General features: G+C 34.4%; 3 protein-coding genes and 1 non-coding gene across 4 annotated transcripts; 3 read left to right on the top strand and 1 right to left on the bottom strand.

Moving 5' to 3' along the window:
- Window positions 1-892: 892 nt before the first annotated feature.
- Window positions 893-7,902, bottom strand: Smp_026390 (putative arsenite inducuble rna associated protein aip-1; the record flags this gene model as incomplete). Its single annotated transcript, XM_018799292.1, has 4 exons — window positions 893-1,105; window positions 1,886-2,113; window positions 7,633-7,862; window positions 7,896-7,902. The coding sequence occupies 4 exons, from the start codon at window positions 7,900-7,902 to the stop codon at window positions 893-895; spliced, it is 678 nt and encodes a 225-aa protein (XP_018651095.1).
- An 11,970-nt stretch (window positions 7,903-19,872) lies between these two features.
- Window positions 19,873-29,832, top strand: Smp_136410 (putative cytoplasmic polyadenylation element binding protein (cpeb); the record flags this gene model as incomplete). The annotated part of the gene is made up of 4 exons (XM_018799291.1): window positions 19,873-21,994; window positions 24,780-24,869; window positions 25,609-25,727; window positions 29,689-29,832. Exons 1-4 carry the CDS (start codon window positions 19,951-19,953, stop codon window positions 29,830-29,832), a joined length of 2,397 nt encoding a protein of 798 aa, XP_018651094.1. The 5' UTR covers window positions 19,873-19,950.
- A 6,923-nt stretch (window positions 29,833-36,755) lies between these two features.
- Smp_012950 (putative cytoplasmic polyadenylation element binding protein (cpeb)) lies at window positions 36,756-39,705 on the top strand (the record flags this gene model as incomplete). Its single annotated transcript, XM_018799290.1, has 3 exons — window positions 36,756-36,783; window positions 36,934-37,115; window positions 38,872-39,705. The coding sequence occupies 3 exons, from the start codon at window positions 36,756-36,758 to the stop codon at window positions 39,094-39,096; spliced, it is 435 nt and encodes a 144-aa protein (XP_018651093.1). The 3' UTR covers window positions 39,097-39,705.
- Window positions 39,706-47,044: 7,339 nt separating this feature from the next.
- On the top strand, window positions 47,045-47,116 carry Smp_tRNA_02108_Pseudo_TTG.1.1. Its single transcript has one exon. It is a non-coding gene (tRNA).
- Window positions 47,117-72,089: the final 24,973 nt, after the last annotated feature.

Genomic DNA, 72,089 nt, shown 5'->3' with positions numbered 1-72,089 from the left:
TCATGGAGCATGAGCCACCAACCATTATTCACCAACTAACTATGTCCTAGGTTCTCTTCTCTAATTGTCCCAAAGCATTATCCACTCTCTTGCTGTCTGCCTCCAGTTCGCGGCGCAATGTGTTGTTGGTCTGCGCCTTTCCCTTTTCCCTTCAGGATTCCATATTATAGCTTGCTTCTTCACTCAGTTTGATGACTTCGGCAATGTGTTCTACACACCTCTAAGATCTTTTCCTAATTGCCTCCTCAGCTCGAAGCTGGTCTGTTCTCTACTACAGCAGGTAGTGAATGACGATACCCGGTCAACGGATATGATGCATCTTGTGCAGATAACTGTTTATAAAAACCCGAAAAGTTTTCATGATAGTTGTAGTACTTCACCAAGTTTTAGCTCCACATAACAGAATCGTCATTACGTCTGTATTGGAAACTCTGACTTTAATGTTGACTGACAGTTCTCTTGACTTTCAGTATTTCATCAGGAGTCGGAATGCTGCATTCTCTTTGCCTTAATTACTATTGATAAGCTCCACAAATAAATCGAAATAATCTAGAAAAAGATTAGAAAATACAATCTATTTGAGAAAGAATTCAGTATCATCATTACACCTAAGCTTGTACACTATTCTCACATTCAATGTAGACAACAATAAGAGGATAATATTGAACTCTGACTAGAGTAAATTGAAATAGTAAATTACATGACTTTTTTTTATAAATCTTAGTCGGTTAAAAAAAGGTAAGCTATAAAATCACAACACATATTTGTTCTTTAAATATTATCAGGAAAGAAAAACATAATCACAATCTTGTATTTCCGAAAATTAGTGCATGAACATGTATAACCTGAGGCTTAAAGTGAGTTTACTATATACACAGAATTAGGAAATAAATTAAGAAATATTACACGACGGTTTTGAAGAGGTATTATGATGTGTTGTTCTAGACGATTGTGCATGAGATGTTTGACTGGAAAGTGATTCAGACAATGCTAAAGCCAGTTGTAAATCTTCTTCTTCCTGAAGTTCACGAGAATTTACACCATATGGCAGTGAAGTAGCAACAAGAGGTGGCGATGATTGAATGGTATTTGTTGGCGATGCATTCTGCAAATTATCAAAAAGAGGTCATTTTGAAAGGATAATGTGACAAGAAGAATACGCAATTGAAATTCGCACTGTGAAAATTTAAAGACAATAATTAGCAACCAACTGAAAAAAGCAAAGAAATGGTCAGTTTATGACATGGCACTGTGGAATGAAAGATAACTTATGGGGCTGAAATCTACTGGTTCATCATGACTCATAGGTTGGGGCCCTGGAAATTGTGGAACTCAGTAGCTTGAGACATTATCGCATATGACTCGGAATAAAGACCAGTGGCGATCCCATTTTAGTCTTCTGGGATAATCTTCATACAAGTGACACTGATCCCATTCACTGAGAGTTTATCTTGGTTTGATTTTCAACTGATCTGATTACCTACTATTATTGTTCAATTATTTATTGACTGTACTATTCTTTTCATTTCTTCACAACATGGTCACTTTATTTGTGTGCCGTGTTTTCGGTGCCCAATTGTACCAGGATTTATCTATCTACATAAATAAAAGATTATGGCCGAATATGTTTGTAGTACAAATTCCCACATCCCAATCTATCAGGTATGATATGAAACAATTCATTTCTTATAAATATACTCCATTCCAATCATTTGTTTATCGACTAGACTATGTTTGTAAGCAAAATAATCAAACTTTCACATGTGATACTTTAATGTAAAAAGAATAAAGTCGATTTATAAATTATACTTATGGTTAAAATGACAAATAAGATGACTTTTTCCAACCTTCATATACATATATGCAAACAGGACAAAAAATTTACCTTCGAAGTCGAATTTGTATTGAAATTGCTAAAAATAGCTCTATAGAGAGCTGCTGCACCAGAAGTTGACAACTTTCTAGAATTATTCAGATTTTGTTGAAATCCTTTACAATTATGATCTAATTCATTACGATGTGAAATACAGAAATTTAATTTGCATCTATCACAAACAAAAGGTACAAGTTCCTTCTTTTTACATCGTGGAACACAGCAAGCATTTGTGAATAACTATAAACAAGGAGAACAAAATTATGTAATAGAATCGCGAATGAGAAGAACAAAACATGAACATACATTTATGTCCGGACATTCAGCCTACCCATATTAATTGGTGTTCTGGTTGTCAGAAGGGCATCGGCCTCGTGATTCTCGGAGAATCTCAGCTTTCACTATGAAGCGTCATAACTCTTCTAAATGAAGATCTTTCAACTCTCAGGATAGATTTTAAATGATTAAAATGGCTTTTTCGGCTAGCGTCCTTTTGGGAAAGGTTCTTTTTTACGGGATGGGGTTGCTACCTTTATGCCCACCTCTTCTTTATCAGGACTTGGAGTCAGAAGTAACACTAGAAGCGATCTGGACAGAGTTGACCACTAAACCACTGCTCCAACAATCAATACATTTAAGAATTCAAGCTGAATTATGGTTGTAGTTTTCGTGTAGTTGTTACTTATAGGAATTTATCACATTCACTTGACTCATGACACGATTTCGTCACCTTGACTTCATTGAATTTCGAGAATAAGACAACTGTATGCTGAATGGCCGATTTGTTTATTTGAAAACATTTTTGTTTCTATAACTAGAGTCATCTAGTAATCTTTTTATCAATCATAGTTGTCTAATTTGTTTGCGAAATATAGATTCTGTGTTCAATGAAATTTTTTGGAGAAACTTACAGTATAATCATTTTTTAAGCTTAAATGACTTCAAAACTAATACCGAAGTAGTGTTTATGTTTTAATGGTTTACTTTTATGACTTAATGGTCTGTTTCACATCCATTCTCCCTGCATTTCTAAGCAAAATATGCCACTTAGTAGGTAGATTTCTGCTAAATCAGTATGACTTAAATACAGGATAGGTATTTATACCATTTGGCAACAGGCTCGATAACTTTCTCGATCTATAAAGATTCATTAGAGGAAATTGAACTGTTTACGCTCACTAATTATGTTACTATCATGTCAGAGATTCATAAAAAAGGGTCTTATTTTCGACCGCATACATTTTTGGGAGGATTGGATAAAATTCTGTTATGTATACTCGTTAAATTAATCAAAGTTCAAAGGGATGTTCAACAACACTTTATCTCTAATCATAGATAACGACAGTAATATCATTATAGATAATTCTCAGTAAGTATCATTTCTAAGACTGCGACTTTTTATGAATGTAAACAACCAGATGAGCGTCAAGAAAAGTACGACTACTACATATTATGAAAATGACTGAAACAGATGAAGATTAATGATAAGGAAAAAACATATGGGAGCATAACTAAATGTTTGATTTCTTTGTGCATAGTTTACCGGACTGGCCCTTTAAAGACAATCTACGGGATAATCTCTATTTACAATGATTTCGACTTATGCCCAACGTTTTAAGCCGCTGAGTCCATAGTCCCTTTAACCTTAGTATGAAATAACAGTAGAAACTAGCCTGGGAAACTACTCTTCATCTCACTCCCGGCACTATAAACAGATTATGTCTTTGCATCGTCCGAACAACGATTAAATTAGTTGAGGGGGTGTGAGTAACATATAGGTAAGTTATCGTGTCTTTCGAAATGATTTCCTAGGGTCACCAGCTTTTTATACTGTGTCTACAGCACATATTGATGGGTTTTACAGTGTATTGAAATCTTCATTACCCAATAACAAAACAGACAGTGATGAATAATTGCATAACTGGATCTCACAGACGTTGAATAGAACAACACATACGCAGACGCATTATAGAGGGTTTCTCAGCAGTCAGATCTAAGTCTCATTTATTATTTATTTATTTATTTAAACACATATATATTGGTACAAAAGGGCACCAGATACATATGCGCCACACAAAATAATGAAAGTAGGAAGAGAAGGGATGAAAAGATAAGGCGGACTGAAATGTACAACCAGAAGAGCTCTCTCAGTTAAGAAAGTTAGAACCACTCTTTATGTAGAAAGTAAAAGAAGGTTACAGCAGGCACGCCACTGGCTTCTATTCTGAGCCATATCTGATAACGTCTCTAGCCACTGTGTTGCACCATCTCTCGGACCCCAACCAGGGAGTCGTGAAGGACCAACAGAAGCTAGCCCTTTGCAGCTTTCTTTCATGCCACGACATCATGTCATACACTGACCTCCTCTCCGCTTTTTCCAACCACTCCCACAGTCAGCAAATAATGTACGACGTGGAATTCTCTGGGACGACATTCGTAAAACATGTCCAAGCCACCGAATTCGGTGTTTCAAGATGGTGACACCAATTGAATTATTGTCTCTGCGTCCGAACACACGATGCCAAACCTCTGCATTACTAACACGGTGTTGCCACTGGATGTTAGCAATCCTTCGGAGACAACGATGATCGAACACAGAGAGACGTCTAACATCCTCAACTTGGAGAGGCCAGGTTTCACAAGCATAGAGCAAAACTGCTCTCACCGACGCGTTGTATATCCGACCTTTTACAGCCAGACTAACATCACGAAGGCGCCAAAGATGGCCCAGATTGGCATAAGCCGCTCTGGCTTTCCTTATACGTGCATCGATCTCATCACTCACACCACCACCAGCACTTATATAGCTACCTAGATACACGAACTTCTCAACTACTTCAATCTGCTCACCATCCAGGGTGAGTACAGGATGAGAATCCTGCCAGTCTTGTAGGAGTACTTTGCACTTGGAGGGTGCAAAGCACATACCGTACCTGCGGATACTGATTGCCAACTGATTAAGTGCGGATTGCATGCCTTGGGCATTATCGCACAGTAAGACAATATCATCCGCATGCTCGAGGTCGAGAAGTAGTTCTCCAGGCAGCAGATCCACACCGCCATTACTTACATCCATCAGAGCTGTTTCCAGGATGTCATCGATGGCAAAGTTGAAGAGGAATGGTGAGATCGGGCAACCCTGCCTAACCCCACTGCTCGAATGGAACAAGGGAGAAAGGTGGTTGTATGCCCTCACTCTGCCTGAGGTGTTCGTATACAGGGCCTTTAAGATGTTAATGAACTTCTCAGGCACACCCTTCTTCAATAGACAATCCCAGAGAACAGTCCTGTCCAACGAATCGAAGGCAGCCCTGATATCAAGAAACACTACGATTGTTGGCCTGCGATAAGTATGACGGTGTTCTAACATTTGGCGGAGGGTGAAGATGTGATCAATGCATCCTCGACCAGAACGAAAACCAGCCTGCTCCTCGCGAGTCAATCGTTCTCGGCTTTTAAACAACCTACGAAGAATGACAGAAGCCAATAGTTTGGACGCAATCGGAAGTAGACTTATTCCCCGATAGTTATTACAGGAACAACGTGAACCCTTTTTAAAGATAGGGACGACTATTGACTCATTCCATGATGTTGGAACACTTTCTTGCTCCCAAACCTTTGCAAACGACACCGTCAGTTCCTTAGCCAGAAAGCCACCACCATCTTTAAAAAGAGCTGGAGGTAAGTCATCTGAGCCAGGTGATTTGTAGCGCTTCGAGAGTTGGAGTTCCTTGAGGACTTCCGCCTCGTTTGGTGGATCAGTCGTCACCGGCCATGGGGGGCAGGACAAACTGGTTGATGTTGCCAGAGCAGAAGGCCAGTTGAACTGCCCTTCGAAAAATTCCGCCCATCGTCCAAGACGTCGAGAGATGTTAGTGATTGGCATCCCGTCATCCTCGTAGATCGTTTCACTCACACCAGACTTCTTGCTGCCAGTGGCTCGGATGAGTTGGAAGAGCTTCCGGCAGTTACCAGATGCAGCTGCTGCTTCCATCTCATTAGCACGCTCCGACCACCAGGCTTCTCGGTCCTTACGCAAGCTTTGCCTGATTTCATTACGTAACAGCCTTCGTTTGTGGTCAAACTCACGGTCACCCGGAGTAGACCGACGGGCTTCCATCAGTTGTAAGGAGCCAGAAGAAACCCAGTGCTTGTAAGCGGGACGTTTCGCGAAGCCGCAAGCGGCTTTACTCGCCATTTTCATGGCGTCGTGAAGATGCAACCAATGCTCATCTATACTTTTCGGTGGGATGATAGCTAGCCTAGAGGCTAGCTCCGCTCGATACTTACTTGCAACAGATGTTGCAACCAGTTTACTAACATCGATCCGTTGATGGCGATCAATCCTTCGGCCACTGAAAAGTAAGGTGAGATTGGCGCAGACCAGGGCATGATCAGACTCCAGATAGGTACTCCAAAAGGAGCGGCAGTCTTGTACACAACCACGCCAGCGGTAGCTGATCGCGATGTGATCAATCTGAGTCCAGGCTTGAGATGCAGAGGGAGGACGCCAGGTGGCACACTGGCGATGACTGTGCCGGAAGTTAGTGCTAGCCAGAAACAGGTTGTGGTCTGTGCACAGTTGCAGCAAACGGTCCCCGTTATCTGTCCTGCGACCAACAAGTCCCCATCGGCTACCTAAACGACTCTCTTCTGTGCCTAGACGCCCGATCTAAGTCTCAACCCATCATTAAGCAGTCCATATCATCACATAATGTTGTGGCTTCCAATACATAAAAGTTAATCTTTCCTTCAATCCAACAGTCTTCAATATTTGGAATACCATAGTGTTGGAAGTGAGAAATGAGAATAACATTTTGAACGTTAATCAAGTAGCTAAGAAATTGTTTATACATGAAACACTAAGTAGTGAAATTTTCTGAAACTCACTAATTTTCAGGAAGTCAATTGTGATGCAAGATTTTACATTAGAGTCAACTCAGTTAGTACCATGAATGTGAATTAATGACCGTGAAGTATTATTCCATAACAAAGACACACACAAATGACCAATATTAATACATACGACACTAAGAGACTGGAATTTTGCCAACTGAAATTAAATGTAAATGCTATAAACTCATCTACACTACTTTATAGGTTACAGTAGGTAACCCCTTATTAACTTTCTTACAATAGGAACTATTACGCTATGAAAATCCCTGCAAAGGTAGAAATACTAATTCCGTGATTATTAGTCAAAACTTACAATGATCATTTTGAAATCAACCTCAAATTAACTGGGAACATTTCGACACCGTGCTGTTATGTTTTCGGACAAAGTAAATGGTAAATACAGACAAACAATGTGCTCCAAACACACAAGAGTTAAAGCACCCGCACCAATGGGGTCGGTTTTGGGTCATATCATATGGTCTCCAACTTAGAACATGGTTATTTTGCAGACTCCAAACAAAAACTATGCATGCCTAACACTTATTCCAGACATCTCAGTTAATAAAGATTTACAACCTTACTACTCAATTCTTCACACTTACGTAGTACCACTGTGCCCAAAATCTATGATTTCGCTAAAAAGGTTTGTCGACAGACTACATTGATGACTTTTACGCCTAAGTGTATTACGGTATATTTAGGACTCATTCTAACCAAATTTCGACACATACTGGGTAGCCGTAAGCCATTTCGTATCTAATGGCATAGCAAAAACAAACCTTATTGAGGATAATCTAAAATTAAGGCATTATAAACATTACGTCAAAAATAGTGGAAAGCGTTTACAAGTATAGACCACTAACCTTTCCTTTTAACTCTAAAGCTGGCTTTGACCGACAATCTGTATCGATATGGTTCCCGACTTTTACATCTGGAAGCTCGCCTGGTTTGAGAGGGACTATGGTTCCGCACAAGGGACATACCGGAACCTGTTTATCCTTAAGATCGGGACTTTTACAGCTGTGACTATCATACAGATAGTGATTCTTGCAGAAAACACCATGACATCCAGAACATCGGACGGGTAAGAAATCTAGAATAGTATAACTTGGGAATTCGCACGTACCAAGCATTCGACAAGTTGGTACTGAACAGTTCGCTCCTAGACTAGGGAACTCCATTAGCGAAAATTGGGGGACCTAGTGACAAGGGGTTTAATGTATGACAAACAGTTATTTCTTTGAATTAAAATGACAATTAGGAATATGTTAACTAACTCATATATATGACAGTAAAAATAGATGGGTCTAACAGTTGACTTAAGAAGATTGAACATATAATTACCTAGTTCTATTGATATTTCTTGAAACACAAAAATCAAATAAGAAATAATAGATGATCGGAAAGGCAAAATAAACTTACACATGTAGCAGACCATATACTAGACTCGTTGACCCCTTGCGATGTAGTTAACAAATATTAAGAAAAAGACATCTAAAAACACTGCTAGTTGGTAATCTTTGTCATGAGGTCAAAATGTTTACTCAAAGTATGCAGTGTATTAACTTAGTTGGGATGACCAAAGCAATCATTTGTAAGGATCGGAAGCATGTAACATTTAATAAGCGTTAATAAAATACTTTGATAAGTTCGTTTTGTAATAAATGCGTCAGAATCAAGTGAGGAACTCCTCACAAGCTTTACTAATGGAAGACTTCTAGAAGGTAATGGTACGTGTATGAAGTTAATACGTTAATAAATTCCTTATAGGATGTTATAACGTCAATTTGTGCCCTCACGAGTCCGTACAAGGAAAGCCGAGCTTAGTAACTGATATACAGGGGAATGGACTTTTAAAATTCAGGCCATTCACAGACCCACAGTTACTTTGAAGATCCCTTTCCTTCTAGTGAAATAGGAATATTTAGATGCTTCGTAGTTAGTATTGAATAAAGATGGGTTTCGATTCAAGACATTGACTGTAAATGTGTGGCAATAAATTGTGTTCATTACATAGTTATTGTTCCATTGTTACATACTTCCATGTGATTGTATTTTGTTTAATTTCTTATTATGTAATATTTAGCCTGTTAACAATAAATACGCCATCATAGACGCACCAAGTAAAAAGCAGCTTGTGATTGCAGCCGGACACTGGGTTTCGATAATGCAATGAGAAGACGAAGTTTATCAGAATTATGTGATATATTAGCGCAATACATTTCGAACAATCTGATCACACATATACTTGTTAAGACATTTTTACATGAAAATTAGAAGGTCAACTAGACAGGTTAAGGTAAGAAAATAAAGTACACAAAAACAATATGATGACTACTCTGGATAATAAATAAGCATTACCAGGGTAGGTTAAGGGTAAGAACAAATTGTTTTTGAACACATAAAGGGGGTTTATTGGTTATTGGTGAAGAACTATTTCTCTATCCAACGGAGTAGATTGATATGCACCAAAGAAACAGTGACCGACCAGATGACAATTGGTCGGCCTTGAAGTGTAAGATTGTTGACAAATGCGATAAGTTACAAACAGACCCGACAGACTGCATACTGTGCTGCAGAACATATCGTCAAGTATCTGTGGATTGAGTACAAATGTGAAGCAGCTGCTGCCGAAGTCCACTGAGCGCGAACATCCGCGTCAATTTGACTGTGGACTATCAAATCAACAGTTCTCTTTGTCATCTGAAGAGGAACTGGAAAAATTAGGTGCTTGTCTAGAGCAGAAAGATGTAAGGGACAGATTTGTAAGCGAACAACTAATTTGATCATTTGTTCGTATTACAGATGGCCATGTTGACGCGTTTAATGGGTGATGATCCTAAAACGTCAATGCTATATATTTCGTCGTACATTATGACATCTGAAGTTGCCAGTAATTGCACGCTACTTGGCACTTCAGAAGTGCGCGTCTTACGACTGCCTACGAAGTAAGATATAAAAGGTTTTTAAACTTCAGGTGCATTCGTGTCATCATCTGTCAACGCAAGATTATTTTCATGACATCAGGCAAGGTACAAAAGAGTTATCGAAAGAAGAAAGAACACGTACGTACGACTTTAAAGTGATTACTATTATCAACTTATCTATAGGTACAGTCTTTAGTGTTAACGAACATAACCGGAAGTTCAGCTTCAAGTAGCTAGTTGTGCAAAAACAAGTCATTCAAATATAGTAACGTATTTTTTCTTTGCATTTTAGAATTCGCAAGACTTATGATTATCAGCAGTCGAACAGGCGTTATGAAAAGAAATGATTCGAGGAATGCTTTTCCTGTCAAACTCCGTTTTCAATAAAAAAATTCTTCTAATGTGCTAAATTCTTTATTTCAAGATGCCTGTTTGACTTTAAATGCATTTTCAATTAGGCACATGCACCTTATTAATAAAACATTACATGCTCTTTTTTTGTAGCTCTTTTCAGACGACACTGGCACCTGACGATTGCAATTAAATTATAACGGTTGATGCTCTAGCATCTGCCAACTACTCATAACGTTGTACAACAATATGCTTTTTGTTTTCAATAAAATCTTTTGAACACATACCATATTTTACGTACATTACACTTTTTGTGTGCTGTGTTGTGGGAATGCAGGCGAACACAGATGTTTGAGGTAATGACAAGGGTGTTTTAAGAGTGGATGCAAAATTACATCAGTGTGTAAATAGGCGAAAGATCACAGTCAGGCGGATATTTAGCGACATTTCAAACACAGAGCGACATAAAGAGGAAATTCCGCATTACTCCTCCCGGACAGGCGAAAAAAAAGGCATTTTAGAGCAGTTCCCCCTCATTTTTCAATGTATTTTCCCCTTTGTTCGCCTTTACTCTCCTTTTATTGGTTGTTCCGGAGTATTGTAATCACATAAAAACGGAAGAGATTAGGTTCCCCTTAAGAAAATCAAAATAATCAAGTTAAGTCATATCCCACTCTTATCTGAAACTCTTACCGCTGAACACCACTGACTGGTTGAGCAAAGGATAATTAGGGAGGATTAAGGGTCCTATTCTCATTAACAGGAAATCAACTTGGCGCGAGTGTGGGTGACTTTGAACTGACGCGCGTTTTAGGAAATGGAAGTGAGTTCGTATTTATAGTGCATTAACTTTGTTTTGGTATATTTATTGCATCAAAAGCATACGTGGTCAACTTTGAGTTAAATTGTTTCAGATAATGTTTGGTTTTGTGTTACCTTTTTTATTATCACATTGGCGATTGACTAGTTCATTTTGTCTATTTTTTAACCCGGTAAATCCTTTTAAAATGGTCAAGTATACTCATGAATGTTAACAACAAAATTTACCCCTCCCTTTTGAGTAAGGAATGTCATGTGATGAGTGCGAAATGTGGTTCCACAAGAGGCGTGCCCGTTTAAATCTTATCGCATGAAAAAAAGGCTCGTGTTATGTATTTGACCTAGGCTGTAGCCAATCGTTATGTCGTGATCAAGTTCGTAGCTTATTGTTGTGACTTGATCAAGGTCGTCGCTGATTTGTTATGACCTTACGAATTTAACAAGGACGTAATTCGTGTAAATTATCCACCAATAGAATACACCTTCTACGACCTTCACACTGTGACAATGACGTTCGATTAGTATGAGTAATCTAGCGTCCTTATTGGTCCTTATCCGCCTAACCCGTCCACTTGAGTCCAAAAACACCAATAGTAGCTGCTGTGATGCGAATCGTTTATTTCAAACATACTTTGTCTATATACCAAACAGGCAGACCACACCACCCATAAAATAGAAAATAATATTCGTACAAAATCAAGCCAAATGAGGCTGTAAGCGTGGGAGACAGTATTCAATAAACCGAGTATAATTTAGGAACAATAAATCATATAATAATAATCAATAGGTCAGAATGAAGCTTGTAATAGGATGAATATAGATATAGATAGTCTAGTTACTGGATAGTTATACAATAGGAATATAAATAGAATAATAATCTAATAAAAGGCCCCGTAAGTTATCAGTACTTACTTTTTTCCTAGTATTTAACAGATCGAAGCCTAACTCCCATTGGTCTTACGTGTTTTGTTGTCTGAGTAAGAGGCACTTTGGTTTCTGACTTTCGCAAGTACAGACTTTAGTGAAAGCTGGGCTGGTAACGTGAGTACTGACTCAGTGGCCCTATATCTAATTCTAGATGGATCGTTACTGATTGTTATCAAATGACTGCTATCAAAATATACACACACCCCCAATCCTCACATATTGCTATCGACTTAACTCGCGCTAGTGAATAATGGAGTTAAACAGGTCAAATACGAGAATGAAGTTTGAATACGTATATTTCATACAATCGTTGATCAGAAAAAACAATTAGAGCGATGAAGCGAAGAGAAGAGAGTGGAGCAAAATGACGTGTTATAAAGAAGGCATGTGAGCCTACTCAATCTCATCAGGGGTTACTCAATGTCTATAGTCAGACCAGAAGACAAGTTACAGACACGATGAATGGATAAGAAATGAACACATATATGATCATATAAAAACAGTCAAAATGAATAAGCCAATAGGTGACAAGGTCAAAATGTGATTTAAGAAGGATGGACAGATTAGTCTGTTCAGAAACTAGAGCAGCACATATTTGCTGCAGTGTATTTGCTAGTGATAATCAATGGGTCATGTTATGTGTGTTCACAAATCGGAACGGAAGGTAAGAGGTGTTTTTTTAACGACAGTTTTACAGGTATTATGGTAATTGTACAAATTGTGAGAATTGATGAAAAATTAAAATAGTAAAAAAACTAATTACAAAAGAGTGTACTTTAACTATTTCCTACACTGACAGCAAATAATTTTTCAGTGCTGTTATGGGACAAGACAAATACTTGACTAGCAAACATACAAAGTGGAACTCTCTTTCGAGGCACACTAGAGCCCAAAACCACTGGATATTGGTGGTTGTGATCCTAAATTTGCACCTGAAGACTCAGATCAAACCATTACTGTTCCCAGTAGTTCCAATGTCGCTGTCTCGGCCGACGGGAAACAGGGAACATTGGGGAAGTACATAAGAGAAAGAGGAATAGTCACAAACAGCTCCTGTTTGTCTGATATGTCTTTTTAGTCTCACAGTCTTAGCTACATAGTATCCCCAAAATCCCAAATTAGGACTGGACCCAACACCAGTGTGGTTGCAAATGTTTGATCCTATTGAACATTGTTGTGAATAATTTGCTCGAATCGAACGAATCTGATCCAAGAACAAATGAATAAAAACTCTAAGTAGTTAACAGGCAGGAAATGAATCCATCATCGAAAGTCGTAAACACGACTTTCAAAGAAGTCAAATCTGTTTCCTGTTTGATGATTTGGAATCTGGAGGGGTCAAAAAATGACGCTGCTAAAAATCATGCACACGATCTCCAGTTAGTGGGATCCTCCACCAGAAGTGGTTTTAGGGGTACATTTTACTGAAGTAATAAGCCTAGGTAAGTGGATAGAAGATTAGATTTAACCGAGGACCTTGAAATTTTCATTTGGAGAGCATTAGGAAAGGGGCCTTATGCTAAATAATCCATACGAACCAATTCAAATATTAGTATCCGACCAAAGTGATCACTTGAGGATCGAATCGAGTGGAAAATGTCCTTAATGAGTTAAAAACTTTGAAGCAAAATGGCGAAACAGACCATAAGATTCAGGGTCTAGGGGTAGTCAGGTCTTGGAAACCAATACTCCTGAGAACCGTTTGGGTAAAACGAGTTATTCTCAGAGCGCCTTAAATGTGTGCTACACGAACGCTGTTAGTCTTAAGAATAAAACTTTTGAGTTGAGATTTGTGATGAATAAATGGATTCTTTTAATCACAGAAACGAGGCTCATTGTAGATGCAGACTGTCCTGCATCTGCACTAAAGGTGACAGAGTTATAAATTACAAAGCAAGAGACATAGTTTAATGTGTTAGAAATAATTTTCGTGTACAATCGAGCGCATCAGAAGAGCATGATAGTTGTACATGTGAAGCAACTTGTTGTAGGATTAAATCTAGGCGTGTGTTAACGACCTTAGGAGGAGTCCTTATTGTCCAGCTGACGACTTTGTCTTGAGTTATATTAGTTTTTGGAGTAAAGCTGAATATTGTCTCATCGTTTGGGATTTCAACGCGCCACAAATCAACTGGATAGAGCTTACAACTGTAGGCGGATTTTTCGATGGCAAACTGCTATCAACCATTATTCAGTGTGCACTCGTACGCTGTATCGCAAAACCGACACATATTGGCTTGAAACACCAACTGTATTTGCTGAACCTTGTCTTTAAACACCAGTGTGATGATGTCATCAACATTCAGCCCGTTCCTCATAGGCAAACAGAGACCACGCTGTACTTTACCTTAGGTTTCGGACACAAAGTACAGGATGCATCTCCTCCACCTTGTCCTAGTATCTGGAGGGCTAGCAATTCAGCAACTAGAGACTGTGTTATCTCAAAGGATTGATTGATCAATGCATATGGGTCAATCGAAAGACGAACGGGATAAGTTTAGAGCCACTTTCGAGGTCGCAACGTTACTGTTCATCTCATGGACAACATGTAGGCCATCACGTTGCCCTCCGTGGATAGATAAGGAAACCCGAAAGCTGTAGTGGCGTAGGAAACACTTCTGAAACCTGTCCTGACCAACGGCCTACGAATCATTTAAGTGTTAATACCAAAAATCCGGAACATAGGTAAAAAAAAAGCTAACAACCGTCCTGCTTACGAAAGACAGTTGGCATACGATGACCGTACTTACATTAGACAAGTGTTTTTGTACACTTAAAGAAGTGATGGGATTCCTTCATTATTTTTACGCGAAAATTCAGATATTTTAGCTGAATCAGCTTTGCCCAAAGCTGAGGTTATATCAAACTATTTCAGCGAAGTCTACTGTGCAGGTATTGTTAACAATACTTGTCATAATCATACCACTGAGATACCAGCTATAGGACCTGTACATTTGACTGATGAAGCTGTTCTTCAATTAATCATTAGCATCAGACCTGTTAAGGCACTAGGTCCTGATGGGTCATATCCATGATTGTTGTCATCTCTTGGGGACACTATTTCAGGACCACACACGATGCCCCCCACCATATCCTTTCCCGGCGAGACTATAATTTATGGACGAACCAATAAGAAGCGTTTGAGGGATTTCAAGGTCACTGCGCCAATTTCGGTAACTTATGCTCACGAACGATCTGTTCACAGCGGATTCTAGAGAAAATGTGGTATGTGGGAGGTTATAATAAATGAAACTATTAGGAAGTTCCTTCATTTTTTATCTTGGTAATCAAATGACTTGTGGACCTTGTGCAGACTACCGCGTTGATATTGTCTTTCGATATATTGTGTTGGAGGAAGAAATCTGCTAGAATAGGATGTTTTCGCTTTATTCAGATTAAAACTTAGGCAAATTGTGACAACTGTTGAGAACTGGATAATAAAAGCACGAGCAACACTGGCTGCAGCCTGGCACTAGAATATACACGGATGATTGAAGAGCGTAAAGATGCCTCCATAGACTTGGTTATGTGCATCGTGTCGTCATCAGCTGGCGGCATTTTGTGGGCCCAGCAACCTGACTGCACACAAACAATAGTGAATCTATGTGGCTGAGGCTGAGACGATCTCTGGGACCTTATCACGTCTCCGGAGGCCAGCTATTATGAAGCCATATGGCTGATTTCCTCTACCGTATGCAATACAATTTTGGAACCTCTGAACGTCCCTTTAACTTTGACAAGTTTTTGAACCATGTGAATGAAGTGTATCCACTTTAATTCTTTGGTTTTGTATAATATATTTTTACTCCATACTAACCCTTTTCTTATTGGATTATATTTCTCAAGGTCACTTAAGATTCGTTCAAAGGTCGCCCACAAATTATGGTCCCTCCCCTTTCCCTGCACTCATCTCATTAAAGATCGCAAAGCTGCCATAGTTCGCCCCATATTTAAATATGGACGGAGATAGATCGTGCCTAACGACCTGTCTGTCAGTCTGAGCAGCACAATAGTTAAGTTACTTGAGAAAATCATTCAGGCCCAGCTAGTAAGTTAGGTAGGATCGAACAATCTGTTAACTCCTTAGCAAAACTAGTTTCAGAATAGGTGTTCATTCTTAACCAACTTACTGATTGCACGAGAGGATTGGACAGCAGCCCAACATAATGATTTACTTTTGGACTTGATAACAATGGATTTTAGTAAAACATTTGACGGGATTTCCCGCTCAGGTCTTATGCAGAAGCTCTCGAGGTTCACAAGAACAAATAAGAAGCTTTCTCTGTGACCGAAGACAAGGAGAGAGAGTAAATGGAGCTCTAACCGAAAGATGAACCTATAGGTCTACCGCTTGATCTCCTATTTTTTTCTTCTGTACATCAATGAATTACCCGGGATTCCTAAGTTTTCGACAACATTGTTAGCACATGAAGTAAGAATCTGGAGAACAATGAGTCGTGGAGTCAAACATACTGATCGTTAAGCTGAACTGGATGAAGTGGTTAGATGGTCCGAAATTTGGGGCATAGAAGTTAATCTTAAAAGAAGTGTGCTCACACACATCGGATATGGTATCAGTTGCCGTTATACTATCAACGGTACACTGATTTTATGCGTGCGAAAACGCAAAGGATTAAGAGTATTTGCGGGTCACAAATTGAGAACAACCGTGCATTTCAACGCAGCAGCTTCTAGAGACCCTCGGGCGTTATGGTCACTTCCTTGGTTGTTCAGATGTTTTGACGATGATAAATATGTCGAATTGTGTGCCCCACTCATATTGTATCCCTATTAGAATATTGCATCGAAGCAGATAGTCTGTGTCTTGTTAAAAAAGCTAAAATACTCGCGCGTGCTCATTGTGTATGAAGTAAGTTGGTGATGGTTCCTTTTATACTTTCTTGCAATGATGGACCTGAACGTCTACACCTTTTCTCCTTATCTTTTTGGAGACCGTACATTGACTTTTCGTACCTTAAGGATCCGACATATCATATCTTCTGACTTTCCTTTAGGACTAAACATTTACGAGGCCGCCACCTAACCGCGACCATTCAAAATTAAGATAGGATTCCTTCTCTCTCATCGAGTGGTCAATTTCCGAAACATTTTGCTTGAGCAAATGATATGAGCTCCATCAGTAAACACTCTCAAGGAGAAGTTGGATCTCTATCAAAAAACACGTTGCGAGGACTAACACATGTTAACCGACCTATAATCCTCATTACTGACGAGTGAGCTCTATAAAGTCATTTGTGGGGTCAATGAAGAGTGCATATATAGATAGCCTTCAATCAAAATAAACCAGCCTCTCTGTGCTTGTAGTAGATCCACGAGATATTAATGTATGAGTCTTCACTTGGCTCTAATGTTTATAGATCCTGATTCAGGTATTTCACCTCGACTTCGTATATATTCTTAGGCTTATCCCCCTGAGTAATAAGGCCGAGCAACAACGCTATTTCGGCGGCCGAATGAGAAAGTTGTTGGGTGTGATGGATGAAAAATGTCATTCAGACCATTTTCGCTATTCAAAATCATTTCCAGCCACCCTCGTAGGCCATAACGCAACAGCCACAAATGGCATAACTGATATGTGGTAGTGGGAGTAAAGTATGACTGATCACTTAGCGTAAACAGACAGACAAAACTTGTTGGCTATTAAATATGTGACTTTCTTTTCTCTCCTTGACTTCTACTTCGGACTCACTGTGTGTGACTTCTTGTAATTGTAATGAATAAAGTACTGCCGTGTTATTCCAGTCCTCTATTCTGGATCATGAATCCTGGGTGTGATATAATGGGACTAGTTTTATCATCCTACCGACGTACTATCATTGTATACTTGGGTAAGAAAAATATTTTGAACAATCCGTCACATAAGTAATTATTTGCGAAATGCTACACATCATTATTACTATGGTGTGTGTCGTGTATTTGGATTTCAATCGAAACTAATTTACTAAGTTTAGTTGTCCCTAAAACACGTGTCAATGAGTCGCAGTATTGGGGCTATTAGTTTTCTCTGTTCGTGTAAAAATTCCGAACGGCAAAGCCCATATGTATAATTTATTTTAAAACTTTTCTAAATCAGTCCCTTGTCCGTTGCTCATATATTCCATGGTTGGTACGAAGATGCTGATAGGGGTAATAAGTAGAAATACCAATGTTACTCCATATAGTCTGAATTTGAAGGAAGTGTTACTTGACCATGTGGTAATGATTTATTGCAACCATATCAGGCTTACTCTATTTTCGTAGAAATGATCAGTAATCTACAACACGACTTTTATAAGGAAGACACCAACCTAGTAAAGTTAATAAAAAGACTAAGTCAGTAAACTTTTACAACAGAACACTCATGTAATACAGAAATTGGATATCGAGTTCATCAATTTGTTAAAAACGCTTCGATTTGTCCGCTACAAATAGTTAGGCTTATTTGGCCACTTATTGTCATTAGCTCTGCTGTTTCTTCCTTTCTTTTTTCGTCTCCCCGAGGCGCGTTCGCAGCAGGTATATGCAAAGACTTGAACTATGTACTCAGAAAAGTCATAGATTCTACCGAATGCATTGTTTAGGACACTTCACAACAACCGCGAACCTATCACACAGTTTTATCCAACAAACTCAATATCCAGTCGCTGTATTACATGAGTGTTCTTTTGTATAAGTTTACTGACTTAGTCTTTTTATTACCTATGCTAGGTTGATGTCTTCCTTATAAAAGTCATGGTGTAGATTACTGGCCATTTATACGAAAAATAGAGTAAGCCTGATGTGTTTGCAATAAATTATTGTTAATAATCGATAACCGCACTATCGTTGGCAAGTTTGAAATTTAATGCAACAAGTATGATATGGACACTCAGTTAAAGTCACTTATTCTCTTACAGTACTGAGGTCTATGAATAGTAGTAATTAACCTACTTACACTACTAGAATAAAAGACCTTATATGCTATGGTTTTTGTGCCATAATGACTGCCTAATCTGTGTGGTCATTTTCCCAAATCATATTTTTCGGTCCAGACCTCATTCTGACGGGCAAAAATACTCCTTCCTGAGAAACTTTGCTAAAAAAATACGGTCGCATCAATACATTATTTAACTCAAAGACAAGCGAAGCACTTTTGAGGTGATTAGGCCTGCCGAGTCAAAGCATGCAACTTCGTTCACATCAGTGCATCGGTCCATAATCGCCTTCATAGTTTCAAATAAATTAAGCATCGCGTGAAAAGTTACTTACTTACTTACGCCTGTTACCTCTCATGGAGGAGCATAGGCCGCATACCAGTATTCTCCATCCAACTCTGTCCTGGGCAATCCTTTCCAGTTCCTCCCACTTGTAATTCATCCTTTTCATATCTTCTATTTCCCGAAGTCGATTAAGAGAATAGGGCACTTAAGGACACAGCAAATTGCCTTAATTGGGGTGGATGCCTTACTTCATGCATTCAACCATTTAGGTGCATTAAAATAAAAGACATTGACGACATTTATTATGCACCTTTCAGAGGGATGAACGAACGATATGGTTCGTAGCATTCTTTTTTCGCACCATCATGAAAAGTTGCGTAGAGAAATCAGCTTATTATTTGAAGGATTTAATTGCAGTATCTAGACTAGGAAGCCAAAGAAACTTAAGTTTGTAGCTGTTACACGATTCTTCAGTATGAGTCTTGAAGTTAAGGAAATTAAAGAATCGGAGTCAATTATCAACGGATTCGAAATTCTTAAACATGGATAAACACCACGGTTTCGAAAATAACGAGGAGATAGACTTTTCTAAGTAACTTAATAAGTGTTGGTCTTTGGACAACGCTTGTTTAAGTGCTCCATCGCTAGGGGCAATTCGTTACTTGCCCTACCGCTAATACTTTGGATACGTGCCAGCAGTGGTAATCCTTGCTTTTGTAGTATTGTAATCTAACTAACATGCATTTTATTGTTATATCCTAAGTGCTATATTAAGTAAAATGATTATGGCAGTCGAATAAATTTTTCTTTCCCATAGATGAATGGGGAAATCGAACTGGTAAGAAGTTCTACTGTTCAAAAAAGCTTTTTGAAGTCACCATCATGTAGACCAGCTCTCCAAAATGCAGACCACCTCACTTCCTCAGATCTTTCCTTGTATAGTACGACCGTTTCTCGAATGTCAGATGTCGTACGCTCTGATCTGGACCATCTCTCTGATATTGGAATCGGAAGTAACACTACACCTGAAACTTTTGAGAATGCTCGAAAAGATCGTGACTTATCCCGTAATCCCACAAATAGCTCTGGGATAATTTTAACACCAGTGTCCTGTCAGGGGTGTCAAGTATCTACACCTTTGACCGAAGTTAGTGACTCACTGGCTCTTGGATCACAACTGACCAGTTCTTGTGTAACTGGCTCTGATGATCTGAACAAAAATCATTTTCTGTCCTTAATAAAATCAAACTCAGAACATTTGGATAAGATCTCATCTGCGTCAGATGTAGTTGATTTCGGGAAACTCGCTTATGGTCGCCTTGATGGACAGTTGTGCGAATCAGAATATCGAAATAAGCTAAACAAAACACATAATTTGACTTCTGTTGACCAGTTAACAGATACTACTTGCTTGCGTGTTAACAATCTTAGTGCAGACTATCGTTTAATAAGAGCGGCAATAGAGTCTGGTATTACAACTGATACGCTTACAGGTATCAATCAAAAAAGCGACACGAAGTGTTTTCAAGCTGAGTCGGACAATTTGGACATTTCAACTGAATTCGGAGTACCGAGTAATGCATGGAACCACCGGAATTGTGCAGGGGTTACTTCTGCTGACCATGGCTTTTCATTTGTCGGGGACACGATCACGTCTCTTATGTCTAACACAGAAATAGATCAAGATAGTGTTTTAAGTGACGGTCATTGTAGTAACATTTTCCCCACTTGTCATAGCAACAATTCCACTACTGCGACTGTTGCGACTAAGCGCCCAATCACCGGGGCTCACCAAACAGCACGCTACCCTGCAGTTAATAAAGGTATGTGGTCGAGTAATTCTAATGGGCTGTCAAACTCTGCACTTGGATACATGGTTTCCAATGCATGGAGCAGCAACGGCACCGGTGTTTCATCAAAGTTAGGCAGTAGTCTTGTCACTGATTCGAATTCTCCTACAGTTTGTGATTTTCCTGGAAATGAAGGCAATACGGTTTCATGGTCTCAAAATTCATCAGTTCATCAAACACTTCATAAGTCAAACGTCCAGAACATTCCAAATATGGTCGGACCTGTCGGTTTTGGTGGTGGAATGGCTAACGGTTCCTTAAATCGAGCAGCTGTGTCCGTGGGTCTTGTATCAGTATCTACACCCGGCGTCAGTATTACCAGTAACAATAAAGTAAACGAGGCAGGTCTGTCAAATATATATAGTATGTTTCCTAAGCGCCCCCAACACCGAATGATGGCACATTGGCAGCAACAGCAACAACATCATCAAAATTCACAACAAGTACCACTAGGTAAAAGTCCCATGAACATTGTCACAAGTAATATTCAACTAAATGGTAATCGTGGTAGTTTAACTGCAGTTAATTCCACTCTCTCAGCTCTCCCAAATGGTTGTGAGGATTCTGGTGTGAATAACAGTGCTGGAAGTTTTAATAACCACTCTATCATCCAGTCACTAAACAGTGTTGGGTCCTCATCGTCTGCAAATAGTCCGCTTGTTCTGTGTTCTTCTGGAGACTCCTTCACAAATACCTTGTCATTCAATAGTCCAACGTCGGAAAGTTCCTTAGATAGTTTCAAATACGGGCTAGATCAACAGCTTATGGAAGTTATCAAATCTTTTGAAATCAGTAGCATTGGAGGTTCTAATTTAGCTTCTTCGAATGCAAATAGTACATCTATGGGGGGGATCGATGATTTAACATTGTCATCTAGTTTTGGAGAGATAGACCAACAAATACCTGGTTTAAATTCTGCAAGCCAAATGCCTGTCTTAGGCTCACCGTCAATACACAACTCAACACCTATGATAAATGGTTCAAATAACCAAAGTTCAAGTTTTAATAGTCTTTCTAGCTACAACGGGAGTTCAATAATGGGTTCAGCTGGAATGACAAGTCCATATTCTATGTTTGCAAATATCTTTACTCGTGAAGAGGGATTTTCACGCAAAGTATTCGTTGGAGGTCTCCCACCTGATATAGACGAAGGTATGTCAATATATATTAGCTGGAATTTTTTGCTTTTCGTGGGTTATTGATGTAAATTATTTTATTACGCTCGTCACTGTTTGGTTCAAATAATGGAAAATAGTTCAGTAAAAAATGATGACTATGACTTCACGATTATTCGTATAAAAGTCTATATTCCTCATCATATATAATTTGTTTGTTGATAGGGCGTTTTGTATATATTAATTAAATGCATCGTCGCTGTTGCTCATTAGCTTAGGTACTCTAATTTCAACCAAACTCTAACAACCACTTGATGGGAGAAAAGATGGTTGGGGATTATCATTAACTCAAAAATCCTTGTCTTTATTTCGGTAAATAAGCCTATATGGCTTGTGAGTGCTACTACTATTATTTCTTGAAACCAGTTCAAGTACAAGTCTGTTTATTAGTTAAAATACAAACCTTAGTAAGGAGATAATGACGCATTACGATATGGATTCTTTGATTTCCTTCGATCCTTCTCAGCTTCAAACATCTTTACTGGTATCCTGGATACTAGTTTAATACCCAAGGTCTTAAAAATGCAGCTTTGACTTGTCTATTATTTTAAAAGTAATTTCTAGACATTTGCTTCATACACTTCGTGGACTTCAATGATCTAAAATTTCATTTCCAGTTACTAGTTTAATATTTGTATTGTAGTCTCATGGTTTATACGCTCAAACTTTATTCTGTAACGGACCATTTTTTCCTGTATTTTGAACATCAAGTTGTTTTCCGTTATTTTGTTACATAACTTAGGAGTTTGTTAGAATACCAAAAGTAAATAGTCGACGGTAAATGGATAAAAATTTCAATTTTAGTTACCCTCGATCACTAGTTTAAACTTCGATTTCAGGATATATGTATATTGAAAATTTTTGAGGTGTTCGAAGAAAAGTGCAATCATTATTTTTAACACCAAGACACTACCGACCTGTTCATTGAATCCAGCAGTTATTGTTGCTTCTTTCACTCACTGTGTCCTTGAATTTATACAAAACCTCAGGTTTTTAGGATGGTAAAGTTTGTGGATTTCATATTTTTGGTGCTTTATGTGAATTTATTTTATCAGTATCGAAAACACGAATCGTAGATGATTTTGTTCGATGTAACTCTTGTGTATTATGACTGTTTTGAGAGATTTTTAATTTGTGGTGGATTAATAATGCAAAAATTTAGTACACCTTGGGGTTCAGAAAAACAAAATTCCTAATTCTGAGTTATTTGACCATTGATATTGTGGATTGTAACTTTGACTATTATGTATGATAGCATTTTCTCAAGAATTATAAGGCCGGTTAAGTGAATTTGAAGGGTTGAAATTCATTTTACAAGTTAACTGATGGAAAAGTTGGGTATTTTGATTACTTGATTAGAGGTAAAGGGGAGCTTAGTATTTCAACATTGGTAAACTTTATAGGCTTAAGTGTTTTTTTGAATATGTAATTGATCACTAGTTGTAGTATAGCAACTCAGCGACAACGTCTGAACCACATGTCTAGAGACGCCTCACTGGATTTAATTACCAAACTCCTTCAAGTCAATCTTCGGTATAAAAGTGATTTTCTGTAAAAGGGTGCGTTTCACCACTACATATAGGCTATATTTAGCGCTTTACACTAAGCCCTAATTATAATACGATATATATTTGGTGAACATAGCGAAGTTTAAAGAAATGATTTTAGGTTTCAAACAGTTAACTTCTTACTGAATTAATCGACGTATGTTCTGTTTACTAACTGAATGAGGAAGAAGACGATAAATGACTGAATATAGTAATAGTAGTCGAGGAAATGTTTGTGTGCAATGAAACATCTTTAAACTTATTTATCCTTAAGACTGTTAGTATAAATAATAGGTCATAAACCATTGAATCGATCTTTTGAATACATCAAGAAATTCGCTATTTATCTACACTTACAAAGCACTTTATTTACTGGCATTAAGAATCTTTGGGGTCATGGTCATATTACTTAATCACGCAGCTGCATTGAACTTTGACCAAGTCAAAAATACCTTTTTTTGGTCTGGTATGCAAAGCTTCAGAATGTTCAAAGATGGGTCCTAAAGAAAACAGCATCGTGAAAAAATACCAGTACTTGAAATCCTTCGCTCAACTTACAGCGCAAGTAATATAGTTCCAGCACTTAGATTGCGAAGGCTTAGAAATTACTTTAACGAAACGACGGAGCAGGTACATATACATGTAAATGATACCAGGTATTATCCCCAAGGTGAAATATTGAAGTAAAATAAAAACTTACCAGCCGAGTCAACATACAATAGTTAATTAATTTTAGATCTATTTTAATTATCGTAGCCGTCTGTACCACATAGTTGTATCATAAATTAAATGATACGCATTAATTTCGACACAGCTTCAAAACATATTCCAAACTGTAAAATTGCCTAGTGATCAGTTATCTATAAAGTCAGAGATTGACGTCCACAAAAGATCGCGAAGTCGATTAACTGTGGTGTTTGTGTATTGCTGTAAGTTGATTTTCAGTAATAAATAATTCGTGAGATTGATATTTCTAACAGTAGTATTGGTATTTGCCTCATAGTTCTACCACCATTAAATTAACTACTATGAATTCGGTGTTCATCTTGTTGTGCTAATAAGGTATGGAAACTTGGACCGATGCATATATGTGCCTGGTCCTACGTTGTAGTTGACTGACTGACTCTACTGAACCGCCTCTACATTGGCTGTCATCGTACATTTCTGCATACACCATTAATTCGTTAATCAAAACATTTTTCGATTCTGTTTTAGAGGAAATAACCACTGCTTTTCGTCGATTTGGCCCTTTAATAGTTGACTGGCCTCATAAAACCGAAAGTAAGGCATATTTTCCACCAAAAGGTAAGTTGTACCTCATCCTTTTTCCTCTCCTTTAAAAAAGTTTTTTCATTTAAAGTTTGGGAATAGTAGTTCTTACGGATTCATTTAGCCATTACTTAATGAAAGACTAATAATTATCAACAATAACTCTCCAAGTTTTTACGTCGTTGTAAACTTGGTCTTGGAAAAAATATCTTAATTCCTAGTAAGAATTCAATCCACTCTGTTTAGTTAAGAAATTGGTAGATGCATTGTTTATCGCATGTGAAGTCATATTTGCAAAGAAAATAAAGGGGATATAAGTAGTACCTTAAAGCTATATATTCAGTCTTTCCAAAGAAGTTACAATGAATGTAATTGCGATTCAGTAAACTTTTGTTTCACTTTGATGATATGTTACAGTTTGATACTCTTGGTCATTATTAACACCATAAATTATCACATGCCTGAGGTCAGTGATTAGAAACCTCATCATTCATTGGCCTGGAGTGAACTAACTAATTTGCACCAATTATTGATTTTTCTCTAGATAAAACTAGTTCTCATTAATTAAAAGATTTAACTCTCAATCATTTTAGGTTCATGAAATAAAAATCCCACTTCATATTCGTTGATTCCTATAGTTCTGTACATTAACCTGTACTACTTGCTGAATTCCGATCCGTAGTCGTATACCACTAAAGAACAATTCATTGATATTAACATATCAGTACTACCTCCACAGATTACCTGTTTATCCTAAATTTCTGTGTTCGTTTAGGCTATTGTTTTCTGCTATTCCAAGATGAACGATCTGTTCAAAGTCTTATTAATGCTTGTATTGTTGATGAAGGAAAATACTATTGGTGCGTATCATCACCCACGATGAAAGATAAACCCGTAAGTCCTCATAGAGATACGTATCATCTGAACTTCATCCGTTATTATGTTTATTTTTGTGCGTTATAAAAACGATTTTTCACTTCTGCTAAACGCCAAGGTAATTAGTGTAGGTGATGTATTGTACGATGGTCGTGATTTTATTGTAAAAATAAGTCTGTGGCTTTTCTTGACTGGAATATTAACTTTATGTTTTATGCTGTCATCTTAATCAACTTATTTTGATTCAACCTAGACTTTGATTGTCTTTAATTGAACTGCATTATTCTTCCGAAAATGCTTTTTCTGCTGCCCTACAGATAAACGTTATAAGCTATAGTGTTTTTATGCTTAAGGTTAGATAGTTAAACTACTTACCGTCTCACAATTATTAATTCCCCAGTGAAGTTCCAAAAAGTGCAGTGTCAGATGTTTTCCATCGATGTAGGGCCTGGAACTATTGTGTATCGGTCCAATTTGTTATAATTCACATTAGCACAGCGAGGAAGAAAATTAATGAGATGTAAGATATATATATATATATATATATATATATATATATAGGAATGACACCTGAGATTTACAGCGAGATGGAGAATCAATGCAAATATATCATTACAATTCACCATACCTACTCACTGCCTTCTCGTGGCGGGGGTGTTGTTTACAAAATTTAAAGAACGAAAAGCGGATTTTCGGCGCTTTAACCGGGTTGGTGGACACGAAGAGTCCACCTAGGGGACTTGGGAAACCCTGATTCCAAACCAATGGTGCACATGAGCTCCAGTATCCTAATGGGACAAATGGCGTATGAACTAATTGTTGATCACCGGCTACCATGGGAGTGCATCCCCTAACGTTGCTCCACTACCTTGTGGATTAGACCTTTAGGTCAAAGGCTCCGGGTGTAGCTCCCTAAGAAAACCATTTGTTTCGGTTTGGTCACCCGGGAAGTATCACAGTCCACACACAAATCAATTGACTTGTGTGGCGCATATGTATTCGGTGCCTCCTTGTACCAATATTTATGTGTTCAAATAAATAATAAATAAAATATGCCGTATGTCATCCATTATCTACTAGTATTGCGCGTACTCCAACCAGGAAGTCGCCATAACTTTGTCCAGATCAGCAGTTATTACTTCATAGATTTACTCTATACAAATGTATAGTTGCCCTTGGTTTTTCTCTTCCTACTCCTATATCAAGCAAAATCGGATGTCAGGGTAGGCAGTGGCAACATATATCCTAACCCTCTCAATCAATAAAAGCGTATAGCCACATAAATCAACTTCTTTGTACCTAATACCCTGCGGTCAACCTCAAGTTCGGTTACACAGTTGTTTCGTCATCCACGAACAGTGTTCCGAAGACGACTATGATAAAGTGCTAGTCACTTTTCATGTCTTTTAATTTCACAGTTCCTCAATAGCTTGATTTGACAATGTACGGTTCGATAATCATAGTCATAAATGCTTACCGATCGACCGATTTATTTTTTGTCATCTGTATATTCCCTAATTATTTGTTTGTCAGTTGAAATCTGGGCCTGGATTGTCCACATATTTTTTATTACTTGTCCAAGAGATCTTTCGTACTTTCTCATGGTATAATTACCGTTAAAGATCTACAGTCTACCAGGATTGTATACTTATGCGCATAGACGAAGTAACTTGGTTAGATACATTGCAGTTACTGTATCTAAAAGTAATACGTAAAACCCGTTGCATTTTGTCTTCATGGATGATTTGTTTAGAAGTTAAGGTGTACAAAGTGCACTAAAGATTACTTTTATTTGTGTGATGTATGTGCCAAAACAAAGAGTTTCAGTAGAATTGGTAGCTATTTTATTTAGTACTGTATGTTCTTCGACATATGCATCATTCTATCGGTCGTAGATACATTAATTGAGTCGAGTTCTTCAGTAAACTTTTCCGAGCTATATAAATTTTATCCATATCTCTTTGTGATGTGAAAATCCTTTTATTTTTGGTTTTAAAATTTATCTGAAGTTGTTAATATCATGACGTAACCTTCACCTTTCATCTACAGTACCATTTTACTGAACAAGAACTTAGGTAGGGAAAACCAATTCATTGTTTAGTGCAATATTACAATGTCTTCATAAAATATGAAAACCATACATTAAGTACTTCATTTTCACATCTTCCACCGATTGTGTCTTATAAACTTTATCGCTTGTTCATTCCTGTTATTATTGCAATTACTATGTGTTTACATTCCTGTTCTCTTCAATTGGATATTCTCAAACTTCTGCTGTCAGGCATTCCATTTCTGATTAGTGTTAGGTACTATTTATGCTTGTCAACATATATCAGATTATATCCAGGTCAAAAAATGGTGTCTCCAGTATGGTTTACTTTATGCTTTTTTATCTAAGATTGTGTATGACAAGAGATGTCTCGTTAAATTACATACTTTATTGTTGCGTCCATTATTTTCACAGAAAAATATTCTGTTGGTCTAAAACCTTAGACATGATTTAGTTTTTGATTAATGACTCATGAGATTCCATGGAATTTGAAAATATCCTTATCGTATCGCTCTGCCAGAAAAAATCAGCCATTGAGAATCAACTGTATAGACATATTTTTCACCTTGTTCTCAAAATCATTACTATGATTCATTCATTACTCTAAACTACTTAATCAAGATATTTAGTTCCTTAGTATACTATTTTATGGTTAAGCTGTTCCATTTGGTTCCAGAAACTAATATTTCCAATTGTTAAGGGAAGGTGTGGTTGTGAAATTTTCACCTTACGGCATCAGTACAAAGAATCCAAAATCTAATAATTAGTCTAATGAATAAGGTTTTTGAACTTAATCTACTTTTGGTATCAAATAGATCTTAACAAGTTTATCATTTCCTTTTAATTTGCATCAAGTTGGATATCTCTATGTGTCGTTTCTGAATAGAAAGGTTGTGTTGTGGTTATTTACTTAGAGATACATTTGTTATACGTTTCTTGAACAAACAAGTCAGTTGCAAAGCATAACCTGCTACGTATGTACGTTAGTTCAAGTTGCCATACCCCATTAGCACAGAAAGATAAAATGGTCTGGCCAAATCCTAGAATAATAGGGGTAGTAACAGTATCAGTTGTAACTGAAGAGATTAGAGATCAAAGATACTATTCAAAAAGAAAATACAAATTAGTGAAATAAAGTTATGATGAAGTTCAGAATCTGGAGGAAGACAAAGAGTGGATGCATCTTCGCTATTGCGAATGGTTTTGAGCTATGTCATTTAAAGTCTAATCACTGGTTACAATAATCACGCGGACCCCTAGAAAACTAGTGCCTGTTTACAGTTAGCTTTTAAGCAACCTCCACCAGTCCACTTAAGCAAAAAGATTTCCCTTTGCTTCATGAAACATCACAACTTTGCATCGATCTTGTTCAATTGAATTTCGCATCAGTTCTCTGCTGTAACGTTCAATATTGAAAACTAGTGATTCTAATGGTAACTCAACTTTTGTTAGCTTTTTCGGTAATTCATTATCAATATTACCAGATTTCGTTTATTTTCCAGCATACAGTTATCAAAGGTACCTGATGAATCATGCTATTGAACTGGTTGATCTGAAACACTCAAATTTTTGTTTTGAGTTCATTTAATTAAACTTTTACTCGCTTGCGTTTTGTTCTCTTAACCATTAAACTTTTTAGCCGACATTGCTATCTTCTAGTATTTCATGTTGTCAAACAATTAACTCCCTTATTTTTAGCAAAGTTCAATCAGTGTGGGATTTTTAATTTGGCTTTAAGTTTTTGTTAGATCTGACGTCAATATATATGATTATTTTTCTGCTCATTGTTTTCTACAACGTTGGTATTCACTTTATGAAACTGTGTGTTTGGAAACACCAAGTAAACAAGAGTAGAGCTACTTTTTAATTGTTAACATTATTTGCTGTTTTATTTATAAGCTCTTTTTTTAAAAAAAAAAATCGTAATAGGTTCAGATTCGACCATGGAACTTAGCAGACTCTGATTTTGTCATGGATGGTTCACAACCATTAGATCCTCGTAAAACGATTTTTGTTGGAGGCGTTCCACGTCCACTTAGAGCTAGTAAGTTAACCAATAAGTTGGTAGTATAATCTTATGAAAGTGTGATAGATATTTCCTATTAATTATCATTATCATAATATGAAAAATATGGTTTCTAGCTTGTTTCAACTGTTTGCCAACCGGATATTCCTTTTATCTATGATCTTTCCGTATGTATACCTCATAAAAATCACATTTTATTCATTTGAGTCATAAAAAGCTATCTTCGATGAGTAATTCTTATACATATAGTTTTCATCATTAAATAACTACGATTAACTGAAGGGAGCTACGAAACCAAGAGCAATTATTATTTCTATTGGGTTCTTCAGCTTCCATCAATTTTGTGACATCAAATTCGGTCTTCAGATTGCACAAATCTCTACACAAGATCAACTGTGAAAATAATTTCATTGATTGTTTCCTTCCCTATTCTTTTTCGAAGTGACTCGTATCAGACAAAGTATTGAATTAACAAGATTCATTAAGTTTGTCTATTCGCCAATCAGTCTGTCTTTTTTATGCATATATGCAATGTGAAATTAACATTTTCATATCCGTATCAAATATTCACATAAGTTAGTCAACTTACACACATTGCAATGAGTCATAGTTGTATAAAAGTCCAGATGCATTTTGGATTTTTATATAAAACCGATAAAAGAATCTTAATTGTAGGTCAACTATGTGAAAGACAAGTTCTAAATATTTTCCACGTACAAGTCCACAAAGAGACTTGCTCAGTGTACAATTTTTTACTCGAAAACTGATTCACATTTTAATGTATGTAATTTCCTAGACTTTGTAATCATATACACAGCCTTACACATTTTGTAATGAGAATTATCTGAGTTCATGAAGAGTCGACGGTTTATAGCGATCTAAAAGTGTACAAATTCAGATTTTTAGCGGGAATTATCAAGTGAACTTATAGGCGGAAAGTAAACTATAAACAAAAACCATACACAGAAACAAATCCATTGTAAACTTGTTCTTGTTATGCGGAAAATATTTGTCGTTCAGAAAACATTTATTATTTTCTTATTTACCAAGTAGATTAATATGAATGATACTAATATTGATGTTCATTAGTTGACCAGTAGAATTGATATTCCAAGGACTCGATAATGAAGACCAATGTAGCACAAAAATATTATTTGAAGTAAATAGCATTTTACGAAATGGATAAGATTGATACACTCTAAATCTATAGTAATCACTTGTAACCTACTTATCTTCTGATGTAGTTATTACATTTACTTGAAAAAGTGCATTTGTAAAGGTCTGTCACTTTTGACAATATTATAATTCTTATACAACCATAAACTGTAATAGTTTTCCTTAAAATGATTTATTAAATTCACCTAATAAAGTCTTATGTATTTCGTACAACATAGTAATAATATATTTTCATAATGAAAATCTAAATAAATTTTTGTTTTAAAATTTCAAGAAACGGATAAATATAAAATATTTTAGTTAGATTTGACCTATATTTATTAAAATTAAAGTAAGAGAAAAAAACACAAAAAAGAAAACTTCGTGTTTTAGAAAAAAGATATTTTCATATATCGATTTCCCCATTCATCCAACTGCATTCAGTTACTTTGCAACTTCGTTCATATTAACAATATATATATATATATATATATATATCTTCGTTTCCGTCCTAGCCTACATAATTCTCTGCCTATTGGATGAATTTCTTTCTCCTCACTTGTCTTGTTTATGTGGACAGTTTTAACTCCCTTCCTATTTTGGCATGACCTGAAAATGACCTTACTTGTAGACAGAAGTTTACTTTTCCTCCTTTCTTTTTTGACCTTAAAAGCATTTTTTCGTTTTTTTTCCAAACGAGATGCTTAGTTATAATCTTTTATACAATATTTATTTCATTATTGTTTTTTATCCAATTGACTATATGGAAGTAATCTGAACAAAGAGAAAATTTTTTTATATGCGTTGTTTCTGATTCCCTAAGGATACATCCCCATGTATATATATATATATATATAATATTTAAAAAAGTTGTAATGTTGCTGAGACCTTTTACACTAAATGTTTCTAATCTATCAATTATTGATAAAATCACGATTAGGTACTACATATTAGCTGTGTTAATCTTCAGCTCCGAAATAAAATACCAGTACGTTGGTTATAGATAAAACCAGGTAATCTAGTGCAACTACTCTTTATACATGGAATCTTGTTTTAAATAAAACCTGGGAAATAATTACCAAAGAACAAATAATAAAGTGAGGAATACTGGTTTCATCGTGAAAACATTGATGTTTACATGGAAAAAACTTCGACAGAGATAATTTATTATTTTATTTACTTATTTAATCACATATATGTTGGTACAAAGGGCACCGGATACATATGCGCCACACAAAATAATGAGAATGGGAGGAGAAGGAAGATGTGTATATATAAAAGAAGGAGAAAAAGAAAAGGAAAAGAGTAATGATGGGGGGAACTGAAATGTACAACCAAAAGAGCTCTCTCAGTTAGGAAAGTTATAGCCACTCTTTATGAAGAAAGTAAAAGAAGGTTACAGCAGGCACGCCACTGGCTTCTATTCTGAGCCATATCTGATAACGTCTCTAGCCACTGTGTTGCACCATCTCTCGGACCCCAACCAGGGAGTCGTGAAGGACCAACAGAAGCTAGCCCTTTGCAGCTTTCTTTCATGCCACGACATCATGTCATACACTGACCTCCTCTCCGCTTTTTCCAACCACTCCCACAGTCGGCAAATAATGTACGACGTGGAATTCTCTGGGACGACATTCGTAAAACATGTCCAAGCCACCGAATTCGGTGTTTCAAGATGGTGTCACCAATTGAATTATTGTCTCTGCGTCCGAACACACGATGCCAAACCTCTGCATTACTAACACGGTGTTGCCACTGGATGTCAGCAATCCTTCGGAGACAACGATGATCGGACACAGAGAGACGTCTAACATCCTCAACTTGGAGAGGCCAGGTTTCACAAGCATAGAGCAAAACTGCTCTCACCGACGCGTTGTATATCCGACCTTTTACAGCCAGACTAACATCACGAAGGCGCCAAAGATGGCCCAGATTGGCATAAGCCGCTCTGGCTTTCCTTATACGTGCATCGATCTCATCACTCACACCACCACCAGCACTTATATAGCTACCTAGATACACGAACTTCTCAACTACTTCAATCTGCTCACCATCCAGGGTGAGTACAGGATGAGAATCCTGCCAGTCTTGTAGGAGTACTTTGCACTTGGAGGGTGCAAAGCACATACCGTACCTGCGGATACTGATTGCCAACTGATTAAGTGCGGATTGCATGCCTTGGGCATTATCGCACAGTAAGACAATATCATCCGCATGCTCGAGGTCGAGAAGTAGTTCTCCAGGCAGCAGATCCACACCGCCATTACTTACATCCATCAGAGCTGTTTCCAGGATGTCATCGATGGCAAAGTTGAAGAGGAATGGTGAGATCGGGCAACCCTGCCTAACCCCACTGCTCGAATGGAACAAGGGAGAAAGGTGGTTGTATGCCCTCACTCTGCCTGAGGTGTTCGTATACAGGGCCTTTAAGATGTTAATGAACTTCTCAGGCACACCCTTCTTCAATAGACAATCCCAGAGAACAGTCCTGTCCAACGAATCGAAGGCAGCCCTGATATCAAGAAACACTACGATTGTTGGCCTGCGATAAGTATGACGGTGTTCTAACATTTGGCGGAGGGTGAAGATGTGATCAATGCATCCTCGACCAGAACGAAAACCAGCCTGCTCCTCGCGAGTCAATCGTTCTCGGCTTTTAAACAACCTACGAAGAATGACAGAAGCCAATAGTTTGGACGCAATCGGAAGTAGACTTATTCCCCGATAGTTATTACAGGAACAACGTGAACCCTTTTTAAAGATAGGGACGACTATTGACTCATTCCATGATGTTGGAACACTTTCTTGCTCCCAAACCTTTGCAAACGACACCGTCAGTTCCTTAGCCAGAAAGCCACCACCATCTTTAAAAAGAGCTGGAGGTAAGTCATCTGAGCCAGGTGATTTGTAGCGCTTCGAGAGTTGGAGTTCCTTGAGGACTTCCGCCTCGTTTGGTGGATCAGTCGTCACCGGCCATGGGGGGCAGGACAAACTGGTTGATGTTGCCAGAGCAGAAGGCCAGTTGAACTGCCCTTCGAAAAATTCCGCCCATCGTCCAAGACGTCGAGAGATGTTAGTGATTGGCATCCCGTCATCCTCGTAGATCGTTTCACTCACACCAGACTTCTTGCTGCCAGTGGCTCGGATGAGTTGGAAGAGCTTCCGGCAGTTACCAGATGCAGCTGCTGCTTCCATCTCATTAGCACGCTCCGACCACCAGGCTTCTCGGTCCTTACGCAAGCTTTGCCTGATTTCATTACGTAACAGCCTTCGTTTGTGGTCAAACTCACGGTCACCCGGAGTAGACCGACGGGCTTCCATCAGTTGTAAGGAGCCAGAAGAAACCCAGTGCTTGTAAGCGGGACGTTTCGCGAAGCCGCAAGCGGCTTTACTCGCCATTTTCATGGCGTCGTGAAGATGCAACCAATGCTCATCTATACTTTTCGGTGGGATGATAGCTAGCCTAGAGGCTAGCTCCGCTCGATACTTACTTGCAACAGATGTTGCAACCAGTTTACTAACATCGATCCGTTGATGGCGATCAATCCTTCGGCCACTGAAAAGTAAGGTGAGATTGGCGCAGACCAGGGCATGATCAGACTCCAGATAGGTACTCCAAAAGGAGCGGCAGTCTTGTACACAACCACGCCAGCGGTAGCTGATCGCGATGTGATCAATCTGAGTCCAGGCTTGAGATGCATAGGGAGGACGCCAGGTGGCACACTGGCGATGACTGTGCCGGAAGTTAGTGCTAGCCAGAAACAGGTTGTGGTCTGTGCACAGTTGCAGCAAACGGTCCCCGTTATCTGTCCTGCGACCAACAAGTCCCCATCGGCCACCTAAACGACTCTCTTCTGTGCCTAGACGCCCGACCTGTGCATTCAAGTCTCCGGCTAGTACTACAGTATCTGTCGAACGCGCTTTCTGGAGAAGAACAGTTAACTGATGGTAAAACTCATCCTTGATTGCATCCGGGCTGCAATCTGTCGGGGCATAGGCGGAGATGACGAAAAGACACCGTTTCTCACGCCGATTTCTTCTCACTTTGATGGAACTTTCTAATCTAACAGCACATAACCGACTGTTAATGGGGATCCAGTCGATTAGTGCTGCCTCAGCTCTAGCGCTTAGTGCGACACCGACGCCAGCAAGACCAGACGAAGATGCCACAGGGTCCCCGGATAAGCGCACGTGAAACAAGCTTTTCGAGGCGACAGATGGAGAGCGGATTTGTAGTACTTCACTAGAGTCTTGAATACGAGTCTCGGATAGACAACAAACGTCAACATTAAGACCTTCTAAAGAGATAACCAGCCCTATCTGTTGTCTGATCTGCATTAGTGTGCGAACGTTGAAGGAAGCCATCTTGAACGGCGTACGTGGTTTCAGAAAGACTGCTTCAGTATTCATAATCGGTGGAAGCATTCACTTTCAACCAAACAGCGACTAGAGATCGTTTAGATGGAACAGAGTTTCCATCAAGAGCGAGCTGCTGCATAAGTTGAAAAGGAAGGTTACACAAATTGGGGATAAAAGGGGGTGAATTAGCGATATGGTAAATAATAATAATAATAATAATAATAATGCAAATTGTTTTGTTTCTAGTATGAGCGAGAATATAATTGTCAGTTGAATGTTTCATTTCATTTATTGTTCACTACAATAAATATTATGTAAAAGTACACTTCAACAACCATGTCTCGTTTCATGTACTTGGATATGAGTGGCACATTTTTATGTTCAAGCCAGTTGCCTTGACTAAGGTAGTTAAAACAGTTATTTAAATATGCAATTTAGTGGTTGAAACAACATCGTTGCCATTATTTTCATTTTCTTTTTGTGGTTATCTACCAGTTTCGTTTTGGAAACAAGAATATAGTTAGTTCAGTGAAGAGATATGTTCTCGACAGTTTCATCCTCAAAGCTGTACTGTCAAATATATTAACATATATTCTTTTCGATAACGATTAATGGGTGTAAAATAAACATTAGGATTATTATTAATATTAAGAGGTTGGATCAAAAGTGAGTTAAGAATGTCATAAAACTTAGATAAAGAATTGTGGTATCAGGTTGCTTAATATAGTGAGATAAATTTTAAAAAGGAATCCCATTCTAAAAGGACATCAAAACAACAGTAAGTCTGTATGGGTTAAGAATCTAACGGTGCTGTAGAGAGAATGATTTGTTAGATTTTTTATAAAATAAGAAAAGTGGGAGTCGACAAAACGGAATAAAGATTCATTTATAGTTAAAATATTTAGATTAAGTCCGCAGGAAGTACAGAGGTTAAATAAGTGTCTTTTGTACATATGATCCTTGTTTCGCTGTGTATAGAAACGAACTTAGTAATACATTGAAGACGCAAAGATACTGCTTTTTGTATGTTTCTGGTTGTCTTGTGGAGAACTTGAAATGGCTAGTCTGCCTTGATCAGATGGCCGCTTGTACGATGTCTTACAATCGCTTGCCAGCAGATTTAGTGTTCCTGAACTTTCTTGGATAAATTGCTCAATCAACGACCTTCGTACCTTAATCCACAGGAACATATGCAATGGTAGGAGAACATTAAACAGGTTAAATTCTGTCACTTCCCTTGAGTTGTCAATAAATTAACTAGATAACATTATTCTCAGGGTTGCTGCAAAGTGTGTTTTTCGACGATGTTTCATATTTTTCCTTTTAAAATATCGGAAAGTGCTTCTCCTTTAAAGTCAGTCATGTACAATACGCTATGTGCAAAGACTTAAGTTTCTTTGAGAAGTTTTGACTTTAAATTTTTATTGATAAATCGTTCTGTCATGAAAAGATTTAAATGTTCATTTATAAAGTTTACAGTTTAGGTTAGTCGTACTAGTAAGGTGATAAGTGCAATTTATATCCGAATGAAGTTCACTAAAAAGTAGCCTGTTTGTTTAAACCCATTTTTGTTCCATGACTCATTGGGTATTTTTCGTTTATTTAGAGGTTTTACTTCAATTCCTTTTAAATAGTCGAACTTGCCCTAATAATGGATCGTTTATATGGAGGTGTTTGTTATGCTGGCATAGATACAGATCCAGAATTGAAATATCCTAAAGGTGCTGGTCGTGTCGCTTTCTCAAATCAACAAAGTTATATCGCTGCAATTAGTGCACGATTTGTGCAATTACAGCATAATGAAATTGATAAACGAGTAAGTTTATGCAATTATATATATATATATATATTTAATTCAGGATTGTTAACAGGACTGTATCTCTTTCCAGAAAATCGATCTTGATTACAAACCGTTTGACATAGTTTTCATCTTTGTTCAAAGGTTTTTTTTAAAAAAATCTCATGTTTGTTCATTTAAATAGCGGATGACGAATTTGATCCCTGATGATATTGAAGAGCGTTAGCTTTACACAATAAGTATCTAAATTAATGCTCATTCAATGCGAACCTATTTACCCATTAATAATATACTCATTTGTCAGCTTGGATTGCAGAAGAGTTTGACTGTTATTATGATTAAAACTAAGTCGTGCACACACGCATACAACAGAAATATCTCAAAATTGACTATTGACTAGCTGTTAATTACTAGAATTCTACGTACCCCATCCAATGAATTATCATCATGATAGTGTTAGTTAATAATGAAAAGAAGAAATAGCAGAGTTTTAGTTGTGTATTAATTTGAATTTTTCATCTCATTCTTGTGATTGGCAAATCATCTTCTCTGCTTGTTTTTTTTACTATTTGGTGACTTTTGCAAATAGTAGTTTATTTATCATGGTCGTTTCTGTATATTTCAACAACATCACAAGAATAATCACGAAAATAACAATTATTGATTGGCAATGATTCATTCCCTAACGATAATTTTATAAATAGTTAACTCTACATTAGTTTTCATTTATCACTCCCTTTTTCGTTTTAGTATCCAACATCATAAAGTAGAATAGTTTTTTCCCCTCCCTTCTAATGTGGTCAGACTGTTTCTATTGATTAAAAATTTCGTACTGACTAGTTCTATTCCTCCATTTTTTGGTTATCCAATCCTATTGATTTCTTTTCATTATATATAAGCAGCATTTATAAATAGATGTATGGTTGGCAAGTTTATTTGAAAGGAGAATGCGTGGGTGTTCGTCTGGAATCTAGACGTAGCCCTACTTTCTATCAAGTTTTTTCTTCTGTTGTTTTCTATATGAATACTTTTTTCAGGTGTTTTTCTTTTTCATAAGAAAATTAGGATAGATTAAAATAATCCAGCTAAGTGTGAAAAAAACTTATGTTGTTTATAAATGAGGATTATGTTCAAACATATGTGTGACGATCTTTTTTGATAACAAAGTGACAAATTACATCTTGTTTCACTCATTTCATACATTGATCATATAGTCAGCTAATCGATGATTGTTGCCCCATGTTAGGTAACTAAGAATTGAAGCGGTACATATTATTCTTTTTTGCGTTTATTCACGTTTATCATGGTTCACTTGGGGAAATCTCGTTGTGTTAGATGGCTGTTCACTTCGATCGTTTTTATTACTTCTGTTGACTATATTTAGTGGTTTTTCGAAACAGATTGTTTCGCATCGATTGAAGTCACTTATTTAGACAACCACTGTGAATAGCGTTTTCTAATTCGTATTTATAAGGGTTAGGCAGTATTTTTAATTTAAAGAAACACATTAAAATTATTTGACCAGAAATGTCGTGTATAGTAGAAATCTAGATTGAGCAGTTTTGAAGCTACTTATAGAGTTGTAAACAGCAAGATCAGTTAGTCGACGAAGTTGTGAATCAGAACTGACAAAGATGCTTGGGTTTCGTCGTAAATGTGGTAAGTCATCACCTATCCCAACTTCAGAAATCCGTAGGTTATTTTTGTTCAAGCGCGTGAAACTTTCCCCTTCAACGAATATGCTTTTTCTTACTGTATTATATTTCTATTTTAGGTTGAAGTTAAACCATATGTCTTGGATAATCAAATGTGTGATGAATGTCAAGGTACTCGTTGTGGGGGTAAATTTGCCCCATTTTTTTGCGCTAATGTTACTTGCCTTCAATATTATTGCGAACAATGTTGGGTACAGATACACAGTCGTTATGGTCGTGAATATCATAAACCTCTAGTCAAAGAAGGGGCTGAACGTCCTCGTCCTGCACTTTATCGATGGTAGACGCATACAAGTGTGTTATTATTTGTTAGCTTGTTATATCTTTCTGCATGTTTGTTTCATGAAAATTGGAAATGTTTCTTCTGATCTCGACCTCTTACTTTCGTTGTCTTCAACCTTTCATATTCTCTTGTTTTTGTTTCAATCATTTGGTGCTTTCCTTACTCTGCCTGTTGTTTTTTTCTAGTTTTTCTCTTAGATATTTTGCCGGTTTAAATCCTTTTAATGTTAGCCATCAACACCTATAATTATAATCAATCAGTGAATTCCGTTGACAAAATGGGTTCATTTGATTAAAAAAGTGATCACTAAGTTAAAACATTTTTACACAAGGCCTAAGTTGATGTTTTTAAAAATCTTTTTCACTGAAATATCAGTCTGCTTTTTTTTGCCATTTCCTAGTCTGTGATTTCTCATTTACCGAATGCTGATGATTTGTTCCTCAGCCAATTATATTTATAAAAGCACTCATACAATATATCTTATAAACGACCTAAGTGTAAATGCAGAAGACACACAAATTGCATACTTTGCTACTATTATTCCTTGTTACTATTATTCTCATCACTAACTACTCATTCTTTTCATCAACTAGTTAGCTTGAATAGTGTGTGTTCCCTCTTCCTACTTTTATAATTTTATCCCGTTGTTTACTTGTTGGATTCCTAAAAAGATGAAATTGTTTTTTTGTAAACTGTGATTCATTCTTAGTTCAGTTTCCTCTTCTGAATTTTTGTTATCTCTTTGTCTGTGGATAATTTTCTTTCGTGTTTCATTGAATTGTGATCTTGTTTTTTCTTTTCTTTTTTTTAAAGTTTTATTCCATATCTTTAAATTCTATTTACTTCTTGTCTGTTTTGTCAACTTTATTATGTTACTCTTGGTAGTTGTAGTAATAATATTAATGTAATATCTTTTTTTGTTTTGTTCATTTCTTTCATTTATCTACCTGTTTAATTTTGTTTTCATGTTTTATTCTTTATTGTGATCATTTGATGATTGTATTGTGTTGGTTATTCTTTTAGTTTGATTTGATGTTTTTTTTTTAAATTGAGTTGATCAACACATGTGGGGTACCTCGATCTCTATGCATTATATATCATTATTATTATTATTATAACTATTACTGTCCAATAAATGAGTTGGTATGGATGATAGTTAATTAGACCATCTTCAGTATATATATATATATATACTAATATTTTTGTTTATAAAAAATCGACAACAATGTTATTGTTTTACACATTTTAGCTTACTAATTATTAGAGGTGAATTTTCTTTTAGTCATTGAATAGACACCTATTTATGATGTATACTTATTTTTAGTTTTTAATTTCATTCTTTTATATAAACATATTTATATAAATATTTATTATTTACATACATACATATTTACTATACACATTATTTTAATTGTACGTGTTCTCTTTCTCTCATAAAGCAACATTTAAAAGAAGAAAATGATTAGCTAATGCAAGTGCACTAGCACATTGCTTTACATACCAAAGATAGATATAACATCTTTTATGCATCAATTCGGTAGTATGTATCTTGTATATCTATCCTGAGTGGTAGGATGCAAGTAATTGAAAGTAATATGGTTTACTCGCTTTCAAAAGTTTTTTTGTTAACTGATTTTTGTTATTATTACTCAATTTCTTCTGTTGACAATATCTTATATATATAGACTGAAGAAAACATTTTCTAGTTTCTGTTATGAATTTGACGTTTCCTCTAATGGTGTAGCCTCTATCATATACTCCCACCAAGCTGCCATGTTTTCTTGTTATCTTTCTACTTGGTAATTGTCACTACCTTTTTCTTTCCTTTGTTTTGGTGCTTAAAAACTGGGTGAAAATGTTTCGAACCCTGGGGGCGGGTGTGTATATGTGGGGTATTTTTTATTTTTGTAATGTTATTTTGTTGTTTGGTATTTTCCTTTATTTATTTTTCAATGTAACACTTTTTACAAAATCCAACAAAAATTAGACAAAAAAATCATATATTTTCTTACATTCTTTCATGTTAATATTTAACATATTGTAGTTATGGTAGTACATTTACGCAATATTGTTTCTATGTTTTTGTTCTCCATCTGATACGTTATGCAACAAATAAGCAATCAAACCCTTTTTTATGGATTTTAACAATTTAACATTGCTTCTTAAAATGTCATTTCAAGCAGAATCAGTATGTGTATATTTTTAATTCTAAATCTGGTGAATACATCTCTTCGTATACGTTAAATGTATACCTTCGGACGTGATTCACAATGCATTTCCACTATTTCTATCATTGAGTAAGACAGTGATGAAACGCTCGAAATATGAGAATTTCATGTATGTTACACCGACAACTTTCATTCATCTCTTTTGTGTCGTGTATTTATGCCTATATTATCTGTATGAGTTAGTATATCTCTTTGTTTTAAGTTGCAGATTTTCATACTTCTCTCATTGATTTCAATTCGTGGTTTATTTTGTAAACGTGTATGTTTGTAATTTTTCTAATTATTGCGCTGGCTCGTGATGCATTCATGCTTCAGATAATTTTGATTACTACCCACTTGATGCATTAATTCGTTTACTTAATAGTATTCTGTGATGGTTCACTTTCCACGCACAAGCCATATTCAGGGCGCTTCCAGATTGTGATGGTTTGCTAAAGTGAAGTGTGGCAATTGAGTGGAGAGTTGGTATGTATGTGTTTTAAAACATTTTTCATTCATAATTCTTTTATTGCTTGTCAATTTCATCTGCTCAATCGAATTGTTTACTCGTAGAGGTTTATTGTAAATGATGTTTCAAAGGCATTCTGTAAATCGCGTTTCTACTGATCTCGGCTCTTGTGCGTATTTATGTTCTGTTTTTTTCTAAAATAATTTTCCTACTGGTTACCTTTTAAAATTAAAATCCAGTTATTTGTCTTGCGTCTCTTTTCCTTTCTATTCCGTAGTTTCCTTTATTTTCAATAATTTCGTTTGTTAGATGACATTTTTGTTACAAATCTTAGTCATTGGTTTTATGGTGCTTCCTCTATCACCTCAAAGTAAATTTTCTTATCAAAATTTCATGGTATCTACTATCTCATATAAAGGTACTTACTATGAATTACTGCAAAGAGAAAATTTCTCTTGTTCACAATTTTTTATATATATTTCAGTTCGTTTTCCCAGTTAGATTAAAATGTACTCTGTTCTACTTTTCTTTATATCGATATATTTATGTATGATGCTTAAAACAATCTTACTCATTTGTACTGAATTCGATATCACAGCTGACATCAGATTGATTTTTTTTATATCTCTGGAAACAAAAAAATGCTTTTATAGGACAGAAAATTCTTTCAGTTCTGGTTATTCTACATATTGTTACTCATTTTCTGGTATGTTGTTTGCTGTATTTTTCTTTTTTTTGAAAAAAAAAATTATCCGAACAGCAAGTGAAGAAAATCCTTTTTTTCACAATAATATATTCAATAAAGAAAGCTAACAGAAAAAAAGTCATTGTCGCTGTTTGGCCACAAAACATATATCTAACAAAGTATATATATTTTCATAGTGTTTTTATTTGTTGCATCTTTTTACTATCATTATTTACCAAAATATTGTATTAGATTTCTCATTTGTTTATATATATATATAACTTATTATTTACCCCTTGTATTATCTACATTCATTCATACAAACAAGGTTATATATATAAACAAAAAATAACTGTCTAAAAGTAATCCGAATTTTTATCGGTTTTTTGTTTCGTTTTGTTACCTTAAAATAAAACAAGGAAGTATGGTAGATATTTCCATGGATCTGTACTTCTGAATGTGTCTCTCTCTCTTGTGGCTTTCTTTTAGGATGCTATTAATTTTGTGTCGCTGTTCCTTGCTCTTCACTCTTCTGTCTAGATGTTAGTCTTATGTGTTTAGTTCTACTGTTTAACTTTGTTTATCTGTGTGAAATGTGATTTCTTCTTTTGTTAATATACTCCTTTATTGTAATTTGATAATTATACAAAAGTCTTCATCATTTCCATCTAACTATAGCTCATTCAATCATCAGATTGAGGTATTTACCAACTTTTAAACATCTTGTGTTAGTGTTGAATGATTACATGCGTATATGAGTATTTATGCTTGGAGCGTTGAAGACCAATTTAGCCAATTTTGTACCTTCTATATTTTAACTTTTATTACTCCTGTTTATCTTAAGATACTAATAAAGAGGTTCTCAATTAATTGATCTACCTTAAAAATCTATCTGTCAAATTTCTCACTTATGTGCAATAACCAGTTTTTTTCGTTTGGTTATTTTTTTGTTTTGTTTGGTTTTTTATACCAATAAATTTAAGCCAATTTTTATTTTTAGCTGTCACTGCCTATTTATTCTTTATTAATTAACACTGATTACGTATGCGGTTTCTATCGTTTTGGTCTTTGTTTTTTCTACGGATTTTTCATCTGTTTCAGTCACGCTACTCAGCTATTTTTATATCAGTTGATTTACTATATATACATATAAGACTAAAAAAATATTTTTCTTTATTACTACTAGTGTAAGTACTATTACTACTACTTATCTCGTTATTATAATTACCATTCGTGAACATTATCACAAATGTTCGTAGTCTGCATTCGGGCGTTCCTAGGTCATATTTGTAACTGTTGGCGTTTTTATTCCAATTTATTTATTCATTCAATTTCCTCTTCTAGTTTTGATTGACTATCCTCTTTTTGGTTTTGTATTGTTATTGCTGTCGTTCCTGACATCTTCACTTATTGTTGTTGTTTCTTCAATCTTCCAATCTCAGTTGCTCACCGTGTTTCAGATGCACATTTCGTTTACATTTTTATTTTAAACATTTGTGCTATAAAAAAAGTCTTGTTCTCATTCTCATTGAATCTTTGAATTGTTTGTCTGCTGGTGTTTTGATTTGCTTACTGGTTCTGTTTGTCATCAATTGTTATTAGCGTATTAAACTTATGGATTTTTCACCCGGTTTACTGGGTTCTTCAGTTTAACAATTTTATCCCGAGATATAATTTGTGAGTTTACAGTAAATATTATTGAATACATTGTTATTTTTCGCACATTTTCATCTATATTACCCATTTATATTATCATTTTTATTTATATGGAATGTAACAATGATTAGTTTCTTACAGTCTCAAATTTATAATGCTCATTCACTCTTCATGTGTGTATGTATGCATGGATCTTCACATTTTTCTCAGTTATCTCTCTTCTTTAATATTGTTATTATGATCGAACATCTTGTTATTGTATTACTATTTAATTATATTGAAATAAAAATTAAAGAAAAAAATACTTCGAATACTACCGATTTATTTTGTTATTTTGTTGTATCGGTGGAGTTTGGCTTTTCTATTGTCAGAGAACTAGTAATAAGGAAAGCATCAAGTTGCTTTTTATTAATCTGAAGTGATCATTTAAGATGTTATAGATAATAATAATGAAAATACACTATTGCGCCCAAATACTGTGAAACTATTCGCTCTAATTTAGATGAAAGTTCTTATATATGTTGTATTAATATTGAAAAAAACACACGATCAATTTACAATAGAAGTTAATTAATTGTTTACTTTTTAAGAAAAGTTCGTAGAACACTATTATCCCAACAATTGATAGCTTTACAAAAATGATTATAAAACTCAAAATGAAAGTATCCACTATACATATTCTATCATTTTTCTATAAGTAAAGAAACAGTAATCAACAAAATGAAATATTTTATTGAGTTATCAAGTTCGTTGCATTATCCGCAATCTTTCGTGTACATTATTGTTTATTACAAGTTGGAAAACGTTCCAAAGGTTGTTTAAGTAATCCAACGAATGCGAATATTACGAGAACTCATAAGTGATTAAACGTATGCTTAAGTCAAGTTAGACTTCACTTATTGTAACGTAATGTTTTTTTATTGTTCTTTCTACTTATTGATATACAGAAATATTGGTTAGTTGTAGACTGATGTGATAGTTATACATTGAATATATAGTATTTCTTTGATTTATGTGAATTCCTCATGTTAGACAGTAATTTTTTTTACTGATCAAACCTTTGTAAGTGTTATTATATATCGATGCTAACTAAAACCTGAAACCATTTCCTTAAGTTATTGCTTAACACATAAAAGGTGTAATATAATGTATTTCTACCACTTATACACATTAAATTAACTGAGTTACAAATGAGTGCTGTTTATCAGCAGCACCTGACGAGAAAACTTAGATTAAAAAATATTTTCTATATTCACTACAAACATTTAACTATGATGAAGATATTATATAATGAATTACAGGAGTAATCCTTACATTTTCTTAATTTCAAGAACTATGATCCCTTGATCAACTTAAGCAAATCGATAAGAATGAGATTTGACTGAAATTGTTTTAATTATTATTAAGACAAATGATCCTTGTTCTTATAATGTTATATTAATTACATTAGACAGTAGAAATAATTACATAGTGAATTTTATTCACTGCTTTCATCAATTATGTTCTAGGCTTTAAACTTTTTTTATGGAATTTAACATCTTCAGCTGGATGGATATTGGTATTAGCCAAGAATTTTGATCACTAAGTAGTAAGTAATATCATGTTTGTCTAAGGCTTATTTTTTTGTCAAGAAATTCTTCGACTGCTAAGATAAAAGAAAAATACTGGTCGATAGGTAATATACAATGATATGATGTAGATATTTGACAGCTATTCATGAGATCAAAGTATTGACATAAGACTTTGAAAGATTTGAAATTATATGAAAAACCACTAGCTAGAAAAATAGGTTTTTTTTTATCTATATATTGACTTGCCTACATACAAAACATCAATACAAAAATAACAACATTAAATTTTCTAAACAAATCGACAAAGTTCCCCAATGAATAATGGACTAATTGGTACATTTTCCCATCATGTCATCAGTACTGACTGAATGTCAATAGTGATCAAGTTGTAAGATCGTTACTAATCTAATTGATTTTGTTTAGGATAAACTATTTTTTTGTGTTATTATTTTAGTGCAGTGAGAAGAATAAGAGAGAATGACAATCTCTGGTAACTACTTTTGTGACATTAATATCCATAATTCTTATGGCATATAATTATGAACGCTTAATTTATATGATTTTTATATTTTCTTAATTACAGACTTCCATTAATTGTTGTCATGTCTTTTTCTGTTCTCAAATTATTGTAAATTAATTTAAAGTTGAATATTCTAATTTATACCTCAACCATACCAACTTGCTACATATTGTAATCTCTTATTTATAATAAAGTGTTATCTTGTTATTAGTGTGTTTAATCACGTGAAATTTTGTGTTAGACATACAGAGGCTAGACCGCTTGTGTTTTTCTCATCTTCTGGTTGGATCTTAGGCGTAGGAATTCTACTTGGCAAATAAGCGTTTGAATATCAGATTATTTAGTCGAGGTATCAACATAGTAACTCACAAGGTCAAGGTTTTAATGGAAAATTCAAATTTTTTTTCACGGTTTTCGGAAGTTATTGTGAAGAGAGTATCAATTTTCTAGGGATTGTACCTTGCTGTTGTGCAGCAACTAGGATAAAACCGAGATTGGGTTTTATGTCGACCATCTTGTGTTATCTAATATGTTTAACCACCACACAAAAATGTATGATGCAAAAATAAATTATTCTAACTGACATAAAGTTATAGATTTACATTATTTATAATTTATTAATATATTAATGTTCCTCATATTTGTGTGTATTGTCCACACCTTATAATTATGAAATAGAGAGTTATTCATTGTTTTTACTACTTTACCTGTTTGGGTTTACATGATATTATGAGAGGTATTTGTTTGAGAAGACAAAAATAAACTCAAAAAGGTTCTAATTCATTTAGCATTGTTTGTTTGAATCTTCTCATCGATATGTTAGGACTGCAACTGGTCAGTCTCTAATTGGCTTAATGGATAACGCGATGGCGTTTGAAGCGAAAGGTACTGGGTTTGAGTCCCAGAGTGAACATCAACATCAGCTGACGAGTCCCAAATAGGACGAAACGCGCGTCCTGGATTCCACTGCTAGTCACTATCCATCTTTGCTTAAAAAGGTTTCATTTGTTTTAAAATTATTATCAACACATCATCTAATTATCACTTAAAAACCAGCATATGATTTTGTTTTCTGTAAATAATGGTGTCACCTATTGTTTATTGTGTAAATGTAAATCTCTTAATATTCGTTTGGAGAGAAAACGACCTGTTGTTACATATACAATGTTGTTAGTGGTTATGAATAGAAAGATATTGCGAGTAAGTAGGTATGCATACCAAAGTTTCAAATAAATTGAGCATTGGGTAGAGAGTTAATAATAAATATAGTTTTTTGTTATATCCCAATGAGTAGAAAATTGTATTTTTGACATCTAATAACTTAATGTAGGCCACTTTTTTAAAGTAAATAAATAACTGACCTTAAGTTTAAATAGTAGTATTTATTTATTTACTCTGAAAAAGTAGCCTACACTGACAAATATGCATATAATCCCTACACATTTTTTCCGTCTTTTGATCTCATTTGTTTCTCCTGAAAATTACTTCTTATAGTCAATTTTTTACCACTATTAGTGTTATTAGTTTGAATTTTTTCGACTTTTTGTTTTTAGCTTCTTGCACACTGTTTTGTCATGGTCTTTAGAAAGTTTAACTGAAAAAGTTTATATGAGAATCTTTTTTTTTACTGTAGTAAATCTGTGATAACTACCGTCGCTGAACAGATAATAATATTTACTAGAACCGCTAAAATGGTCGCGCGATGTCATGGATTGATTGAATTTAGGCATCAACACCGTTTGATCTTGATTTCATAGTCTAAATGTTAAGCGTTCGCACTCCAGACCAAAGGTCCTTGGTCCCATTTCCGTATGAAAGGTTATGGATATGCACTGCTAAGATGTCACTTATTAGGATGAAACGCCAGTTCAGTGCTGTCAGGTTTCTAGTGATGGTTTGGCTGAGATCAGTTCGTAATTTCAATGAAATTCAACAATTTCCACAACCCCTTAATGACAAAGTTATTCACTTCAGTACTATAACTAATCATAAAGCAAAGAGTAGATTTTCAGGAATTTAAACATATTTTTCCATTCATTCACTTGAAAATAAATAAACTTTAATATCTTTATTCTTTTTGACTGTATCTTCAGATTACTTATTCTTAAAAAATATTATTCTATCTCATGAAGTTAGTTATGCTAGAATCCTCTGACGAGCGAATACCAATATTATGGTATTTATAATTATTAGAATCGTCATTTAATAATTCAAACACTGGTTTTACTTAAAAGGGTTTGATGATGAATTACAGAATGATCGTTTTATTCTATGTGTAATTTGTAAGCGGGTTATAAGTATATCCCAACATAAAAAGTTTCATTAGAACTGATGCATTATAATCAGTGCTTCAAAAATAATTGAATGATTCACCAAAGTACTGAATTGGCTTAGCTACAACAGACTAATTAATTTTATTTTGAGATATTAACTATAAGAAACAAAGGAAAACAGATGATAAACAAACGAATAGACACTTATACATGAAATGTATAATATAAACTAAAATATGTTTAAGAATGATCCTAAATTATAATCATTTATCGGTTAAAAGCGCATTACTATCATTGATAGATCGGATCCATAACTTAGACCAATAAGTTTCATATTTGATCATTGTCCTACTTAACCGAATATCTTCGTTTTTTTCTTAAAAGTTTTCAGATTTTTTTCAACTTTAAAAGATGAATGTTTTTGTTGGTATACAATCGATTTTATAACTTTTAAACTGCATGAATCTTTGTGGAACGTGTTTTTTTCTAAAATGGCTTGACCGTGTGATGTATGTTTGTGCTTACAAATTCTTTCGACTTAATTATCACATGATAATAATACTAATAACAAGTCACCTCAGGTTTTTGTTTTCGAATTTATAATTAACAATTGTATAGCATGATAAGTGAAGTTGCTGAAAAGACCTAGATTTTTGTACATTTTAGTTCCATTTTGATGAATATGAACAACAAGATACGTATGATACTATGAATTTTATCGTACTCTATTCTCCAGGTAAATAAATACGATTGTAAGTCAATTTATGATGTCTTGAGCGTGAAAGAATGTCGTAATAATAATAAGAAGAAAAATAGACAAAATGGGTTGTTAAACATTATAATTAAGATTAATGGATATTTATAAAATGCCTTTTACCTATCCATATCTGAACTTTTAGTTTTTTGTGTGCTGTTACTTCAGTTTTCTACCTTCCAATTCCTTTTTTATTTCAAAAGGAAACTTTAATTAGAGGCCCTATTCTCTGTCTTTGACAGGATGATAAATGCATACTTCTAAGAAGTCTTGTACAAGGGACTAAACAGTTATTCAGTGTTTCTTTTTTAAAAGTATTATCAATGATACTTATAGTCTTTATAATCTGTGACGAAAACAACTAAGAAATTTAACCAATTTCTATAAAACCCAGTTTAATACGTCAACTTTGTTTATTTAAAGTTGAAAACAAAAACTTTAGTAATTTTAAATTTTTCAATTCATCTCAATATTCACTGATCAATTATTATCTTGATCATTTCAATGTACATTTTAATCTATTTAAATAAATTAGTTAATTTGAAATTAATGAAAAAATAATAAAAAAAATTGACAGAGTTTTCATTAAATTATTCCTATAAAATAACTTCATTTAAACGAAAATAGATTTTTTCTAACGGATTCATTTCTTTTTATATTCTTTTCTTCTATCTTACTATTCATAGAGTGGAAGAGGGGAAATCAATACAAATCCCACATTGTTGGTAGTATTTATCCTAAGGAAAAACAAATTGTATACTGTGACACAGGATGATATCCCATCAACGTCAGAATATTAAAGTTATTTGATATATAAATTAGATATATTCTAGTTTATATAGGAAAAATAAATCTGTTAAAAATTGTTAGAATGTGGATTTTTATGGGAAAAACAACAATCATAAAGTTTTAGTATCAATATTCTAAGTTGAAATAAAGACTTTGTTTTCAAGCTGTTTATTTATTACCACATTTCGTTTATTTTTACTCTGGTCTCTTTTATATTTTAATAATATTACTCTCTCATAAACCCGTTAGTTTCCATGGGCATAATGTTCCACATGTTTTATATATTGGAAATATTTACTGACATAATTGTGATAGTTACTAAGTGATGTATGATAAGGAAATATGTTGTATACTATATATATATATATATATATATATATATATAACTCTCGTTGACCTTAATTTCTGTAATCTAGATGACAGATATTTTTACATAGTTTACGACTACGTTTTAGGTATGGATTGAAACAACCTTTTGATTTTACTAGAATCAATACATTCAGTTTATGAATTAATGATATGGAACTATATATCATAATATTCGATAGTATATTAATCATGGTAATAATAATAATGACTTTATGTGGTACCATATATTTGATTATATGAAAGAATTCTTAGAACAGAGTATACAATATTCCGACAAAATCCTGTTTTATAGGCATTTAACCGGCGAAATAATTTGCGAAACGGAAAATTTAATACTGTCTAACTGTATTGTTGTGAACTCTTCTTGATGTTTCTCAGTTTAAACGCTTATCTTATATTTAGTGAATTTTTAATTCTTTATTTGTTTAGTCATTCTCTTATTCATTTCTATGTTGAGTTTAAGTCAATATATCTGTTGAATGGCAATTGGCTTCCATGTTGGGCTTAAACAAAATGTCTTGCATTCTTAGACTTTCTTTTAATTAAAAAATTGATTATGTTCAGTCTTAGTTACACATATGAATTGATATGATGAATGATATATTATATAGCCTCATTGTTGCTATGTTATCATGTGTATAGATAGTAATCAAAAGAGTTCTCACATTGTTTAATGTAATTCTAATGGTAACTGAATAAACGTTTGTATTTAATTATATAAAAAACCACAATAAACATAACGTTTATTGTATTTCTTTGTACTTAATCCAATTAAGGCAATATTTCCCTTAATAAAATAGCGAATAGTGATTTTTTGCATAGGAAACTTATTCTTAATACTAATTTATGATTCAATGTATCATTATCAGTCCTTGGAATAGTACTGAAATAGAACCGAGGTGGGGAAAAACAATTCATTGTTTAGTGCAATATTACAATGTCTTCATAAAATATGAAAACTATACATTAAGTACTTTATTTTCACATCTTCCATCAATTGTCTCTTATAAACTTTATCGTTCGTTCATCCTGTTGTTAATGCCATTACTATGTGTTTACATTCCTGTTTTCTTCAATTCGATATTCTCTACCTTCTCTTGCCAATCCTCCCACTTCTGATTACTGTTACATACTACTTATGGTTGTCAACATAAGTAGCATACACCATAGAATGACATTTTAAGCTTTTATCTGATACAAAATTATTTTAATTAAATTTTGCAAACTTTTAACTTTTAGCTTCATTTAAACTTTGAGAACATTGGATGAAAAATGCATAACTTTTTTTCTATGAAGGCACTTCTAAAAATTTATGATTCCTATCTAATGGAAGATTTTGTCATCAATTTTATTGTTTCTAAAATGACTATAGTATTGTCATCTGGTAGAAAGATAAAATCTGCGTTTCTCATCTTTACAAAATTTAAATAATAATTTTAATACCCAAGTATCCTAATGGTACTATGTAATAGTTTAATATAAATCAATGAAGAATCAAAACTGTGTCAAATAAATAGTTCACAGTGTCACAACTAATGAATTGTTCCTTTTAAAATGTAGTCTCATTTATATAGTAACATTCAAGTCATTACATAAAATAAAGCTATGATGTAAATGGAAATTTTATACTTTGAATTTCAAGACGTTCTTCTATACAATAATCATTTGTCAACATGTTTTTGGCAGTATACTCTGATGTTATTGTCTCGAAAGCCGAAAAAAAAAAACAAACCAGTCAGCTCATATATATTTGAAATCATGAGTCAATTTAAGCTAGACCAACATGAAAAACCTGGAAGCACTGGACGGTTGAGCTCATAATAAATCAAATCATACTTAATGTTAAATATTGTATACTTTTATTAAAAATAGACATGCATATGTTTTAATAAAAGTTTATATGCATCAAATTTATAGAAGAAATGTATTTTGATAAAATAAATTTCAATTAGGTTTGTTTGTTTGAATCTTCCCATTGATGCAGGTACATCCAGCCGACGAGTTCCAAATACGATGAAAAGCGCGTCCTGGATTCCACTGCTAACCACTATCTATCTTTGCTTACAAAGTAATTTTCATCTCACTTCATTATAATTAACACAGTTAGTAAATATGATTTAATATGTTTTGTTTTAAAATCCTATTCTTTTTAGATAGAACATACAAATGGTATTGTGTGACTATACACAATGTAAAATAATTACATAATAACTTCCAGCAATTAATATTTAATTACTTTTCTTTCTTTTTTTTATCAAATTGTGAATTAATCATGTTTGTAATCAGGAAAAAAACAAAACTTTTAATTCATAATACATATTCAAGCTATCAATAAGAAATTTAATCAGTATTTGACCTAAGTAAAAATAGATTTGAAAATATCTATTTGTAGATTTTTGTTTAAACTAATGTCTATTGATTAAAACAAAATAATATTATATTCAATATTATCTTATAACTAATATATAGAATTAAGGTTAAAAGTATATAGTAGGAGATATAGTTTAGTTAAGAAAAGTGCATTCAGAAAGAATCCTTTCTGTAGAAAAAATGTTGCTTTCACTTCCATTAGGAATGTTAAAAAACTGTTATACAAGCAGAAGGGGTTTTTGTGAAGATTTAGTGTTTTCAAAGTTGAAAGTGTGAGTTATACAATCAACACTACCTTCTTTTCTGAGTCATGTTTGATCAAGTCCAGAAAGATTGAATTGTGTCATTATTTAAAACATAACCATGGAGTGGTGACGAATGGTGAGATTACGTTCCAATACAACTTCCTATTTTAACATGATACCACATAATAAACTCAATACTTCTGTGTTTCTTCGGTTAGTCTTAGAATAAACAACTAATGTCCAAGATACCGGAGGCAGTGATTCAAGATGATATCACTAATTGAATCATCATCATTTTGACTAAACACTCTAGAGTGACTGAACACTATAGAGTATGAAATAACTTTTTATTTAGTAAACTTTGATTATTTTAAATAATTATTGGCTATTATGTTAACAAACGTAAGTCAAAAACCCTTTTTCTACATGTTTCCATTTTAAAAAATATTATTTTTCTTCGTTATTTAATTGATGAGATTAAATAATGAAAACATCTTTAATACAATGATTAAAACAACAATTCATTTTATGCATAATTATTTATGTATTATAAATCTTACGAGTAAATTTAATTTATTAAAATCAATTTTGTAAACATATTTCTTCAACCATATTGTTTATATTATCGATTTTTTAATTATCTATTAATAAATTTAAAATTAGTTTTACAAACAATCAATCAATAATTTATTTATTAAATTATTGATTGTTTATATTTATTTAATTATAAGTTTGTTTATTTAAATTACCTATTTATTTGTTAAAATAATAAAAAATCATTATCCGAAGAGGGTTTTGTAGAGATTTTAGTCATTTTATAGAGTTGAGATCATGAATCAATTGAAGCTAGATCACCATCGAAAACCTGGAAGCACTGAACGGTCGTTTCGTCCTATTATGGGACTCCTCAGCAATGCGCATCTACGATCTCGCCTCGCGAGATTCGAACCCAGAACCTACTAGCCTCGTGCCAGAGCATTTAACCGATAGACCACTGAGCCGGCATCCAACGATGATCTCAACTATATAAAAAATATTCCCAAAATTCTTTATTAACTTTATTATTTTTTAGGAAACAAAAAATTTCAATAAATTTAGTAATTAATTATGAAGAATATATATTTCTTTAGTTGACAAGGATATAATTAGGGGAATATTATAAAAGTGAATACAATTTGAAAAAAATTACTCTTAAAGGAATGTATCTGGGATGAAGATAAATCATATATATATATATATATATATATATATATATATATATATATATATAAACAAAGATGGACAGTAGCTAGCAGTGGAACCAGTGGAATCGGACTCTTATACAAGGCTTTAAAATTAAGAGAGATCTCCAAACTGTAATCATTCGACTAAATCTAATATGGTTTCTTTTAAAGATCTAGTTATATTCTATATTTAAATGTTTATATATAGCTGTGATATGAATTAGTTTCAAATAAAATTCTATTAACTTTCATTCTTTGATAATGTCTATATATACATACAAATTATTATGTACATATACATTAATCATCTGTTGAAATAAATACACTTAACTATATAGCCAATAATATAAATCTTATTATGTGTCACCTTACATTGACCCAGATTAAAATTATGGTAATTTAATATTATGATTTTTTTTTAAAAAAAAATGCTAATCAGTACAATTGAGCGATTGAGTGCATACAAGTGTAAGTAACAAAGAAAACATACAATATCATTTCGATCAATTTTGATTGTTTTCATTTTGATCTCATTAATTTGATTATACCAACTGATTGATTGTTTGATTCAATTCGATTCGATTTGATTTCATTCAAAATAATTAAACAAAAAGTTATAGAATCTTAAAATATTTCAATAATTCTAAACATTTAACTGAATATAATAAATAATGATATTCAGTGATTAGCCTTAATTTAGGACACGTTCATCCTTTCTTATGAATAATATATATACACAAATAACACAGTTATTTGTGTATATAGTTTTGTTGTTGTTGTCGATCAAAACAATCACCAGCCAATTAGATAAACAGCTGTATAGTGAATATATTTATTCAAAACAAGATCATCATGATATTTATTGTGAACGAGAACATAAGTGAGGACAACTGATAGTACCTACATAAAATTATAGAATCTTTTGGTAAGATATGACAATCATACACTGAATATTTTATTTGCAAATCTCCATCATTTGTCTTTCACATTCTTTATGATTCTTCCAAGTTCACAAATGATTTTCTATTTTCTCTTCTATTCTTTTCACTGGATCTTCATTGTTTTCTACTATTACCAGGTTTTACACTTCTGATTGGTGTGACATACCATTCATGTACTGTCGACATATATTTGTCATAAAGTTACATTACTTGAGATATATTAATATACTACTCATATAGTATCAGTATATATATTATAGTATATACTATAGCAACCTCTCATCTTATATGACAATCTTCATTGTATCTATCAGTGTTCAATGTATGTTTTAATATTTAAAACTTGATCAATTTAGTTCATGATTTGGTTTAGTAGCTGAAAAGTTTTCGAATAAATAGGAAAAAAATGGTAATTTTCATATCACTATGTGCAACCAAGTACATGGCTTCACAGTTTTCTATTGAAATGAAAAATACTCTAGCTGGGAAAATTTGTAGTGGAATCAATTTTCAAATTATCTCGATCATTACAATTAAAAAAAGCTTGTTTAAATTGTTATGCTCAACGTGGACTGAAGACTGTTTTTTTTGCAAACTGATAATAGTCCAATAAAAATGAGATCAACAAAGTGATTTACACTTTTTTGATCATAGTTCGGGACTTCTTGGAAGTTTAAAAACTCTATCACAGATGAATCTCACTAGATTGGATTAGAAAGTTGGAATAATCGGAATCCGATTCGTGAATCTTCAAGTGTTAAGTAAGTAGGAAGGTCTAAAGTTCTTAATTACGATACCTTGTGTGACTTAACAATTTGTTATTAATCCCATCATTGCATTATTTAAGCAAACATTTTCCACAACTATTTAGTTTCATAACAGCTAAAAGTTGATTCCATTAATGACATCTGATAAAAGTCATCACGCGGTAACTCAGAAATGCTTGCATTATAAGTCTACAAAGTATAATACTGAGTAGGGCTAATATTTAGTTATTAATCATATACCATGTGGTTTGTAACATTTAAAGAGAATTAATAAAAGTAATTTATTTGTAATATCCCAATGAGTAGAAAAATTGAATTTTCTGACGTTTTGTGACTCAGTGTAAGCCACTTCTTCAGAGAATAAATAACCAAGTTAGATTAACCGAAGCTTAAATAGTACAAAGAAACAAAGCAAGAATATTTGGAGTGACCAATCGAAAAATGGTCTGACCAAGTCAATGACATCTTCTCGGTCAAGGTGATTTACGTGACGCACGTTTATGTTAAACGATGAAAAAATGTGACATAAGTGGTGCGAAAGGATAGAGTTAAATCTGTATGCACGATGATGGTGTGAGATGTGATTAAAATCAGACAAAGTAGCTACAACAGATGGTCCAAGTCGGATAGATAGTGAGACCATTTCTATTGAAAGCAGTAGGATTAAGGAATATATGGAAAACTTCAGCTACTCGCCTTTCCTTGTAGCATTTGCTGCTATTTCCGGTATAATTTGGAGTCTTTCCAGTTCTACAGGATTGTAAGTTGGTTTCTTTATGTACTTACGATGTTCTTTGGTTCGAGTCAAGATTTCACGAGGTGAATCTCCGACATACAGAGCACCACAATCGATACACCCTAATTTGTAGACAAAATTCTGTGTAGAAGTAAAAGAAATCTTTTCCTCTTTATGCGAACCAAAGCGTTTCATATGGTGTTCGTTGTTTTTGTTATATACTTTAATTCTGTGTTGTTTCAGGAGACTTTAGAGTTCTTCAGTTGCGCCATGGCGGTATGGCGAAGCTATAGTACCAATACATGGTATTCCATTCGAATTATTACTTAGCAGTAACACGTCTCGTTTTATTGTATGTTTCATAATCTTCATAGCAAAATTATTAAGTTGTAAGATGTTAATTATTTGCTTTCGTTCTTTCTGTTTATTCTCTTCAGAGGTAATAATCTTGTTTACTCTTCTAAAGAGATTTAGGGCAACAGAGATTTATTCACTGATTGCATGTGCTGAATTTAAGTCGATATAATGATTTGAGTGCGTTGGTTTTCGGTAGATGGTTAGATTTGTCGCTCCATTTGGATTTCATTTAATCAAGCAAACTAAAAATGGTGTTCATTTTCATTCTCATACGTGAATTCAGTGTGAGATGAATGTGTATTGATCAGTTTAAAAAAATGATCTAAAGAGAAACTTTTTTATGACAACAAAAGTATCATCTAAATATCTGAGCCAAATTTGTGGTTTAATGTCATTGGCGAAAATATTTGATTCCATTTGTTACATAAACAGGTTGGCTACAATCGGAGACACAGGAAATCCCATTGATACTCCATTTCTTTGCTTGTAACATGTCCTGTTAAAAGTAAATACTTTTGAATTTTATCACAGTTTTAGAGATTTCATGATTAGACTGATGCATAAATGGCATCGGTCAGATAACGTATTGTTATTCTCTGGTAAACCATTAGCATCTATCAATAGCAATACTAACGTATAATGATGCGACATCATGTCCTACCATGGTTTCATTCTTTTCGATATTTAATTCCGATATTTTTTTATTTAAAGTCATAGGGATCTTTAATTATGTTATGTAAGTCGTGTTGAAATGGCTTTAATATGCTGCTCAGATATTTAGATAATGCATATGTTGGTATGTTCTTAAAGCCTACTATAAATTTTAAGGGGATGTCTGGTTTATGAATTTTAGGTAATTCATAAAAACGTGAAGTAGTGCATGATTTGGGATATAAAGTAAAACATAAAAAGACCCCAATGATTGGTTTTCGTTCTTTTAAAAGTTGATATGTCTCTGATTCGATATCAATTGTTTGAAGATTTTTTGGATCACTTTTTTGATATAGTCCTGCAGAAAAATGTTCAAAAGCTTTGGTATCATGATGACTACTGTTGTATTGCCCTTGATAACTTTTGTGACTACAATAATTCTGTCTTTTTAGAGTGTAGTGAATAATTCTTCAGCATTTTAGTTTTATGTATTTCCGTATTATCTATATCGTCCGAATATTCACATTCTTATACCTGCACATATATATTTTTGATGACATAAACAACTTAATATATGAAACCGTTGTTCTTCTCCTTAAAAATAGCTGCTGGAATTTATTTGTCGACAAAGTGAAACAAACGTTTCCACATCATGACTTATGACAGTTTCTAAATATAATTTTAGTAATGTAGATGGAAAAGGATCACTAATTTATAAGTTCATTGAGAAATATCTCGACGTCGCATTGTAAAGCCACCACCAACTATAATTCTAATCTCTTTATGGAAACATGATGTATTAAATAGTTTTGAAAGAAGTTTTCTTCTGATGATTTTTTCGATGTTTGTTAGTTCTTTCTATCAATGTACCTAATTCCTCGTAAACCTTAATACGTCATGCAAAAATAACATCCTAACAAGAAACCATCTGTGTTGTTATAAATAGATTTTCAGACCGTATTGTCGAATAATCTGACAAACAAGTTGTTAAAATTTTCTAAACATTATCTTGTTACATTGCAATTAACAAAGTTACAATAATCTACACTTTCATTACATAATCCACATTCAGAAATAACAGTCATCTGCCATAAATCGTACGTAATGTACGGATCAGTAATACTAATATTATCCTGTGTGAATGAGCTTTTCAACATGAACCTAATATTTACAATTAAGTTACCATTTAATTTTTCTGATCATTATGTCATACTACTTAAAATTATTCAGCTTTACTTGTCATTAGTTTATTAAAATCAACACACAAATTTACCATGATCTATAAGAAAATAGGTCATGTCCGAAAACCTATTTTAAAAGACATGATAATTAGTCTTGGTGTGCACATTGCAAGAGGGCAAGGAATATACCAACGTGGCACTACACATTTATGAGTTCTGTTACAAACATACAACTAACAATAAAGAGTATAATTTATATTAAAAATGAACGTTGAAGGTAAGAAACTTTGTGCAGCTGGAAAAACTGGATGGAAATAATCGATAATTATTTTTCAGTTCTTCAGTAAATATTCATTTAATAGTTGAATTCATGAGTAAATTAGAGCTAGACAACCATGGAAAATCTGGAAGCATTGAACGGCTGTTTCGTCCTAGTATGGGGCTCCTTAACAGCGCGCATCCACGATCCTGTTAGCATGATTCGAACCCTGGACTTCCGGTCTCGCGCGCTAACTCTTAACCTCTAGAGCACTGAGCCAGCATCTAGCTGTGTTAATATCTATTTATTTGTTTTAAAATAATATAAATTTACGAATCTACTTCCCTAAATAGATCATAAATCTTTGGAAAAACATCTTCACTCAACAAAATATTTCAAGTTAAAAGCACCTTTTTTACGTGCACTAATAAATATACCATCAATAAAAATGATCAGAATAATCATAAAAACTGTAAATGTTATGTATTTTGTAAAATGACGTAGTGCTATAAGTCTGTAGTAACCTCATAAAATTTACTTTGCTTTTAAAGTTAAGTGAGTACTTGAACTGCGCTTTCATAATAACTTGCATTCATTATTCAAACCGAACTGTTGAATGATTTAGTAATTAAAAAAAGATTTTCATCAGAAAATTGACTTAAATAAAACAACAGCGAAAATACAAAAGTTACGAAATGCTTATTTCGTAGCTGGTTTCTAGTTTGCCTTCTATAGTATCGTAACCATAATTGTATAGTATGTGTAGATTCGTTAGAATAGAGAGCCATTTTTATTTGGATATTTGATATATTTAAGGACAGTTAGTTTTGTAAATTGATGAAAGTTAGTGAACAACTGAAAACCAGAAAACACTTAAATGTTGTTCCAACATATTTCGGGACACCACGATAGTACTTCTCCTCAACAAGTCACAATCTTAATAAAATGTTCAGCTGGAATATAGTCGTTAAAATTTACAAATCTAACAGATTTATGTTCGAACGGTTTTTAACCAATAGTCTTCAGTTGTATGGTCTTCATATTACTGATTTCTATTTCAGTAATTAACATAACGAACATTATAAAATATAGAGTAAAACAAATAACTCTATTCACTTAAAAACCAATTTAGCATTAAACACAAATCATAGAACCATATTTATTCTAATTTACACTGCATCTCAATACACAGAATTCTATCCAACTATTGTTCTAGATATCGTCAATTCACGTTAAAGATAAAGAAAGAGACACATCACAAATATTTCTCTATCTACATGTGAACATGAATAGTTGTCATATAATCAACATAATATATCACTAATATAGATCATTAGATAAAAACAAAATGAAGAAGTAGTTATAGTAAAACAAATATGCAAACGTTTACCATTTTTAACATATAACATTGTCAAATTCATTAATACATGCCTCATTTTGGCTTTTGTAAAATTTCACAATAATCATGGACTTATAACTGTGGAGCATGATGATGAAGTTATTGAAAACAATTGTTCGCTCAAACATTGTTCTATTTTGGTATACCGGCATCTGTTTTTCTTGAAGATTACTGCTAATACAGCAACTAAATTACCATATATCTTGTTAAAATCACTTTGCTAGTTTGATATGTAACATTCAATTACACTGATGAATATTTGTACTAGATTCAATATAACCTTATTATTTACCGATACCAGTTAAGTGGTTATTTTAATTAACTAAATGGCTCTCCTTTGGTAACTTGATAAAACCTGCTGGAGATCATTATTATTATATTTATAATTTCGAATTCCACGAGCAACACTTATCAATACATCAATCGGTCGCTTGAAGATATACTGTTATATGTCTGTTGTAGTTGGATTCAGTTGATATGTATGATCCATTGTCGTTCTACTAAATGATTACGTAGGACTTTGTTTACACCTAATGCTTGATATTACACTTGATGGTAGTCAGTTTAACTTATAGTGCTTAGTAAAATTTGTGTATTCATTAAGAAAAGAAAATAGTGTTCGTTTCTTTTTATCAATATAACATTATCATCACTCTCTTTCATATATATATATATATATATATATATATATATCGCAATTAATACGAAAAGTATTTCAGATAAGTTTAGTTTGTTATGTATCTATTCACTAAATAGTTTACTTTGATCATGTTGGGGATCCTTGATCCCCAGAACTCATTATATAGACGTCTTATTTTTATCATTTCACTTTGAAGTCTGAATTGCTTGTTTTCGCGCTCATTTTTACCTTCAGATTGGAAGGACTCCAAATGTCATTGGTTCATTTGATCTTTTAATATGCTATTTTGTTACGTTTCCCTATGACATTTTTATGCTGTATAAATACTCTCGAGTTGTACTTGGTGTTGTTCGTGCTTTTGGTTGCTTGTGGAATATACTTTGCGTTATTTGAACCTCGACTTCTCCCTCTAGTTGGTGAGGCTGAAATAGTTAGCTGTCTTGTCACTGAGTCGCCAATTTAGATGATTTCGTAATCCCTTCAAACATAGCAGATCATTAACAAATGTTATTGACTTAATAGAATCTTACTAGCATTCATTATATATATCGATATCTTAATACTATTTCACCCTTACTTGTGTATTTGTTTTGATTAATTAACGATTTATTGTATATTGTAATATTTGTGTAATATATGTGCAAAACATTCATAAAGTCGTATAATTGATTCCAGTTCTTCATTCAGTTGTGGTAATCAAGATATTTACTTTTCCTCTGTTGTTGACTCAGACACATAATAACATACTTATAGCGCGATTCAATTTTATTGAAAACATTTGAAAACGACTATTTATAGCTGTCATTTGATCCCAACACATTTATTTCAATCTTTCAAAGAACTTTGTCGTTAAACCTCAAGAAGGTTATATATAGTATTGGTAACATTATTTTATCTATACAGATTTTAAGTTTGATTATTTTGTAAAGTTTTCGATTGATTAATCTGTTTCACGAACATTTAGTTTATTGTCCCAAGCTCCTCAAAAGTAATCTGATTTCAGGTCAGTTTTTCTTTAGAAATGAGTTTTGTGGAGATTTTAATATTTTCACCATCGGATGCCGGCTCAGTTGTCTAGTGGTTAGGCGCTCAGGCGCAAGATTGGTAGGTCCTGGGTTCGAATCTTGCGAGGCGGAATCGTGGATGCGCAATGCTGAGGAGTGCCACAATAGGATGAAACGGCCGTCCAGGGCTTCTAGGTTTTCCACGGTGGTCTAGCTTCAATTGACTCATGATTTCAACTATGAAAATTTTTCCAGTATTTTACTCAACTGACATTATAATATAAACTAATTATTACTTAAATTCATTCAGTATTGTTTGTTTGAATCTTCCCATCGATTTGTTAGGACTGCAACTGGTCAGTCTCTAATTGGCATATGTGCATACTGTGCATATTGCCTCAATATAGCCTTAATTCACAAGCATGGTAAGCAGAGATGGATATTTAAAATAGAATAAGATGTTCTTTATAATATCAATGTAAGACATCATATAATCAAAATATAAAATGAAAATTTGTATAATTTAAGTAGTATAGATATAACAAAATTTTTTCATAAAAAACATGAGTATTACATTGATAACATATTGATTGATTGTTAATTAATCAATCAATCAATTAAAAGGAAACTTATAAAAATATTCATTTTAACAAATTTAATTAATAATCGTCCAATCATTATGCTTTGTTCAATGTATAAATATTCAAAGATCAATATCGGAAATACCAAGTGTTATTTTTCATTGAACTGCTAAAATTTACTACTACTAATTAGTGAACACAAATAGAAAACATGTGACTAATAATACACAATTACTATGCAACAACTAAGTATATTTTTTTGAAAAACAAACACTATTGATAATTTAATGGATTATGTTGTTTTTATTCAAATAAACTACACATTTGACTTTGTACAAATTTAATTATTTTTTAAGTATTACATAACTTTACAATAATTGAATATTGTGAAATAAGATGGGATCGTGGATGCGCATTGCTGAGGAGTCTCATAATAGGGCGAAACGGCCGTCCAGTACTTCCAGGTTTTCCATGGTGATCTATCTTCAATTGATTCATGATCTCAACTATTAGAATTACTAAAATATACACAAAAACCTATTCTGAAAATAAGATGTTGTTTATGATGTTATTTCATTCTATTTACCAGTTATTACTGTTTTATTAGTACTTTTTAACTGGACAGAATTTCCGTTTGAATGATATTATACTATTTTCGAATTAACCATATACTCTTAAATCTGAGATATTCAAACAAACAAAACAAAATTAAAATGTAAATGAACACTGATTAGAAAAAAATTTAATGTTTACAGTAACAATAATGATTGGCTATTAATCAATAATTTAAATAGTCATATTACAAATGTTACATACTAGGGAAAAAGTAAGTACGGATGACTTACGAGATCTTATATTAGACTATTATTCTATTTATATTCCTATTGTATAACTATCCAGTAACTAGATTATCTATGTCTATATTCATCCTATTACAAGCTTCATTCTGACCTATTGATTATTATTATATGATTTATTGTTCCTAAATTATACTCGGTTTATTGAATACTGTCTCCCACGCTTACAGCCTCATTTGGCTTGATTTTGTACGAATATTATTTTCTATTTTATGGGTGGTGTGGTCTGCCTGTTTGGTATATAGACAAAGTATGTTTGAAATAAACGATTCGCATCACAGCAGCTGCTATTGGTGTTTTTAGACTCAAGTGGACGGGTTAGGCGGATAAGGACCAGTAAGGACGCTAGATTACTCATACTAATCGAACGTCATTGTCACAGTGTGAAGGTCGTAGAAGGTGTATTCTATTGGTGGATAATTTACACGAATTACGTCCTTGTTAAATTCGTAAGGTCATAACAAATCAGCGACGACCTTGATCAAGTCATAACAATTGGCTACAGCCTAGGTCAAGTCATAACAACAAACTAGCTGAACTTATGCCAACAAGTTCGTCTGTTAATTAGATCAAAGTTGATAATGAGATAAATTATACATCAAAATGTATTACTATGATTCAGTGAAGTAGATACAAATGTTATAGGTATTTTCAACTATCAATTAAAAAGTTTATATTGAATTATAATGAGTAGTTGGAAAAATGTTAAGCTTAGGGGAAATATTCTCATATTTGTTTGTCAAACGACGTTGATTACTGTTTGTAATCGTTTTTTTCGTAATTCAACCCGTAATATATTGAAATTCCTTGATAAAGATATGTTGTTGTTTTTTTCTAAAAAGAACAACTTCACATATCATTAGGGAATGCATTTTTATTCGAAAGATAATGATTGAAGATTAACAGATTTGAGTTCATTATTTAGAGAATTTTAACGATCACGATCACAGAATGACGTTTTCAGAATTTTTTTGTAAACAATTAACCTTGAATTGTTCATACTGTGAAATTTCAAGAAATCGATGAACAATGTGTTGAATAAACTTCAAAGTAGAAAACTATAAAATAACAAGTTGTATAGAAAGTCTTAAAATAATTGATTCACTAAAAAATATTTAGAGATGTAAGCAAAGATTGATAGTGGCTAGCAGTGGAATCCAGGACGCGCGTTTCGTCCTATTTGGAACTCGTCAGCTGGATGTACCTGCATCTCAGAGTTGATGTTCACTCTGGGACTCGAACCCAGTACCATTCGCTTCAGAAGCCACCGCGTTATCAGGATTCAGTAGCTAAGTGGATAACGGGATGGCGTTTGAAACCACTACTCATAAATATTTTACAGTATATCTTATTGTGATATATATATATATATATATATATATATATATATATATATATATTGAAACAAGTTGAACCAGTCCTATTTGTTCTCCGTTCATATTGATTCTACAACAGTTTGACACTAGTGACAGTAAGTTTTATCAACAAAAAATCTGTAAAGATAATTTACTATTCCTGTTTCATCTATTCTTCAACTATCTTTTATTTGAACCTATCTTTAAATAAATCTAGAGGTAATAGTAAAATTTTTTTCTATGTCTGATTATATGATGAGCATTGGTTACAACTGCATGACGCCATGAAAATGACGAGTAAAGCCGCTTGCGGCTTCGCGAAACTTCCCGCTTATAAGCATTGGGTTTCTTCAGGCTGCTTACAACCCATCGAAACCCGTCGGTCTACTCCGGATGACCGTGAGTTCGACCACAAACGAAGGCTGTTACGTAATGAAATCGGGCAAAACTTGCGTAAGGATCGCGAAGCCTGGTGATCGGGACGTGCTAATCAGCTGTAGCAGCAGCAGCTACATCTGGTACCTCCCGGAAGTTCTTTCAACTCATCCGAGCCACCGGCAATGAGAAGTCTGGTGTGACTGAAACAACCTGTCAGACGGTCCTGCTCTCCGTGGCCTGTGACGACCAATCCACTTAACAAGGAACTCCAACCCTTAGAGCGCTACAAATCACCGGGCCCAGACGACTTACCTCCGATCCTTTTTAAAGATGGTGGTGAGTTTCTGATAAGGAACTGACAACGTTCTTTACAAAGGTCTGCGAGATAGAGAGTGTTCAATCATGGAATGAATCGATAGTTGTCCCTGTCTTTAAAAAGGGTTCACATCGTTCCTGTGACAACTATCGGGGGATAAGTTTACTTTCGATCGCATCAAAACTGTTGGCTTCCGTCATAATTGGCGTGTTGTTCAAAAGTCGAAAAAGATTGACTCGCGAGGAGCAGGCTGGTTTTCGTTCTGGTCGAGGATGTATTGATCAAATATTCACTCCCCACTAAATGTTAGAACACCGTCATACTTATCACAGGTCAACCATCCTAGTGTTTATTGATATAAGGATCGTGTTATAATTGTATTTTTGCCATATAAACGACCCAGCTATTCCTATTGCTTAGTATTCTTATACGATGACACTCGACAAGACCCCAAAATCAGAACACTTTGAACAGGAATGAAATTGTATTCAAAATAACAATGGTATGTGAACAGCAATCACTAGTTTAAATAACGTTCATATATTTATAGTATATACATAAGAAGCTTATATGCCCGGGCTGATCGGTTTAGAATTAGCCAATCAGCGCGCAGCAACACCATCATGCATAAAACATGCTTTAATCCAATCTATATCCCACTAACACCTCCCCCTTGAACAGATTCGTAGGATCTGGTGTTAGGGTCCAACTGCAACCGAGTGACTGGCCTGCGCTTTCGATCTGTCCATCGTTTAGGCAATAAAGAAGTTGTGTCACTCTTTGCTTGCACAGAAACTGACTTGTCTGTTCCGGGCGTTTTGATTTCAAAGGTGTCTAGAAGAACATCAAGAGGTAATCTATGCTGCGTTTCGTTGTTGGAGATCGAGGTTGATTTCAGTTGGTTAGCATGACGCACCCAGATTTCTGAACCAACGGACACCTCGTAAACCACATTTCCTTTCTTTCTCACTATCCGACCAGCTATCCATGTAGGATGTTTTCCTCGATAGTCCATAGCAAGTACCTTTTGACCCACACTGAACAATCGTTCTTGTGCCCCATGATGACTATTGTACTGTTTCTCCATCATCACGTTTCGTTGCGGCATAAGAGCTGGAGTCGGACGAATGCTTTCAAATATGTACGTATTTTTCTGCAAAGTAGCGCTTCCGCTGGGGAGACTCCATTTGTTGCCTGAGGGTTCGGTGTCGAACGGTGTATAAACAAGAACCTCTCTAAGATCTCTTCGGTGTCCCCCTCCCCTCTTGATTTTTTTAGAGCATTTTTGAACGTACCAACAAAACGTTCTACCTGACCATTCGATTGCGGATGGAATGGAGGTGTTCGGATGTGCCTGATTCCGTTCTGCTGACAAAATTCTGAAAAGTCTTTTCTGACTTCATTTGACGACACTGGAGTGTTTTGAATTGCTGCTGGTACTACACTCCGTATTTCTGGAACCTTTTTACCTGTCTTTTTTGCATATGAGGTGATGTCTAATGATGGACACGACACGTTACACACGCTGTTAATGGGTATATCCATTAATCCAAGCTTTTCTAACATATCTAGACCAAGTAGATCAAGGTTCGGTCGTTCTGTTAGATAGCATACTCCTTTACAGCTATTTCCATTGAAGGAAAATTTACATTGTAATTCACCAACTAGTTTCAGTACACCTCCAGATACGTTTTTAGCCGTTTTCTTGGATGGCTTAATTGGCGGTTTTCCCAGCAAGTTATACGTCTCTCTAGACACTAGAGTAATATCGGATGCTGTGTCAATTTGAAGACGAGCCGCTATACCATTAATCTGGATCGTAACATACTTTCTCCGAATGTCATAGTCTGTTTGAAAAGCTGCTACCAGAGAAAGAGATTTAGACTCAGCTGATTTCACCACACGTGAAAGACGTTTATACTTCTTCTTGGGCTGGGATGTACGATTCGGTGGACAATGGCCTTCTTTATGTCCACGTCTGTTGCACACCTGACATTTATGCTTCTTAAATGGACAGAACCGTACATAGTGCCAATCGCCGCATAACCAACAGGCATCCGTTGGTTTGTTATGAGTTATATTGGGCTTCTGACTTTTTAACCTAGTCATAGCATTTACACTACTGCAGGTTAAATTAGAATTTACCTGTTCAATTAACTGATTGTCGTGTCTGATGTTTTGTAGTCGTTTACACTCATCTGTCAATGTCCTGAGTGAGATGTTTGGGTCTTGATCCAAACGAGTTAGAAGTCTGGTTCTAATTTCAGTATCTTGTGGTGACTGCAGAGATTTAATGAATATTAGGCATTTAAATTGATCTTCTGTCAACGAGCGTAACTTGAACCGTTCACACTCTCTGTTGACGACGTCTGCTAGGGCACCATATTCATCGGCTTCACGTTTCATCAAATTCAGACACTGATATCGAATACTAAGCAATGAGGAAGATTCGCCGAATATCTCTGACAACTGCGTTACTGTCTCCTCGAAACTGAGCTCTCGAGGTAACTTTGGCAATATATGATCAGCATAACGTGCATGTTCATTGCTTCTCAACTTACGCATCAACAACCGAGTCTTCCATGCGTCATCTTGTTGACAGAATTCTATCCTAAATGTATCTTCCCAACTCTTGGACCACGTGAGAAAAGTATTTCCACTTTTGGGATCATAGACGAATTCTGGGATGCTGCTAGCAACTGCATCACAAGAAGTACAAGAAACAGCATGTGAACTCGAGTTTTGGATGCTAAACTGTTGCATCAGAGTCTCCAACAACCGCATTTGTGCATCAAGTTGTGCTTGCTGTTGTTGTAGTATTCGGCTGAGCTGGTCATATGATATAGGCATTTTGAATGAATTTTCCTTTTTCCTCGTCGCCACTGTTATAATTGTATTTTTGCCATATAAACGACCCAGCTATTCCTATTGCTTAGTATTCTTATACGATGACACTCGACAAGACCCCAAAATCAGAACACTTTGAACAGGAATGAAATTGTATTCAAAATAACAATGGTATGTGAACAGCAATCACTAGTTTAAATAACGTTCATATATTTATAGTATATACATAAGAAGCTTATATGCCCGGGCTGATCGGTTTAGAATTAGCCAATCAGCGCGCAGCAACACCATCATGCATAAAACATGCTTTAATCCAATCTATATCCCACTAACAGATCGCCTTCGATTCGTTGGACGGGACTGGTCTCCGGGATCGTCTATTGAAGAAGGGTGTGCCTGAGAAGTTTATTAACATCCTAAAAGCCCTATATACAGACACCTCAGGCATAATGAGGGCAGAAAACCAACTCCTTTCATTATTCCACTCAAGCAGTAGGGTTAGATAGGGTCGCCCAATCTCACCGTTTGTCTTCAACTATGCTGCCGATGACGTTCTAGAAACAGTCCTATTAGATGCAGGTAGTGGTGGTGTGGATCTGTTGCCTCGAGAAAGACTTCTCGACTTTGAGTATGAGGATGATATTGTCTTACTGTGTGATAATGCCCAGGCCAAGCAACCCGCACTTATTCAGTTGGCAATCAGTGTCCGCAGGTACGGTATGTGCTTTGCACCTTCCAAGTGCAAAGTACTTCTACAAGACTGGCAGGATTCTCATCCTGTACTCACCCTGGGTGCTGAGCAGATTGAAGTAGTTGAGAAGTTCGTGTATCTAGGTAGCTGCATAAGTGCTGGTGGTGGTGTGAGTGATGAGATCGATGCACGTATAGTGAAAGCCAAAGCGGTGCCAATCTGAACCATCTTTGGCACCTTCGTGATGTTAGTCTGGCTGTAAAATTCGGATCTACATCCGAGAGATTGTGCAACACAATGGCTAGAGATGTTATCAGATATGGCCCAGAATAGAAGCTAGCAGCGATCCCGCTGCAACCTTCTTTTACTTTCTCCATAAAGAGTGGTTATAACTTCCTTAACTGAAAGAGTTTTTCTGGTTGTACATTTATATTTCCCCCATTATTATTCTTATTACTACACTAACATACACTAATCTGTGGTTGTTATTGTTCTTTTAATTTTTTTCTTATATGCACCTTACCCTCTTTTTGTCTTTCCATTCTCACTGTTTTGTGTGGCCCATATATATCTGGTGCCCCATTGTACCAATATTTATTTGTTCAAATAAATAAATATGATAATCAGGTGATAGAATTTTGTGTATAATCTTTAAATTAATGCTTTAAGTGTGAAAATCACTCGAATTTACTGTTATATTAAACGATCTTAATCATTAGTTATTTATTTTGTCACAGTGTAGATAAAGTGTATAGAATCTTCAGCATTATACTCAGCTACTTCGAATAATTTCATAAAGATTCAAACTCATGTTATACGCTAAATACAATTGAGTAATTTATCTTGGAGCTATTCACATAAACTCTCTATATATATATACGTAGAAAGAGATAAGAAAGAAAAAATGAACGTATGCATAAATTTGATTATCACATTATTTTATTTGTTTTGTGTCTTTAAAAGAACACGAAATTTATACATTTTATATTTAGGCAAATGATGAATTTTTTTTCTCAGCAATTTTTAAGGTTAATAATTAGTATTAATTAACACGGAACATTACCATAGCTACTACATCCGATTTCATTTACGCGTGTGTACTAGAATTCATTTAATGCTGTAAATGTACATTTAATCGTCTTTGTTGATGTAGATCAATCGTTAAGAGATTTAGTTTTTAGAATAAAAGAAAAGTAATTATATAATATAGGGTAAATTAAGTTAATTGATCTAAAGAAAATGGTCTTTTCTTCTTAATGTATTTTTCTTTATTTTGTCCTTAAACAAAATTGATCGGAATGAATATATTTTACATTGTTTCGAGACCTGAGGAATCAATATTGTTTACGCCCAGTGATCACTAAGCAGAAAAACAATGTCGTATCTGTCCGGTTTTTGGCAATGGCTGATTTCAGTCCATGTGAGTACTATTCTAAATGATTTGACTTAAAGATTGCAGTACGAGATGACGAGATTTCAAATTCCAAGAGAAGAGTCAGTTTATTTAGAAATATAGGCACACTTTTCTGATGAGTACTAAAAGGTACGAAAAACTAAACACAGCTGGTCGCACCCAGAAACCTAACGTTAAAAACATAATTGTTACTGTATATCCTGAATATCTAGAATCCTGAATAATTTTTCATACAGAACTTGTATCTTATAGGAAAAAATCAATGTTATTAGTTTTAATTCTGGTGACATTTTAGTGAATAATAAGGTTAAAAGCAACTAACCCACTTAAAATTATGACGTACATTAGATAATTAGTGTTTATTTTTATCTAAAAGGTGTTAAATATCTTCGTTATATTTCCGTATATTTTAGTTGACTGCACTGCAACAAATATGATTGCGTCTCAAAGTATGTTATATCCGAACGAAGAATAAATGAATGGTAACTCCTAGGAATTATTTGTGGACTATTATTACATATATCCTCATTGGATAACTACTAATTACCCAGATTATACGCGTATTCATATTCCTTTTATCATAAACTCTCATTTGACTTATTGATTACTATTGTACGATTTACTATTAGCAAATTATTCCTCATCTATTAGTTACAGTCACTAACATTCACAGTCACTTTTGAACTGATCTTGTATACTTGTTATTTTCTATTCTAAACTGTGATGCGGTCTGGTTTGCTTGTATATATAACCCTTATGTCTGAGATATACAATTCATAAAGTAAAGGCTGAGATTGCTTCCTGAACTCAACAGGTAGGGTTAGGCAAGGAGGACCAATAACGATTCAGAGTTGACCCAAGGCTACCAATGCTGTTTCGACGTGTCATTAATTTAGCACAGGAACAAGGTCATATAAGTCAGTATTGAGATTGACGATCTTGTCACGTGATAATTAACAAGGCAAAAGTCATAACAAGATTAAATGAAAGTTTTCGATTATTTGGTTAAACATCAATGACATCATTAGTAAGTTTAGTAATGGAATAGATTATCACGATTTCTTCTTATTCGATAGAATGATCAAGGAAAACATGTTCAACTATCCAACAAATTAAAAAAAAATATAGGTAGTTTACGTGCGGGTGATCATGAATTTCATGTTGATCAAGAGTAAAATTAATTTTAATCATTTATTATAATCTATATTCTTTTTAAACTTAAAAATTGGATTTCTCAGTGATTTCATTTGTGAATCAATGTCTTATTCGACAAGAACCAGAAATTGTTACTGTGAACACAAATCATTGTTATGCTTATCTATCAAAACGTGATGAAAGGGATTCGATTATTAGAGTAGTAATTTAATAGTTGAATTCGTGAGTCGATTACAGCTAGACCGCTGTGGGAAACCTGGAAGCACTGGATAGCCGTGCCGTCCTACTGTGTGACTCCTCAACAGTGTGCATCCATACCAGAACGAAAAAGCCG

Source organism: Schistosoma mansoni, chromosome 3 (assembly GCF_000237925.1).
Source record: "Schistosoma mansoni strain Puerto Rico chromosome 3, complete genome".
Lineage (NCBI taxonomy): Eukaryota > Metazoa > Platyhelminthes > Trematoda > Strigeidida > Schistosomatidae > Schistosoma > Schistosoma mansoni.
Note: the sequence above shows the minus strand (reverse complement) of the source record. Positions and strands in the feature narration are given on the sequence as shown.